Consider the following 72,089-nt stretch of genomic DNA (forward strand, 5'->3'; position numbering starts at 1 on the left):
ATCATCATATAAATACTTAGTTTTCTCTAATTCAAAAAATATTGAAGATATCATGCTAGAACTCTCTTATTGATTTTGTATCGACTTCATACTTAATTTTTCTTCTTTAGGTCATCCTTTTTAAGTTTAAGTGTATGTGCACACATTAATGATTATTAGCAATTGTAAAACTTGATCTTCTTCTTATGTAACAATATTTCTATGCTTAGATGAATACACTATTTATTTGATTATATATCTATAAAATTGGTCTGTACAATGAAGGCCAACCGTCTACAATCCAAGGTTTTAATTTAGCTAACAAATGGAGAGATTCTCAAGCTACTAATTTCTTTCATGGAGTTCCTAATAAATCTCAAGGTTCTCATTTAGGTGACCAATTGCCAGGAGGTCCACAAATATTGGCTGATACAGTTTATTGCTAGGAGGTCCTAATCGATCTTGACTGATAAAGTTTATTGCCATTCAATATTGTATCAAGAATTCAAACTAATTAGGTATTGAATTAAACTTGATAAACAAATGATAGAGAAGGAAAAATTTAAACATGAACAATATCATAAATCATATGATGATGACATATTGCAAATTATTAACTTATGCTTAAACAGTGATAAAGTTTATTGTTAATCAATATTCTATCAAAGTTTCTAACAGATTAGGTATTGAATTTATTGTCATACATAAACATATCTAATTTAATGTCATACATGCACATATAAAATTTAATGTCATACACAAACATATCTAATTTAATGTCATACATGAACAAACATATAATATAAAATGATAACCAATAATGTCATAAGTCGAATAGTGTCATACACCAAATAAATGTCATACATCAAATATAAAATGTCATATACATCAAATGTGTATCGAATATGTCCACTGATGCCTATATATATACATGTCTAGATCAACTATATCTTTTCCTTCCCACAAGGGGAAGGAAACAAATCTCTCAACGTCTTCTGTCATCATGTGGAGGGAGATGGTGGAGATGACGGGGTCCTCCTTACATGCTCACTCATCCTCTTGTTGAGGCTCTTCTCTAACTTGAGCTGATATAAAAAAAGTAGATATGAATCAATATTTATTATACATTGAAATCAAATATATGTACACACAAAATCAATTATTTTCTTACCGCCATCAAATAGTCACTCTGTAAGTCCACCTCGAAGGCTCGTGGATGATTAGGCGTGACGAGACCCTACAAAAATTCAATAAATATAATAACTTATAAATAAAATTAGAAATTTTGAGACTAACTATTATAAACAACTAAAATTAAGAAAATTCTTTCATACCTTAGTCAATGGTTGTGAGCTAGCTATAGTTGCGGCCACTTCACGATCAACAGACTATCAGAGATGAGGAGGGGTGTCCGACGTCATGAGCTGCATGTCATACAATACATGTCACATGTAACATGAAACATGAAACAAATATAATCAAATGAATTAAATTAACATGAAACAACTATACCTATACAAAGCTTGTATGATGTCTATGCTCTGAGTTCATAGTAAAGGTTGAGGGTCCTGTAGAGAATTGATGCACATGCATAATTTTTTTATCAATCCTTAATATGATTAGTTAATAAATATATGTACTAATTAAAATTATTAAATCAATACATACCTCTGGACTCGTGGAGGGGACAAAAAATGGGCTCGAAGGATCGCTGCTAGGCTCGACAACATTCTGACCTTGAATTTTGAACAATGTCAATAGATGTTAATTAATTAATCATTCACTATACATATGAAATGTGATCAAATTAGTAAATTATAATTGTAATTTACCTGTGTGTCAATGCCAAATGTGTCATTCAGGAATTGATCAGTGATGAGCACATCATCTACACCATCTCTACCATGAGTGCAAAATGTGCATAGGGATCCACACAAAGTGCACATGTGACCATGATGCATAGAAGGCTCACCCTCAACTAATGGGCTCATCAAATGGATGAGGGTCTACGTCAAAGCATTAATGGTCCCTAGAGAGTTGGCCTCTACATGTTCCTTCACAAGTGAAGGAATAGTCACATTCTCGTGCTATGGCTTGACCACAGGTGCCCTAACTACATTAGGGTCATGACATGCTCTCAGCCTCTCAAATGATGACCACCCACCTCTACCCTAGGAGTCTAATATATCAAAATAATTGCGGATCTCCCCAAGGAAAAACTCACAATATAATTTCTTCAAAAAATACATGGGGACCTCATGATTGTTGCAAGGAGGGGCATCAAAAACCATCCACCATCTATCTCAAAAATTATTTCTAATAGCATCGTGTATGCACCAATGGATGGGGAACCATTTAGAAACCCTCTCTAACAATATTTTGCTAATTGAGTTTTCTAAATAATGTACATATTCTACCTTTTGGCATTTCTTTTTTTTTTAACATCTTCATATGACAATTTATTTGCATAAAATATTTTTTGTTCTTCCCTCTTAACCCACCAAATATCTAACTGACCACTAACTGAGGCTATCTGGGTCTTAATGGATTCGAGAGATGATGCCAATTGAGCCTTCATTGGATTAGTTTGTTTAGATTCTTTGAATCGAGCAATGAGTCCTTCTAAGTTAGTTTTTCCTCTCTCTATTTCATTTATTATATTTTCTTGTGTGCCTGGTAGAGGTCTTGCAATTTGTTCGGGTTATAGAATTTGTTGTTCTTCTTGGGGAGGATTTTGGTTTTGAGGGTTTTGAGGTTCTTATGGATTTTCCAGTTGATTATGGACTTTTCCTAATAAAAAATCAATTGAAATCCAAATAAATAAACAAATTTAAATAAAAATTGTAAAAACCTAAAAAACCAATATAAAAAACCTACAAAACAATATGAAAAACATGTCAAAAATTGCAAAATGAAGTTAAGATCACATACGGCATCAGCATCAACATGCTTGTGATCTTAGATTTTGCTGGCGAGGAGGCATATTGGCAACTGGGATGGCAAAAACATTTGTTCCTTGAACCCACATACGCACTGCTAGTGTAGGAATGCAAAAAAATATAGATGAAAATGATGGGTTGTGGGTATGCGCCCATTTATAAAAATTCTCTTTTTTAAAAGTGCATATGCACTATAGCACATACAAACTATTGAAAATAGGAAAAAAAAATGAGTTGTCACCTTTTTGGCACCACAACTCGATTCATATACCCATGTACAAATTGTTCCAGGTTATGAGGTTGAATGCGGATGTTTGTCTTAAAACCTATTTTAATACTTTTGATAGCAAGATGGCTTACCAATTGAGGGATAAAGATTCTAAAACTTTGAGAGATACTTATAAGATTGTAGGGAATATTGAAAATAATAGGGAAGCATTTGGCAACCTTAGTAGGAGAGATGACCCAAAGTTGTTCAATCCCAAAAATAACAATAAGAAGGAAGTTGATAAAACCCTTGTAGGTAAGAAACCTGAAGAACCCACAATAGGTCAGGTATTGGACTTATTGGAAAAGATGAACCCAACTAATTTCACTACACATAAGAATAATGTTGGTGAGAAAGCCCCAGTGAATAACAAAAATTTCAATAGACAACCTAGAATGTAGAACTATCTTTATACCACTCAATGGAAGTATGATAAACCAATTCCTAACCAAGCCCAAAATGTAAAAGATAAGGGTACACCAAATCCTCTACAAAGAAGCTCTATTAATATGAATGATGATGTTCCATGGTGCATCATATGTCAATCACCTCACTCTTTAGATTATTATGGAGTTTCTCAATCATTTGCTCAGGTCAAAATGCACAAAATGAGGAGGAGGAAGAAGAAAAAAGCTAGGATGATGTAAGTTGTAATATGGATAGCATGTGTGATGATTGTATGGATTCTGATTTGGAAGAAACTAAAAGTGATCTTGCAAATAAGAGAGTTTCTTATTAGTTACATCATCAACAAGTGTTCTTAGATGATGAAGGTTGTGATGAAGATCAGGTACATGTTACATATTTAGAAGTTGGCCATGTAAACTTGAGAATGCCCTCTAAAGAGGAGATTGATAGGATCACTATAGAGATGATTTCCCAAGTGCATAGTAATTACAATTTGAGAAATCAAATAGTTAATAGTGATGTTTGGAAGCCTTTTGGTATATTCATAAAGGATATTACACATCAAATGAAAGATGAAGACAAGAAGGCTAATGTAGAGACTGTTAAAGATAAAGACATCAAAACCAAGAAGTGGGAACCTAAGAAGAAGGTTCAATTCCAAAAAAATGAGACAAAAAAATAAATTGTGCAAGAAAATAAATTAGGATTTGATACTATCAAGCAAATAATAATGCCTATTGTTCAAAAGGTTTCTACTCTAGGTATGCTTATGAAGCCCATTGTATCTGAGCCTATTGACATGATATCCATGTTGTCACAAATTATTGTTAAAGTACCTTTATCTAAATTATTTAGAATTGAAGAGCATAAAAGAAAGGCATTGTCATGTTTGAGAAGGATAGGAAATAATAAAAATATTGTAGAAAAAAATGCCATTTAGCAAATCCCATTGGTAGTAGAAGATAGTGGTATTATATCTCAAATTCCCCAAATGTTCTTGGATGATTCATCAATAGCATATATAGAAGATATTGGCCCTTTCTTTCTCGGTCTGATTATAAAGGGAAAAACCCTAAAAAATTGCATGATAGATTTAGTAGCCTTTAACACCATCATGCCCTTCAAAGTAATCAAAGCCCTAATTTTGAAAGTAGACACTAAGCAAGGCAGATGTAGAGGTATGGATGCTAAAGAACTTCTAGTTATAGGGACTATCAACGCTCTACCATTTAAGCTAGCTGCATACTTTGAGGTAGAATTGACTATGTCAGTCCTTATAGTTGATATTCCTCCACAATATGGAAATTTGCTCCCTAGAAAATGGATTACTGATGAGGGAGGTAGCCTATAATGTGACCTAACCTATGCAACTTTTCACATAGGAGATAAAGTTGTTAAAGTAGATAGAGAAGCATAGGTCAATCATATTTTGGGGGAAGAAATTGACAAAGATTCTATTTGTTTCTTAGACATGGGTATAAATGCATTTAGAGCTGAGTTAATTATCCAAGAAGTTGAGAAGTTGCCTACTGTGATTAAGCATGAAGTAGAATGTTGTATGGATTCACCAGTATTATGGACCATATACTTTGATGGGGCTTGATCTAAGGAAGGTTCAAGGGTAGGGGTGGCTTTCATTTCTCTTGAAAATAATACTTTTAGATACTCCTTCACCCTAAATTTTTTATGCGCCAACAATATAGTTGAATATGGAGCTCTATTGTTAGGATTGAAAGTTGCTACCCACCATAGAATTAAAAAGTTGCATGCTATAGGTGATTATGAATTGGTTATCTCATAGATAAGGGAAACATATGCCTCTAAAAATAAAAGATTGAAACAATATAGAAATGTTGTTTAGGATTAGATAGAATTCTTTGATGCATTTAGTATTTCATGGAGAGATAGAACTCAGAATAAGATGGCCAACCTATTAGAAAATGTAGCAGTTCAACCAAATGATTTGTCATTTGTAGGAATTTCATAGATTGAGGTCTAGAATAGACCCTCAATACCTGACAATATTGAACATTGGCAAGTATTTGATGATGACAAAGACATTGTAAATTTCTTGTTGAATGAAGATAAATACCATGGACAGGAATTGGACTATTGTGATTTTTTTGAAACTATAGATGGTAAGGAAACAATTTTTGGTCAAGAGGTCATACAATTAAAGACCAATAAAATATCTAAGGGTTTGGTTGTTTTAGAGAAAAATTTTGATAACCAAGATAGAGTAAGACCTATGGCTACAGATTATAAACCTCAAGAGCTAGAAGAAATAAACCTTGAAACTAATGATGCCCCCAAGAAAGTTTATATTGGTCAAAATTTATCAACTAAAATAAAAAATCCTTTGATTGACATACTGAGAAAATATAGACATGTTTTTGCATGGTTGTATGATGACCTAAAAGCTTATAGAGAAGATATGTTTCAACATGTTATACCATTAAAGGATAATGCAAAACCTTTCAAATAGAAGCAGAGACTACTTAATCCCACTTTATCCCCTAAAATACAAGAGGAATTGATGAAACTAAGGGATGGATGGATAATTAAACCTATTAGACATTCCACTTGGGTCTCAAATCCAGTACTTTGCAGCAAAAAGAATGGAGACATTAGACTATGTGTGGATTTTAGAAATCTAAGCATTGCTTCTTAAAAGATAATTATGGGTTGCCAAACATGAAGGAGATGTTGCAATAGGCAACTGGTTCTAAACTTATGTCTATGATGGATGGGTTCTTAGGGTATAACTAGGTCCTAGTGAAAGAAGAAGAGTAGTTTGAGACAACATTTACAACTCCTTGGGGAACTTATGTATATATGAGAATGTCATTTCGATTGATTAATGCTGGTGCTGCTTTTCAAAGGGCTATGGATTTAACTTTTGATGAGTACATCAACAAGTTTATGGTTCTATACCAAGATGACCTTACAACTTATTCCAAAAGGGTTGAAGACCATTGTGGAGATTTAGAGAAGATTTTTATCAAAGCTTTGGAGTATTGGGTATCTTTAAACCCTAAGAAGTGTACATTTGGGGTAACTGAAGGGAAACTACTGGGACATATAGTATCAAAGGATGGAGTGAAAATAGATCTTGAAACAGTGGTAGCTATTGATAAGGTTCTTAGGCCAAAAAACATAAAAGGGATACAATCTTTCTTTGGGCAAGTAAACTTCCTAAGGAGATTTGTTATAAATTTTGCTAAGTTTAGTAGGCCTATTTCAAAAATGCTTACGAAAGGAGCTATCATCAACTAGGATGGTGAACCTTCACAAGCATTTTAGGACATTAAGATTACCATAAAAAATGCTCCAGTTCTTAGAACTCTTGACTACACAAAACCTATGCACATATTTTCCTTTGCATCTATCCATATTGTAGCTACAGTTTTGTTAGAGAGGAATGAGGAAGGGTATGAAAAACCTATTGCCTTCTTCAGTAAATCATTACAACTTGTTGAACTAAAGTATGAGATAAATGAGAAGCAAGATTATGCTTTGGTAAAGGATGTTAATGCTTTTAGGTGTTATTTGGTAGGAGCCATTGTCATTGAATTTGTACCTAGTGTAGCTGTTAAGGACATATTTTCTCAGCAAGAGGTCTTAGATAGGAGATGTAGGTAGATCAATAGGATCCAAGAGTTCAAAATTGAAATTTAGATTACAAAACTAGTAAGAAGTCAAGGATTAGCCAAGCTTATGAATCAAATTAACTTAGATGCTAATCAGCTTAATACAATGATAGATGACTTGAAATCAAAATTATGTGATATGAATCATTGTAAATGGTACACCAATGTCATTCATTATCTACACCATATGAAAGCCCCTCCCCATTTGAATGAGAATGAAAAAATAAGTGCCAAGCTTCAAGCCATCAGATATATTATTGTCCAGAATGATTTATGGTGGAGGAAATTTGAGGGAGTGTTGCTAAAATGTGTTTATTAAAAAAGATCAAGAGAAACATTAAAGGAAATGCATTTTGGAGTTTGTGAAGGCCATTATATGGAAAATACCACTACACATAAGGTAATGAGAGATGGATTTTTGTGGCCATCCCTTTTTAAAGATGCTCAGGTAATAGTTAGAAGGTGTGATGCATGTCAAAGGTTTGCTAGTAAATTAAATTTTTTAGGAAATACTCCTTTGAAACTAGTGGAAGTCCAAGCACCATTCCAACAATGGGGAATGGATTTTATAGGTGAGATTTTTCCCAAGTCTAGTAATGTTTATTCATAGATATTAGTTGCAACTAATTACTTTACAAAATGGGTGAAGGTAATCCCTACCAGAAATGCAACTAGTAAAGTTGTCAATAATTTCTTGCTAAATAAAATTATTTCCAGATTTGGTTGTCCTCAGAAAATTGTAATAGATAATGCAATGTGCTTTAGGTCTGAGGAGTTCATAAAATTTTGTGGCAAATACGGAATTACAAGATCAAACTCTTCCCCTTATCATCTACAAGGGAATATATAGGCTAAATCCAAAAATAAGAGTTTATTGAAGGCAATAAAAAGGACGCCAAATGATAATAACAAAGCCTGGGATTCTAAGTTGCAATTAGCAAAATGGACTGACAAGGTGACTATAAAGAAGGCAATAGGAGTAGTACCCTTTGATATTGTGTATGGACTTCAAGCAAGGATGCCTAAAAATAACCTGGTAGGACTTTATAATTACATCTGGTTACATGATGAAGATATTACTGATGATATACAAGAAAGGTTGGATGAGCATGTAAGATTAGCAGAAACTAGGAGAGAAGCACCTCTTAGGAACCAAAAGTTGCAACTACAAGTCAAGACATTATATGACAAAAGAAAAGTGAGTAAAAAGTTTGAATATGAAGATTTGGTCCTCATGTGGAATGCAAGAATTGAAGAAAAAGAAAAACATGGAAAATTTGACCCTATATGGTTGGGTTCCTATCTAATTGAAGCTTCATGGGAAGAAGATTCTTATTTGCTAAAGGATTTATCAAGAAATATTCTTGAGCTACTAGTTCATGGATAGTTCTTGAAGAGGTATTTCTACTAAAATACATGTCTTATCCATGAATAATAGTTTTAGGTGTTTTGTACATTTGTATATCCTTTGATCTTTGCATAGTTTTCTATACATAGTTTTGTCCTTGTTGCTATTGCTCTCTCAGAGTTGTCAAGTTTTTAAGAAAATTTTGGTGTATGGTCTGCTTCTCCTAGAAATTTTGAGCCCTCATTTTGAATCCAATATTTTCAATGTCCCCAAATAGAGCCCCTGTTGGCTTGGTCTTTTGTATGTGCCTTATGACTACCCCATTAAAAAAACTAGGGCCTTTTTGTTGATCAGGTAATCCTTAATCAAAACCCTAGTTCAAATTCCTAAATGATAAGTTAAAACCCTTATTTTATGCCCTAGTTTTCAAAAGAATTAGAATTCACAAAATAGCACAAGAATGCATTTTACCCTAATTTTTCTTTTCCATTAAAGATGACTTTATTTTTATTTTCCACATTTAAACCTCTTATCTTCTAAAGTCTACCTTGACCACAACCATGTTTCTTGTGTGTTAGTGTGAAGTCTTTTGAACTTAAGGGGGTGATTTTTGTTAGCTATCAATGTAGGTAAGATTGACGGATAGTGCTTACCCACATTGTGGAGTTACATGATTTTTAAATAAAGTAGGGAAACATTGTTGAGACATGTAGCCTTTGTTGATGCATGACCTTGTTCATGTCACAAAGTTCTAACATCTTCCACTCATCTATTTTCTCATTGGTCATTCCTTTCCAAGTGGGTCATTCTTTTAATAGTTCTATTGCACCATTGATCTACACTAGATCAATGATCAACACTTTACCGCAATATGAACTTGATCAAAGTTTAAGTGATGTGGGAAAGTGCTACATTGACACCCATACAAGGTGACAACAGGTGAAGTACCACAAGAAGATCTCGACTATATTTCTTATCCACCGTAGATCTAAAGGAAGATCCATAGTTGGCACTTACCTACATTATCAAGATGAAAGAACTTTAAGTGATGTGGTGAAGCACATTGTGGACACATGTCCATAGTGATGTCAGTGCCGAATTTTATGAAAAGGATCCTTGATGCTTATAGTTGTTCCATTTTTGTACTACAAGTGTTATACTTTCATTGGCTAAGTTTTCTAATGTGGTCCCCCACAATATCTTTTTGCTCCACCATTGATCTTGGGTCAATTAGTAGAAAATGCTTTCTTATTTGATGAAATTGCATGAGTTTTAGATAAAGCAGGGAAGCTCCTTAATGACACCTATACATGATGATGTCATTACTAGTGTTTTATGCTATCAAAAGGTTTAGATTGCTCTACCATTGATATTTCAAAGATCAATAGCTAGTGCTTACTCATATTGTGAAGATGATTGATAGTTAGATAAAGTGGGGAAGTGCCTTCATGAAATGTAGCAAATGATGATGTTATGGACCAACCTTTTTAGAAGGTAATAAGGAAGTTTCTTGCATTGCACTTGTTAGAATGTACTATTTTGAGATGATATTTTCTATTGTTCAGAAAAGATGATTCGATGTTATGGAAATATAAAATTTTGTGATCATCGATCTAAGAAAGATCCATGGTTGGTACTTGCTTGCATTATGAAGTTGCAATACCATTAAATAATGCAGGGAAGCACCAATCTGATGTGTGGTAAGGTAGGACCAACTGTGACAGAGACACATCCACTTGTGCTAGGCTAGAAAAAGGTACCTAGTTATGATGCCAGTTGGACTTCATTATTAAAGATTTTGTTGCAAAGATTTTTGAATTTTCATAACCATAGATCTAAAGGAAAATTGATGATTGGTGCTTTCCCATATTGTCAAGATACAATAACTTTAAGTAATGTAGGGAAGCCCCTATTTGACACATGACTAGATTTTTAAGCTATAAAGTAGTTTTTTTTTTTAACAGAGCCATCTGATGATGTGAGATCAACAGATAAAATTCAAACTTGAGCACAACATGAAGGTAATGGTTAAAGTGATTAATATAACTCAGAGCTCATTCATGTGATTTTAATACCTTGCTATAATTCATGAATTCACCATTATTGAATCATACAATTGCAAAATTTTATCAGAGTGCAAGGGTTTTTACAGCTAGGGCATAGAATTCTACTAGGTTTTCAACAAATTGCAGTGAAATTTTATAGAAATAGAGGGACAATTTAGTGTGTAAGTGATATGCAATCTTTTGAAAATTAAGAAATTAGTGTTGTGTGAAATTGAATTTTTCAAAAGATGCCTCCACAAAAGGAATTCTCTGGTCATATTGATTATCTCAAGAGATCTATCCATGATAATTTTCTTGAAAAATTCTACCCATATGTACATGAAATAACACCAGGAAAGGATTTTATTCCAAAGAACCCTAGGCTGGTGGTAGCTGAGGGATTCTATGAAAAAGCCAATTACTTGAGAGATGCCTAGATTTTTGTAGGAGGATTAGAATTGTTCAAATGGTGATTTTTTGAGAGAAACATATATACCCCTATGAGAGATGTATAGGAATTTGATAGTGGAAAGTTAGTAGTCCCTAGGGTTTTCTTTGATAGTGATCTACTAGCTAACTTAGCTAAAAAGTATGATCATATTACAAGGTTTGCAAAGAATTATGCTGGTGACAATCTCCTTAGGGTTTCTCTTGAATTGATTAGGGAGGTTTTCAACCTCAACTCTAACCATGCTATGCATGAGCTTATTGACATGGATGACCTTCAATCAAGGTATGATGTATAGAGTGTATGGTTTTTTGGGAAAACCTCATGTTCTACCTTTCCATGTGCCTTTGGAGATAGGGATAGTAGAATTGCTCTAGTAGATCAGTATTATTGAAGAAAGAGACATGATTGGTAAAAATAAAGGTACTTTCTTATTGGTTTTCACTCTGGTACATCATTTTTTTTTTGTAAAAAAGGATGGAGACACCTTAATTTATTTTTGAATAAATACATATGGCAGAATCCCATGCAAGGTATATTGATCCAAAGGGATTCTATGATCTTTTGAGGGAGAGAACAAAAGCCAAAATTATTACACAACAAGTATACTTCCTTGAAGATATTATTAGGAATATCTTCTCTTTATAGGAATGAGAGGTTAGGAAAGAGAAATGGATAGTATTTAATAAAGTTCTAGAATTAATTAATGCTTTTGACCCTAATTATAATCCTTTAAAAGACACAAAATATTGGAGGGCCAAAATGCATGTATTAATGAATAATTTTACTACAATGATGCAAACTATGAATGAGAAGAAGGCTACATATGTTAAAGCCTATCCTGATAGAGCAGTAGAGGTGGAGAGAAGAATAAATAGAAGGATGATAATTGCTCTAGGTCAGTACACATTATAGAAGAGGGTGGGATACATTGTAGTTCATAATATACAATAGATTCCCCCTCATAGAAGGCCAAGACTAGAGAGCCCACCTCCAACTTGTGCTCCAAAAAAGAAAAAACTGGAACAAGGATCCTCTTCTCATGTAGAAGAGTATTTTCCAACCCAAATGCCTATCATAATAGAAGATGAAGCATCTTTAAGAGAGAAACCATGGAAAATGGGTGGGAAGGGGATGCAATTGTTACTTCTATAAAAATGGAAAGAGGAGTGCCTCAAGAGCATCCTATGCCCTCCTTGGACCTCACAGTTGCTGATTAGCAAGGTAAGGAAATAGATCCAATCATTGCTCAAGTTGTTGGAAATAATCAAGACTAGCTAGGTTACTAAGAGGGGAGGGGTGAATCAGTAACCTCAAAAACTTTAAATTATTTAGCACTTAATTAGCATAATCCATTCACCATTAATTCATCTAATTTGTTTCATGCATAAGAAATAGAAAGATAAATATTCATGACACATGAGCATAGAATTTTGGTGACCTAGAAACCTTCCAACTAGAAAGTAAAAGTGGGGTGGAGATGATGCCTACAAAACTTCACTACTATTGTATTAAGTTGGCCTATTAAGTCTTACATTAATCACTTTTGATGATCTTCCCTATTAAGAGCAATTTGGACTGCTAGATCCACCTTGTTAGAGGTTTTACAAACATACAATGAAGTATGCACTTTGTTAAGAGATTTGAAGAAAGACTGTTAAGTGTACCCTACTAAAGTATTTAGAAAACTGATTCACCTATTAGGATGAAATAGTAGATTTGACTTACAACTTGATTGCTAATTATATCCTTGAAGTACATATCACCTCTTGTGATTGATATAACTTTATTACTCCTTGTAGACCTTGTTGAATACTTTGCTCTATTGCTGATTCACATTCACTCTTCTCAAAACATTACATATCCATCATCTATATGCTCATTCATTCATTCATACATTGAAAATGATACAATACATTACATATATATCATTCCAATATTTATAAATACAAGGACAACTATCACACAAGTAAACCAAATATTACTAAGTTGGCCAAATATTAGAACTTCAGGTTTTGCAAGCTGACTTGGTGAACTTTTGATACTCGACATCCACTACATTTCTTGGCATTGTCATGCACTCAGTAGAAGTAGAGGCTCAGTCCATACTAATAACATAATGTAGCTTCAAACTTGGTAACCATTGGAGACTCAGTAGATATAGTGTTACTTGGTAGATATTAAATCCTTTTTTACCTTTCTTTCACTCAATAAACACTACACATCCATCACTTGTTAGACACTAGCTTCTTATCACACAAACTAATGACTCGGTAGAAACTTTCTACTTGGTGATAACTGTTGGACTGCACACTGCCTGTATTCACTCAATAACATCTAGAATTTTTGGTATGAACTGCTTAACAGATAAACTTGGCAACTACTAAATGCTCGGTATAAAATCTAGATTGAGTGATGAGCTTGGAAACCATTTAGAGTTGAATAAGTGTTGTCACTAATGAAAAATATAACATAATGCCAACAATCTCCCCTTTTGGTATTAGTGACAAAAACACTTATAAGCCAAGACTTATGTACATTGACATGCTGATTTTTTATTTTCAAAACTTATCTTTGTAAAGATATTGTATATACATTTTACATATCTCCCCTATACATAAGACATAGTATATACATAGACTTTCATTCTTTCTATACATATATCAAACTATTCTCTCCCTTATTGTCTCCACAAGTACCTTATCATCTCTTACTCCCCCTTTTTGACAATAATGCCAAAGAGTTGTTCAATATATTCAAATAGAGACATTAAAATGTGAGAGAAACTCAGAATGTACCTTGAGGATAAGAGCTAATGTCTTATCCTAGTTGTCTTGCCAAATTTTATAGGTGGAGAGTGCCACTTGAACTTCTGCTGAAAGTTTAATCATATGATCTGCAATAGAATTTTTTTTTAAAATCCTAGACCAATGTTTTTGAATATGCAATATGTTTTTACATTGTGTCCATGATTGGAAGTATCATGTTTTGGATATCTATAAATTTGGACTTGATCCTGGCTTCTTCTCTTAGCAATTCTGCTTGTATATTTGACAAAAATCTGACCTTAATATGATGTGCTGAGCTTGAGCTAGAGTCAAGCTACAACCTTTGAGCACTGGCTTTCATATCTATATCAATCTTATTCAATTTTTCCTTTATCTCCTTGGTATACTCAGTAACATCACAAAGTTTTCCAAAAAGAGATGTTACATTGGTGAAAGAATGTTCAAGATTACTCAAAATTGAGGATAGTTTAACTTGGTTTATGGAAATGTGTTGAGCAATGTGCTTAAGCACTTTATTATTAAACTTTTTCTCTACCTTTTCTATTAACTTCTCTTGACCAAATGTGTCCTTGTTGAACTTATTGACTACTTCTTCTAATTGTAACAACATGTGTTGAGATGACTCCACATCAACACCTATAGCCTCTATTATTATATTCTTTGCATTCTCAATTATTGTAAACTCTCTATCTCTTTTAGGTCTGAGCTATTTCTACCTTGCCTTCTATTCCAAAAGCTAACTAACTAGTCTCATTTCTTCAACTATAGAAATATCTAGATCCAACTTGGGAATCACAATTTCTTTGTCTAGATCAATATCATCATCAATTTCCTTACTAGTAAGTAGAAGTTTTAGAGGGGTCCTTTTTTCTACTTCAGACCTTACTACTTTGGACTTAGGAATAGAAATAATTGTAGAGATAGCTGGACTAGTTGAAAAAACTTGAATGGGTCCAACTAAAGAGATACTTGCAAGAATGCTAAAAGAATCCAAAAATGACATGCTATCCAAAATTGAAGTAACAACAGGTGGAGCACAAAATAGAGTACTTACAATAGAAGAATTTACTGGAACAAAATTTGGTGCTAACAAAGCTGAAGTAGTCAAAACTATAGAATATGATGATGAACTTACTATACATGTTGTAAATGAAGTTGAAAAAATTGTGGAACTGGATGCTTCACATACTACTAATGTAGTTGACTTAGGAGTTGATGAAGAGGAGGGTTGTAGCTCAGTACATGAAGTGGTAGACACTTCCATTATTGATACCTAGATCTAAGTGGTAGCAAATAGTGACTTAATAGATGATGCATTTTTTGTAGTTGCTATCACATTTGTTGAAGCTATCTCCAACCTTGATGATGTAGTAGTCTTTGGTGGAGAATGAGGAAGGGAGGCTATAACTTGTGCTACTATTATCATTGGATCATTCTCTTCATCTCCTTCCTTATCTTCCTCATTAGCTTCTTCCTCTTTCTCTTCATCATTAGTCTTTAATGCCTAATAGTCCTCAACATCAAAAGTGACACATGGAGTGTTATCTTCTTCCTCATTGTCACTGTCATCATCATCATCCTTGATTTCTACTAGATCTTCACTAGGCTTGTGTAGATGATAATTTTTTTTTCACATGTTTGTAGCATCTCTAACCACATGCTCTATGTCTTTGATCAAAATTAAGCATGTATGAAATCTAATCATTATTTTGCCTTCATTGTATTTCATTATTTCCTTAACTTCTACATCTATAAGATTAGGCAGTAACTTTCTCAAAGATTTCTCATATATATATTTTTCTATTTGTATAGTTGATTCCCACCTTTGCTGCAATCTTTCCAACAATTCATTTGAAATTTGAGGGGCAATTTGATTAGGGGAATATTTCCATTTTCCCATCTTATTGAGTACTAGCTCCTCAATTTGCATCTTCTCAGCATCTATTCTAGTTTCAAACTTTAAGGCTTGAAATTTGTGATGCCTGCTCCTTCTTCCATTTGTTTCAACCTTTCTTGAAATGTGAGTGGGGACTTGTTGAACACAACTTCACTACCACCTTTCTTCTTTGATCTCCTTGTAAATATAGCTATGGAGGCCTTGGGTGGCTTGGTAATGATTACCCTACCCTTCTTTTTCACAAGATCTACCTCCTTCTTAGATTCCTACTCTTCTTCTTCTTCAGATTCTTCTTCATCCTCTCCTTTTCCCTCGATAACCATGAGAGGGTACTTGTAGTTTTCAACTTGGATACCTTCCTCTTGCCTTTGATTATAGCCTGGGGTAACTTGATTTCAAGTTCAATTCTTTGGCTTCTTCATATATTCCAAAGATAGGTAGCTTTGGATCTATTGACTCATTTACCAGTGCTTCAATAATATCTTTTGTTTCATCAATGTTAACCTCATATGGAAGAGGTTTTACCCATGAAATTCTAGGCCTAATAGCCTAGATATACACTCTATCATAATCAACCATAAAACATACATCATCTTTATAGTCCTCAATTAGCTTGGGAGGAATCCTGAACCTATTGTTCATTTTCTCCTTGAAAACTTCAAAGTAATTATCGATAATACTATCAAAATTTTCACCCATTTCAACAATAAATACATTAATCTAAGACAAAATTGGAGTATCTTTCCCTCATATTACTAAACTTTTTGATGGGAAAAAATTTTGAACATAAAAGAAAAGACATGTTAACAAAGAACCAAATTTACGGGGGTTGTTCTTTGATGTCCTGATGTTGTCCATGTTTTTATTCAACTACTTCAACAATAACTCTAGTAGATCGAATTCTAGATTTTTCTTTACAACCTTAAATACCAAATCAACAACCTCACATGACACACTATTCAAATGAATAGAGCTATAAATCTTGTGAGCAATGATGTGAATACCAAACCTTAATTCCATGTCAGATATTGTAGACCTCTACCATCCCATTCTACTAGGGTTTTCTTCTGAAGTTCATCCTGACCTAAGGTTTTGGTAGTTTTGACCTTATTTAGCATAGGGAGACTAGTAATCTTATGAATCATTTTCTTGGTGATCAATATTGGTTGTTCTAACCATAACTAACCATTGTGAACATGGCTACTCCACCTTATTTGAAAAATTCTTAGTAGATGTGGGATATGGGTTAACCCTTTGACCTCTAAATGCTTATGCTTAGGTTTCAAAGAACCATTAACACACATTTCTCCTAGGGAACTATCCATCTCTAGGGTTCCAATCTCTTGCATAGAATACTTATAATAAGTGTGAATATTGTTAATGAGGAGTACCTTTGGAGAAATTTGTGATTGAGCTACATTCGGGTTGAGTGATTCTGCAACTACTGGTACTAGCTTGAAATTGGGTTCTTTCCACTCCATATCTTTTACCAACATTTTAGAACCTCTTTTTGCCTTGCTACTATTGGTGCTTCCAGATGCCATGGTTGCTCAGTAAATTAGAATTTTTTTTTGAACAAATTCTTTTCTGCAAATTCACTCGAAGATTGCTTGGATACACCTGGAAATTGCTTTGCTCTATGTATTCTAAAGTTGTGGTGAAAAATGAAGTTGATTTCTTCCTTTGTTGATGAAAATTCTCCATTAATTCTTGGTACCATAATGAAATAGTGCATGACCAACTCTCATCCACTCACTTGCTCAGTAGAAGCTTGTAACTCAATGATTGAACAAAATTTTTATTGCTCCCGACCTAGCTCGGTTGAGACTATGACTAACCTTGCTCAGTAAATGCTGATCTCATGTGATCCCTCTATATCTAAAATACTAAATTGGATCTTTTTCTTCCTATCATTGGAACTGATTAAGATATGAAGATATAGTTCTAGTCCTTCCTTTGAGAATCTAATTGGAAATGGTAGAGTCGCCCATATCTTGAGTGACATGGTGATTATTTGAATTATCCTGCTGGGTAGATGTGGGAATACACTGCTATCTCATTTGTTTTCCAATATTATCAGCTTTAGCTTTCTTTTCATCTTAAACCTTTCCTATGTTCATGCAATTCTTAGCTATATGACTAAGTTCAGTGCATGTATAACATCTTATTTTAGTATCCTTCTTTCTCAAATGATGCCTTGCATAGTTTATGCCAATGTGTCCATATTCTCCACAATAATGACATCTACACTAGGTATTGTAGTCCCAACCAAATATTGCTTTTACAAGTTATTTAGCTAGATTGAATGGTTTAGATCCGCATTCAAATGCCTTGTGACCTTGTTTCTTGCATTTGTGACATTTACCTTCAAATTTTCATTTCTCCATGCATTCATTAGCTTTATGACCATGTTGACTGCAATTATAGTATTTTTTTATTGAATTTTTCTTTTCCATTACTCCAAAATTTGTTTGATGTATGACCTAACTTACCACAGTAATTGCAAGTAGGTCTTTGATTCCTTTTAGCACCTTGTTTGGAAGATTCACCTTCTTCTTTGTATCCAAGTCCTACTTTACCTTTTTGCCTATAGAGATTCTGCTCACTTTACTAATTCAATTGATCCATGTTTTCTTGAGATTTCATTATCATTTCATTGAGTTTCTTTTCAAAAATTAGATCAGCTTTCAATCTTTCATTGATTTTTCTTTCAGTGATTAAATCATTCCTTAAACTTTCATTTTTAGATCTCAAACTCATGATTTCCTCATTTTTATAAGAGAGCTAATTGATAAGACATTCTTGCTGAATGGATTGATTTTGATTTGCATTTTTCCTTACCTCTAAGTATTCACTTGACTTATTCCTTTGTTCCAAGATTTCACATAATCTTATTGATTGAATTTCCTATTCTCTTTTTAATTTTCTTACCTCTTCTTGTAGAGAGCCATTCTTTTCTAAGAGTTCTTTGATTGCCTGATTTGCTTCATTTGAATTGCTTTAGGGCAAAAAGTCTTCAATCTTTTGTTCAACATACTGGTGGTCATTCATTTTTTTTGCAAGTTCCTTCCTTCTTTTTAGGGATTGAGAAAGATGCTCTGTTGCTTCTTTGAGTTGAGCTATGGCCATCTCCAAATCTAGCTTCTCAGTATCAATAGCTTTCTCAAGTTTGAATATCTCCATTGTCCTTGATCTTTGCTCAAGCTGTCAAACTTTATCCTAAGAACCAAAATTTTTTTGATACCAATTGTTAGAAATAATCAAGACTAGCTAGGTTACTGAGAGGGGAGGGGTAAATCAATAACCTCAAAAAATTTAAATTATTCAACACTTAATCAACATAATCCATTCACCATTAATTCATCTAATCTATTACATGCATATGAAACAAAAAGATAAACATTCATGACACATGAACATAGAATTTTGATGACCCAGAAACCTTCCAAGTAGAAAATAAAACTGGGGTGGGGATGATTCCCACCAAACTTCACTATTGTAGTATAAATTTGGCTTGTTAATGCTCACATTGATTACTTTTGATGATCTACCCTGTTAAGAGCAATTTGGACTACTAGATCCACCTTGTTAGAGGTTTTACAAACATACAATAAAGTATGCACTCTTTTAAGAGATTTGAAGAAAGACTCTTAAGTCTACCTTGCTAAAGGATTTAGAAAACTGATTCACCTATTAGGATGAAATTGTAGATCTAACTTACAACTTGATTGCTGATTAGATCCTTGAAGTACATTTCACCTCTTATGATTGATATAACTTTACTGCTCCTTGTAAACCTTGTTGAATACTCTACTCTGCTACTGATTCACATTCATTCTGATCAAAACATTACATATCCATCATCCATATGCTCATTCATTCATACATACATTTCAAATGATACAATACATTACATATATACTATTCTAATATTTATAAATACAAGGTTGACTAACACACAAGTAAACAAAATATTACTAAGTCAGCCAAATAGTGGAAACTCAGGTTCTGCAAGTTGACTTGGTGAACTTCTGATACTTGGCATCCACTACATTACTCGACATTGTCATGCACTCAATAGAAGTAGAGGCCCAGTCCATACTAATCACACAATGTAGCATTGAACTTGGTAACAATTGGAGACTCGGTAGATATAGTGTTACTCAATAGATACTGAATCCTTTTTTTACCTTGTTGTCACTCGGTAAACACTACACATCCATCACTCAATAGAAACTAGCTTCTTATCACACAAACTAATGACTTGATAGACATTGTCTACTCGGTGATAATTACTGTTTTGCACATTGTCTGTATTCACTCAGTAGTGTATGTATGAATTGTGGCCTATATTAACACACACACACACACACACACACACACACACACTTCAACATAGTCATTATGTGTGGATTCATCCTCGAATGAACATGAGATTGTTCATCTGAGAGAAATCTTGCTAGATGACTTGTTGCCTTCTATCTAGAAGGATTTTTCCTGTTAATATCCTCATAATCGAGATGCAGGCAACCAGACCCTCTAAGCACAAAGGATTTGATGAATCCAGCTAGTCTAGATAAATTTGCAAATTATTTTAAATGAGATATACAATGTAATCCAAGAACAAAATAAAGAAAACTAGATTAACATCTGCATAGTTAAGCGAAATGAAATTAAACTAAGGGTGCAAGAGTGTGCAAAATGTGAGCAAATGTGAGCAAATGTGAGTATGAATTTCAACAACACTTCAATAAAAATTCAATTCATCCCCCAAAAGGAAGAAATGAGGGTCTCTTAAATAGACTTTCCTAAAATACTCCAATGATTGAGATCAATTTCAATCAACGGTCAGGATTGAAGATGAGGTTCAGTTAAGGTGGAAGATTCCCAAATTAGAGGGAGTTAACTAGCTCAAATCTGAGTGTAAGAGTTAGTCAGCTCAGATAAACTTTAGTGTGAGAGCAAGTGCTCTAGGTCACTTCTAATTTGATCAACAATGAACTAGGAATTTCCATTTTTGAATTAAAGAGAAAATTAGGGGAGATATTTAATTTAATAGAATGAGATATGCTCTCATAAATATATTTTCTATTTAATTAAATAATTTGATTTAATTAATTAGAAATACCTTCCCCATTTAATTAAATAATTCCTTTTAATTAATTGAGTTAGGCATATTTATTAAATTAAATAAATTAAATTTTGTAGTACATTAGCCTTAGGAGATAATTTAATTTAATAAAGTATGAATACTTTAGATTAAATTAAATTGAAATTAAATAGGTTTAATGTGGCTAATATGAGTGTGTACTATAGGGATTAAATAATGAGGATGATGAAATGTAGATTAGGGTTTTCTGCATCTGATAGTTAAGTCAAGTAGCGAGTAGCAGAATGAGAATTGGCTATTAGAATAGGTCTTATAATTGGTCAAAATAGACCAGAATTGGTGATCATGGCAATGAGCCAATTTTGGGGTATTACATTTTGCCCCTCTTTGAATGAATGTGCAAGCAGCATGTTCAATTCAAAGAAAATCAGAAAGAATGATGTGAGGATCAAGAAATGAGATTGGTTTCAAAATTGATGATACAAAGACCAATTGATAAACTTTTAAGGACTATCTCTAGAATAGAGCTTAATCCCGAGGAATCCAAGTAGAATACCTAGATACCTAAAATTGATAAGCATTTAAAAGGTTTCTTCAGAATGAAGTTTAATCTTTAAGCATCCAGATAGAACACCTAGATACCCAAGATTGAAAGCATTTAAAAGATTATCTCTAGAATGGAGCTTAACCTTTAAGGATCCAAATAGAACACCTAGATACTTGAGATTGAAAACATTTAAAAGATTATCTCCAAAATGGAGCTTAATCTTTAAGGATCTAGATAGAACACCTAGATACTTGAGAGTGATAAGCATTTAAAAGATTATCTCCAAAATGGAGCTTAGTCTTTAAGGATCCAAATAGAACACCTAGATACCTGAGAGTGATAAGCATTTAAAAGATTATCTCCAGAATGTAGCTTAATCTTTAAGGATCCAGATAGAACACCTAAATACCTGACAGTGATAAGCATTTAAAAGATTATCTCTAGAATGAAGCTTAATCTTTAAGGATCCAAATAGAACATCTAGATACCTAAAATTGATAAAAGATAGCAAGATCAAATTATGAGTCATAGAATAATCCCCAGAATGAGGCTTTATCCTCAGGAGTAAAGGTTTAGATTGTCCTGATACCTGTAATAAAATGATGACAAGATGAAAAAGATGCCAGAAAGAGGGAAACAAGATGCCCCTAGTGGTGAGATGCCCTGAATGATGAGGACATAAGATGGGAACGAGATGCCTCAAGAAATAAGTATTCAATGATGTAATCATCTTGCCTCCTCAGGAGTGAAATCGAAAGATGACACACTAGAAATGTGACATAAAGCAGTAGAAGAAATCTGAGATTCAACAGAATGTAGAAGAAATCAGAAGAAGATTCAAAGTTAATTTGTAATGATTTTGAGGTCCTGAAGACCAAGTTTGAGCAAAAGTTGACCAAATTTGACCATAGTTGACTTGAGTTGACCTTTTCAAACATAAATTTTGAAAACATGAAGAATTTTGAGTTGAAAAGATTCCAATAATCAGAAAGTATCAAAAAAAATTTGGAGTGCACAAGCGTTCGATCGCGTCGGTCCCAAAAATTTTAAAACATATTTTTGAGGCACTAAGGTGTGTTAGATTTTGAATTCGATCTCGAAAATGGATTCAGAACGATCGAAATAGCCAAGGGTGATTTTTGCGCAAATTGAAGCACTTTGAAAAATTAGGTCAACAGTTATATAAGGGCCCAAGGGGTCATTTTCAATTCATTTTTGTTTTTTTTTCCTTTAGTGAATTGACCTATAAAGAGAGACATGGTAGTGAACGTGAGATATCATTGTTTTGAGCACTCCAAATGACACAGCTAGCCAGTAGACTATGGACCATCGATGAGTCATCGATTTCCCACCTTTGTACTTTTTCTTTTACGCAGTTTGAGGTCATTTATTGCATGTTTTAGCATGTTTTAGGGTTGGTAAATTGGTCTTCGCATGAGACTATCCTTTCTTGAGTGAAGATGTTCAGGGTGTGCTATTTCTTCGCACGCGTCGATCAGGTTTTTCACATGGGAGATACCCACCTCTTGCATGAAGAACAAGATTCTTCACGTGTGACAACTTTGTTTCTCGTACGACAAAGAGATTCTCTATGCGACAAAGAGATTCTTCATGTGAAGGAGAGAAACTTCGTGTGAGATCTTGAGATCGTCGCACAAGATCTAAAGATCTTTGTGTGAGAACCTGTGATAGCAGAGTAAATTTTTTAGTTTTGTACGTAAAATTTGCATTTTTATTAGCTTTGTTCTACCATTTCATTCTAGTACTAATTGTTTGCTTGTTGTTGTTGGTTGTGTGCAGGAGGTCTTTGGTGATGTGTTGTTCAGATCATACTACCTGCCTTATGGCCCTTTACTTCGAAGTCTTGATGCCACTGACTTGGCACACATCAAGAAATTAGGCCTATCCTCTCTATGCTAGATCCTAGCCATGATGGTGAATCATGGCCTACTCACAGCTTTGGTGGAACATTTCCATTCGGAGATGAACACCTTCCATCTACAAGTGGGGGAGATGATGATCACCCTAGAGGACATCTGGAGGATATTGCAGATCCCTTTGCATAGAGCTTGTGTTGTTTATGATACAGTGCCCCGAGTAGGTATAAAGGCACTTTTTGTTGTGTTTGGGAGAGAGCTGCAGAGAGGTCGAGTCATGAGTTGGGATGAGCTGATGCACACATATGGATAGACACAGAGGCTGAAATATTTACTAGTGATCTTTCTGAGCTATTTTTTGATGCCTGACAGAGGACAACATGGGCTAGAGTGCAGGTGGAGAGTTAAGCTTCACTAGATGGTAGAGGCACCAAAGATTTTTGGGTGGGATCAGTGTATGCTAGCCCACCTATTCTATGAGATGCATGGGATAGTCTTCCATGAGAAGAAGACTATGGCCGTCGGTGTTTATGTGCTACAGATCTAGGCATGGGAGCATCTTCCCATATGTAGGCCCATTCATGAGGATGCCCAAGAGCTGATGGAGCCATATATCTACAGATATCGGGGGCATATTACCCAAGTCTTCCTGGGTAAGACAGATCATTGGAGGACACATCTCGATGACCTGGTCTCTATCATATGGTGGCCTTGGCAATAGATGGAGGATTGGGATGACGCCTAGAGAAAGATGCCCTGGATGTTTAGCTCGCAGCCACTGTTGGGCAGAAGCACGCAAATTATAGAGTACTTTTCCATTGCACAGGTGTGGCGGCAGTACAATCGACCATAGGATATCTCGCAGGAGTATTGCACTTATGCCTAATTGCAGAGGGACGTAGAGCGAGGGTGGCCTCCACCTATGGATCTAGGCTGATCCATGATAGACGTGCATAGTCTAGCTATGGTTCAGTGGGACTACCTTTTAGAGGTAGAAGATGAAGGGATGACACCTACTTATTAGGCTCATTTGATTAGCCATCCATTCTTGTGATTTACTAATCCACTGGGGATGGCAGGTCAGGCACAGAGATGGGTGCCTCAGTAGTAGTAGGCACAACCACAACTGTAGGTGTAGCCATAGTCATAGTCATAGGTTAGGCATCGAGTAAAATAGATATAGATTCTGCCACATTAGATGGGATCAGACATAGGTGCAGGTGGCAGTGGGGTAGGACAAGGTTGGCATTAGAGGTAGAGGACAGAGGAGCAGACACCACTATAGCAACAAGCACCACCGTAGCAACAAGAACCACCATAGCAACAGGTACCTAAGATGTTGAATGTGGATATGCCTGATCAGCTCATTATTGGGACATAGGACACAGTATGATGCTATCAAGAGTAGATTCATCAGGTCTCTCGATAGTTGGGAGATCTGCAGATACAGGTAGCTATCTGTGACTCATAGCTTGTGGAGTGGCAACAGGAGATCGATCAATGGAGATAGCACACCGAGACTGCTGAGTAGAGGTTAGTGATGCTACATGATGAGGTGCAATTATAGTCAGCCTGAACAGCCTACTACTTTGCTACATATTTGACAGTGGTGCCTGATGAGGCTCTGTAGGTGTAGCAATTTTCATAGTATGCATGAGAGTTTGAAGGTGCACGACCTCTTGTGAGGCTAGACATGCCACCTCCTCCTCCTCCACCTACTACTCCCACTTTTGCTCCTCCTAGAGATGAGAGTATAGGATAGAGTTAGATGCTGTGTGTTTCACTCTTGATTTTGATCTCTAGCTATGTATTGATTCGTGTGTCAGCACCATTTTGTATCATTTTGACCGATAGCACTCGAGTAGTGCCCATTTTTGTACTGACCCATTTTTTTGATAGATATATAGATGAGATTTTTGAGCTGAGTATCAATGTGTACATTTCATTGTCTATGTCTGCTTCACTTTGATGTACATGAGATGTCAATATGATGATTATAAGATATATGTTTTACTTTGATATGAATGCATATGTATTTTGATGTGATGTGATGTGATTATGAGCATGTAGAGTAGGTATTATGAGTATATGGATGCAATGCATATGAAAAGTGGACTGACATCTCATGTAGTGTTGCGTGTTTTTTCTTGACAGTGACAAGTATTCCATTGACGAGGACAAATTGATGAATCAAATGCTTGTGTAGCCTCGGAGAAACCTAATAGGTGTGAAGATGCCCCCAATCCTTCATCACACAGGGGAGAAATAGAATCATAAACAAATTGCATGCTTATGCAAGTGAAGTATTGTAATGCAAGACTATATTAAGTGCAACCCTAGGTCTAGTTACCAAGCTTCAACAATTTATGACCACTGGATATAGAATGAAGCTTGTATGTTATACAATTCCCACTGACATTGCAATCATGGGAATATGAATAGAACATATGTTATAGGTTTGTCAGGATTAACTATAAGCATTTGAGGCACAAGAAGCTAGAATGACTAGAACATTTATCCCTTTTAATGTAGCAAGTTAACATAAGCATCAAAGCATAAACACTAGGATGACCTGAATGTTGCTTGCATGCAAACACACCAAACACATGGGAGATTCATCTCATCCTCAGTATTAAGTAAGTATTTTGTCCACAATGACCTTTGCATTCATAACCTAAGATAGAAGTGTGCTAGGTATACTCACAGTGACCCGTACATTCACTTAGTAGGATGAGTATCAATATTTATTGTAGCATGAAGAGTTCACTGCAACAAACAAGGACAAGAACCAATGTTATTTACATATTCATATAAAAGGAGTTGAGGTACACCTAGTCATCCAATGCGAGATGGAGGATCTTATAGTGGACACCCCTTTTATAGGAATATATCAACTTATTAGAACTAAACCACAGATAGAAAGCAAAGAAAAGATCATGCCCCTAGTCATTACTTCTCTAATCAGAAAAGACATCATTGAGTTGCTCAAGGGGACATGATAAAGCAAAAAAAAAGAAAACAAAGAAAGAGCTCAGTATATCCAAACAAGTATGTCATTTTGAAATCATTATTTGTCATGGGATTGATGTCAGGTGTCAGTGTCTAGAACATGTTTGAAAGAAATCTCTTCAGTAGGGTGACAATAGTACGCAGATGCAGTCAGAACGACTGGTGACTGAGGTCAAAGAGGAAACTTCAAGATAAAGAACCTAAAGAGGACTAAGCAACAATAGATGGAAACAACCAGAATGACTGGTGACTGATGCAAGAGAGATCTTCCATAAAGGAATCTGGAGATGTGACCCAAGAAATAGTAGGCAGACACAACTGAAACAACTGGTGACTATTGCAAAAGAGATTCTATGAGGAGAATCTTGAAAATGAGGTATAGTGGTGACAATAGGTAGATATAGTGAGGACCACTGGTGACTATCACAAAGGATATTCTATGAGGAGAATCTCAAAAATAGTGACACTAGAAATAGTAGGTAGATGTAGTGAGGACCACTGGTGACTATCCCAAAGGAGATTCTATGAGGAGGATCTCAAAAATAGTGACACTAGCGACAGTTGGCAGATGTAGTGAGGACCACTGGTGACTATCGCAAAGGAGATTCTATGAGGAGAATCTCAAAAATAGTGACACTGAAGGGGAATTCCCTCAAGCTGTGACAAGACTCAATCCAGGGATACATGAGCAGAAAGCAAGAAATGTAGGAAAAGAGCTATACAAAAAGCTAGAAGGTGCGCTGCAAGATGGAACATTGGCAACAAGAGGCACCTGTTTACCAAGTTTTCACCTTCTTGGTAGAAATTTCATTTTTTTTTGCTACTATGATGCGTATTTCTAGGTTTTCACCAATGGCACTTTTTTTTCTTTTCAATTTTTTTTTTTGTTGTTTTTCTTTTTTATGATTTTTTTGTATTTTTGAGATTTTTCACTTTTTTCGGTGTTACCAAGGCACCTATTGCTAGGTTTCCACTAGGGTAACAATTTTTTTTCATTACTTTTTCTGATTTTTATGATTTTTTCAAGAATTTTCAAATTTTAGAACTTTTTCAGAGATTACTAGCTTGCAAGAAGGATTGCCTTGATTTTTCTCCAATGTCTAGATTACCCAAGCTAGGGAAAAGGATATAACAATATAAGCTCATGGTGTAATGAAAGGTATCATGTAAGTAATCCAAGAAAATGACCATGTCAAGAGATTGCTAAGAACTAATTTTTCTTCTTTCTTTCATTGATCAAGACCAAAGGGTTAACTGAATAGGATAGAAAAGTTTGTTATTGAGGTTATGAGTGAATGACTTTAGGAATGAGGACATCTGAAGGATAAGCAAGATCATGATAGGATGCCATGGATGGAAGAATTATGCATGGCATCCATTTACCAGGTTTTCATCATGGTACTTATCCAAGGTGCCACAAGAAGTGGTTTTCACCATAGGACGAATTTATTTTTCTTTACTTTTGTTACCAAGGCGCTTGTTTCTAGGTTTTCACCAAGGCACATTTTTTTCATTTTTCTATTTTTCTATTTTTTTTTGGATTTTTAGAGTTTTTGGAAAGAATTCAAGCCTTTCTCAAGTTATATAGCATGCCTATAAGAAAGATAACATATGATAAGCCAAGGCCATAGCAAGGTGCAATCAAAGATGCTGATAAGGTAATGGAAGGGAAATGATAGGAAAATGAGAGGTAGATGGAGGATAAGGTTGTTGGTTTTGGAAGACTAAAACAAGCAAGGATGGCAAGCAAGCATAAGATTTAGATGATATCATGAGTGTGGATGAGATATTAGGAAAGTCAACATTGACACACACTTTGAAGGGTAGTAGAATGATGGAGGAAATATGGATGAAATAGATTGAGGCTTAGATGTATGAGGTGGTGGAATAATTTTGGAAGAAGGTGGAGTATAAGGTTTTGAAACCTTTTTAGGAAGATGTTGGGAAGAAGATGGAGTGGAAGCATTTGTAAGCTTAAATGTCAACTTTGATTTGTTTTCAATATTCAAGTCCTTCAAAAGAGACTTGGAAATCCATATAGCTTTTGATTTTTCATTAGATGCTTTGGAATGCATTTCTTCAATAATAGATTTAAGAACCCATACTTTCTTTGGTTGAACTCTTTGAATAGTGGACCTTTGCGGTCTCTTTTTTATTTTTTCCTTCTTGATATTCACATGTCAATTAGAGGAGACATAGTGAACTTTTGAGGATGGATTCATGCACTTGTGTTTGAGTTGATCATCCAAATTGCTTCCAAAGGACTTGGGACTTGTGGATGAATGAGGCCAATATGACTGGTTTAGATGGAAAGGTGAATGTGAAGAGTTCAAGTATGTATATCTTTGTTGATCTTGGGGTAGGGTAGGAGGAACGTGTAATGAGCTGATAGTGGCAGTAGGAGATAGAGGAACATAAGGTCCCAATATGGATGGAAGACTTGAAGGTTTTAGCTTAGATGGATAGGGACCAAGGATAGATTTAGAAGATGTGAATGGACCATAAGTAGGGATATCAACATCTTTAGAGTGAGCAACATGACCAATGCCATAAATAGTTTTATGAGTAACTATTATAGGAGAAATACCTTTGACAAGAGTATTTAAAGCTTTAGCATAGTTTGGAAGTGAATGTAGCAAGGTAGAACAAGAGGGTGAGGGAACACTTTCTTCAAAAATAATTTTAGGTAGTATAGGAAAAGTATCCTTCTCTTGGTCTTTAATAGTCTCCTTAGGGATGGTGGAAGGAATATCTTGATCTTGCTTAGTAGAGGTGCATGACGTGGGAGATGGAGAACTATGCGACTCTTGAGATGGAGGCACGAGATCTTGGAAGATTCGAAAGGGGATGAATGAATCTTGGTCTTGATCAACATTTATTTCTTCATCATTTAAGTGGTCCTCTTGACATGAAACCAATTTCAAGGATGAGGGAATATTTAACTTTGTATTCGAATATATTTCTAGAGTCTCCATAATAGGCTCTTGAAGGGACAATGGAGGAATAGTTGGAGTGGGGATAATAGGAGGAGCAACACATGGAGGTTTTGGATCTTTGGTTTGAGTAGTATGGGAGAGGTTTGCCACTAAGTCAAGATTAGCTTGAGTTTCCTTTAGAGGTAGCCTTTGAGGGTACACATAGTCAACTGGGAGAGGAGCGAGCTCTTTGTTTGGTGAATATGCATTGGAAAGATTGGACACTTTAGATGGTGAATGCATGTTGAAAGAAGTAAGTGTCACATTTAAACCATTACTAGACTTGGTTTCATGATGTTGATCCTTCTTGAGAGTAGAATCTTTAGTAAATGAGAGCTTAGATTTTTGAATTATGCCATTATCAAAGAGATCTTAGATCTTGTTTTTCAGCTCCTTACAATGTGAAGTTTTATGTAAGTTATGTCTGTGATAGGCACAATAGTTACTCATAAAGGAAACTCCCACCAAAGTGACCTTAGGTAAAATAATGAGTTTTTCTTCAAGAATTTCTTCCAAGGTTAATTCGTAAGATTTTCCCAAAGGTGTGAAATCACACTTTGTTTTAAATTCCCAAGGTTTGTTTTCAATGATATTCCTAGATTTCTTGGGTGTTTGTGAAGTGTTCTCAGATATCTTAGATTCAAGATCACAAGAATTTGATTTTTGGTTGTCATAGGAGGAAGGGAAATTTTCTCTCAAGGAGAATTTTTTCGATGATGTTTCATCTTCCTCCTTCAGTCTTTGAAGTTGAGTGCTCATTGATTGGATTTGTTGCTTCATGTTTGCAATAAGTAGCTCTTCTTCCTCACTAGGAACATTGGATTTAAAGCATTGGTTATTAGCCATTTTGATGTACTATTTTTCAAGTAGTGACAACCAAGTTTTAGAACATAAGCCTATTTGCCACAGTCATAGACAATGACAAAAAGAAAAAGCTTAGACAAGGACCACACTAGAACGTAGTCTTAGAAAAGCAAGATAAGGGTGCAGTATACTAAGGTATGAATAGTCTAATTTGAATGCTAGAATAGCCAAATATTATGACTATCATGACATGGAGTACAACAAGAACTAAAGGACAAGAGCAAGATAACTAAGAGACAAGACTAGTTAAAGTATGGATCGCAAGTCATTAGCTAAGTGGTATGCCACTATTTGGGACTATTTTCAAATAGAGAAATAGTAAATTGATGTAGGAAACAAACTTGGTATAGAGCATAGATAACTCTAACAAACTAACTTGACAGTTCAGACTCAAGATCTCACATGAAGATCCTCTGAGAGGCCCATGAGAAAGTACACAGGGTTGTGCAAGGACTTAGGACAACATAAGAATTGTGCACAAGGATGTGCTCTAGGCTATGTGAAGAAATGCAAGGTTTGACAACAAAATAAGGACATTAAGGCTAGATCTCACATGGAGATGTGCAATTGTTCACGTGAGAACTTGGATAGAGATGCATGAAGAAGTGGTAGGACAACAAGTATTCACAAAAAAGTTTGCAAACTATGTGTCAAAATGGAAACCAAACTAACAACTGAACTAGATTTTGAAAAGACTTTGAAGATTTTAGATAGTTTTGGATAGATTGTTGATTCATTTGGAAAATTTCAGATAGATAACAAGGTTGATTTTCAAGTGTTTAAACAACATTTTGTTTTGAACATAGCAATTGTTTTCAACAAGACATGAGAAGCAAGTAGTAGTCCAATACAATCCAACTGAGGGAAAAGCAACTCAGAGGGACAAGGGAGTCTTGACTTTCAATTTGTTTGAGCAAGTTTGGACATGTTTAGGACTTGATAATAGACACGCTTTATCCCTAAAAATAGAAAATGGTAGAGGAGGAAAAACCTTTGTCCCACATCTTATGTGCATGCATGTACCTCATACAACCATGTCACTCCCTAGAGGGCCCTCGTGCTTTTGATATATTCAAAGGACTCAATAGTATACGTTGAATGAACACCCTTGTGGTAGGGGAGGAGTGCATATACCACCTTCAAATGTCTAGTAGCATACCTATGGTGAGTTCTATAGGAGAGATTCTTCCCCCTCGTTGTACAAAGATTATGCCTCCTTTCAGAGGTGAATCGGGTAGCTTCTAACTAAAAAGTTTTTACTTGGCTTCCATTTGTATTAATTCTTAGTGGCCCCACAAGTAGAGTTGAGACCAGCAACCCACACAAACATTTGAAAGTGCACACTACTTGTTTAGCGAGCTAGGGGCTGGCATCGACTAGTGCACAGATAGAGTCTCACCTTGATATGTGATATCAAGAATAAAGGAGAGGAAATTAATTCGGCTTTGGAGTCTTTTGCTCTACAAAGCTTCTTTATTATAATGAGTTGGAATCTCTGAAAAAAAGAGTGTGCTCACTTGGGTCATTCTTGGAGGTTGGATCACTTCGACAGGCCCTCAAAAGGATTGACTCGGACTAGTGGTTTGATTGCAAGGGTCAAAGTTTCTGATTTCCCTCAAGGGGAAAGAGCATACTCCTCTACCTTACTTTCTCACCCAAACACACAAAACAAGTTGATTTACTAACTTAGCTTAATCAATCTATCCTTGTTCTTTCTAAAGATCCTAATTCTCTAAAAGGAAATCATCATCTCTTCATAGAAAAGGACTCATACTAGAGAACACTAAGCTACTTGCCTTCTTCAGAATGTTGTCCTTTAGAAGTGTTTAGGTTTTTGATTCACCCATGGTCATGACCTCCAAGTGGTGAAGATCATAATCCCCTATTCTTCTATCTTGCACCCTAGGAAGTTTAGAAGCCCCTAATTAGTCTATGTTTTGAAAGCAAGAAAGAAGACACATTGTTTAGTGGGTTTTAATAGATTCTTCGACAAATGTGTCTTCGACAATCATCTTGCAAGTAAACAATTAGTCCATGTTTGAGTGGTTTGTATAAGGAGTCTTCGTCAAATATCCTATAGACAACTATTAGGCTACAGAAAACCAAAAAAATAGAAATAAAGAAAAATGCTTAAGAGAAAAAGCGTTAGAGAAATAGAAGCTTAAGTATGAGAAAATAAAATTTAACTTTTTTTGTTCTTTTTTATACCCATAAAATAGCCTAGAAAATGTTAAAACCTATGAAAATATCAAAAGTCAAATTTTGTTTTATACTCATATCATGTGAAATCATGCACAAATCCATGCGAAGAAATAGTTTGTTTCATGCAAAATCATGTATAGATCTGTGCAAAGTCTTTCATTAACCCACGTAAAATCTTGCATAGACCTGCACGAAATCTTTCACTGTCTCACATGAAATCTTGAGCAAGGTCATGTGAAAATCTTTTACAACCCACGTAAAGAAATAAGGTGCCGCACGAAGACTCGTGCACTCAGATACTTTCTTGCATGAACCAAAAAGAATCTTCGTGCGAGAATTTAGAATCCTCATGCAAAAATGGATTATCTCACGCAAAGATTCCTGAATCTGTACAGAACTATACGGATAGAGAGCTTAAAAACTAATTTAAAAGTGCAGAAAAGGCCTGAGAATTGATTTTCTCAGCCCCACGGTGGGCGCCAAAAATGTATGTGTGAATTGTGGCCTATACTAACACACACACTTCAACATGGTCATTATGTGCGGATTCATCCCAGAATGAACATGAGATTGTTCATATGAGAGAAATCCTGCAAGATGACCTGTTGCCTTCTATATAGAAGGATTTTTCCTATTAATATCCTAAGAATCGAGGTGCAGGAAACCAAACCCTCTAAGAATGAAGGATTTGATGAATGTAGCTAGTCTAGATGAATGTGCAAATTATTTTAAATGAGATATGCAATGTAATCCAAGAACAAAATAAAGAAAACTAGATTAACATATGCATAGTTAAGCTAAATGAAATTAAATTAAGGATGCAAATGTATGCAAAATGTGAGAAAATGTGAACAAATGTGAGTATGAATTTCAATAGCACTTCAATAACAATTCAATTCTGTTAGAATAAATAATTAATATTTAATTATTTATTCTATTGCTTAAGCTTACTTAGGTCATGCATTTATTTAATATTGTATATTTAATGCATGTTGTGGTTAGTTGGTGAGAACACGGGAGTTTGTTCCCTTCTTGTTGTCACACTTATCTTCTACCACCTTCCAGCTTGTTCTACAAGCTTCCATGAGTTCTTTATATTCGGGCTCTCTCTCATTGTAAAACATCATATCATAACAACATCATTTCTTATTGTAAATACATTTCTCATTGTGTTTGCATTCATGGTGTCTCTCATGTCCGTTTAGGGTTTTTCCCGTGCTCCATGCTCCTCCCCTTCTATGGCTTCTCTTTGACAGGTTCGCATGTAGGTGATCTTGGTGTCTTCAGAGTTGGCTTTCCTCAACTCCAACATGGTATCAGAGCCTTCCTGCTGCTGCTTCGTTGAAGAAATTTTGAAGCTGTGATTTGAAGTCACAAACCCTAGTTTGTTTGTGCAATTTTTCTTCAAATCAGGGGATCAACAATTTTTCAGAGCACTTTGGGACTGAACGGACATCACCATTGGATCTGGAAGGCCATTTGCAGTCAGGATTCATATAAAACTTGTCATTTTTGGAGATAGGACTTTTTTGGCAATTTTTTGAGGCCTCCAGGAGTTTGCCGTACGGTCGTACGGACGCAGCGACGGATTTTTTTTAAAAATATATATATATTTTTTGGGCGCCACCGCCGGGCCATCGCCGCGCCACCTGCGCATAGCCCGCAGTGGCCGCAGCAGGCAGCGCCGCCCGCGCTCCGCCGCGGCCCGGCCTCCTCCCGGCAGCCGCCCGTCCGCCGCCCTCCGCCGGCGGCTCCTCTGCCTCCGCCGCCCCTGCGGCCACCTCCGCCAGTTCTCCGCCCACCACTCCGAAAGCTCCGCCTGACAACTGTGCGCCACATCTGCAGCCGAGTCAGCCACTGCAGGGGTGACACGTGGCCTGGGCGCCACGTGGCACCTTGCCACGTGGACCTGCCACGTCACCCCTGCTACGTCAGTACTGCCACGTGGCAATGCCATGTGGCACTCTTTTTTGTGGTGACGGCCTCCAAGCCGTCAAATTTAATCGCATGACTTGCTGACGTCAGCGCTGCATCATCCTTGCTTGCACTCTCCTTCAAGTTCTCTTTTGGACCTACTTGTGGTTTTTTGGCCATAACTCTTGCATACGGAGGTATTTTTCTGATCCGAAAGAAGTGCGGAAAAGCTGGTTCTAAGACGGAGATTTTGGTGCAGGTATTTTTAGGTTTTGATGCTTTTTTATTGCTCATTTTTTCTATTAAAGTCCGAAGTCTTGTTTTTGACTCCGGCATGCATATCTTTTGCGTCCCATGTCAGTTTTTTGAAAACTTTATATTTCTGAAAAGCTGGTTCTATGTTCTTTTTAGAAATGTAGTCCTTTTTCTTCTTTTTTGGCCTCTTCTCTTTCTATCATAGTTTTGGCATTTTTGCTCTATGGTGGATATTTTGAGTATTTTAGGCCCGAGGATCATTTTCCTGGCATGGTTTGCTTTCTTTTCGGCTGTACTTTCTTTTTTTGCAGCTCTTTTTCAGTTATGATCATTGTAGCTATCATTTTGAAGCATTTTTTATTTTCGCACTGAGATAAACTGTCACTTTTGTATTCTGGGAGTCATGAACGTTGTTTTGAGTCAGGTGTACTTGCACTATTTTCATAAAGCACCATGGGGGGGATTATTTGTTTGCTATTTTAGGCATTCTCCCTTTGTCAAGTGAGTGTCCCTTCCACGACATTAGCCCCATGCAGAGTCAGTTAGACTGTGTCTTTATCGGTGTCTGTATCTCTTTTCCTCTCTCCTCGTTCTTGGTTCGTTTGTAGAAGATTTTGGCTCACCTTCTCAGTTGCCTGTCATCACACCTCGTCTACATTAAGGGGGGGTTATGCTGTGTTCTAATGCATCCATGGTTCGATGGTTCGATAGTGTGAACTATGTATTTAGTGGTTGATCATATATACAAGGCGATTGCAGTGGCTGGCTACCTATGCATTTCAGTGAGATGGATCATCTACCATATAGACATGCTCAGTTCGTTCCTTCTTCTTCCATGGAGGTTTCTTCAGATCAGCAGTTTGGCAGATTTGCGACTTCTTCAGCTCTTCACTAGGTTCTTACCTCTTTTTGGGGGAGGGTTTTTCCCATGTGGTTTTCTCTCTTTCCTCGCTTACAGAGGTTTCATCTTCTTGCATTGTACTTGGGTACCTAAAATGGCCTCGTTGTCGGGACCCATTTTGCATTTCATCTTAGTTTTGTGAGCTTAAGGCATTTCCCTAAGTTGCACTTAAGGGGGGGTGTTAGAGTAAATAATTAATATTTAATTATTTATTCTATTGCTTAAGCTTACTTAGGTCATGCATTTATTTAATATTGTATATTTAATGCGTGTTGTGGTTAGTTGGTGAGAACACGGGAGTTTGTTCCCTTCTTGTTGTCACACTTATCTTCTACCACCTTTCAACTTGTTCTACAAGCTTCCATGAGCTCTTTATATTCGGGCTCTCTCTCATTGTAAAACATCATATCATAACAACATCATTTCGTATTGTAAATACATTTCTCATTGTGTTTGCATTCATGGTGTCTCTCATGTCCGTTTAGGGTTTTGCCCGTGCTCCATGCTCCTCCCCTTCTATGGCTTCTCTTTGACAGGTTCGCATGCAGGTGATCTTGGCATCTTCGGAGTTGGCTTTCCTCAACTCCAACAAATTCATCCCCTAAAATAACTAGATTTTCTTGAAATACTCCAACGATTGAGATCAATTTCAATCAACGGTGAGGATTAAAAATGAGGTTTAGTTAAGGTGGAAGATTCCCAAATTAGAGGGAGTTAACTAGCTTAGATTTGAGTGTAAGAGTTAGGTAGCTCAGATAAACTTTAGTGTGAGAGTAAGTGATTTGAGTCACTTCTAATTTGATCAGTAGTGAACTAGTAATTTCTATTTTTGAACTGAAGAGAAAATTAGGAGAGATATTTAATTTAATAAAATGAGATATGCTCTCATAAATATATTTTCTATTTAATTAAATAATTTTATTTAATTAATTAGAAATACCTTCCCCATTTAATTCAATAATTCCTTTTAATTAATTAAGATAAGTGTATTTATTAAATTAAATAAATTTAATCTCATAGTACATTAGCCTTAGGAGATAATTTAATTTAATAAAGTATGAATACTTTAGATTAAATTAAATTGAAATCAAATAGGTTTAATGTGGCTAATATGAGTGCATACTATAGGGATTAAATAATGAGTATGATGAAATGCAGATTAGGGTTTTCTGCATCCGACAATTAAGTCAAGTAGTGAGTAGCAGAATGAGAATTGTCTATTAGAATAGGTCTTAGAATTGGTCAAAATAGACCAGAATTGGTGATCATGGTAACGAGCCAATTTTGGGGTATTACAAGTAGCATCTGGAATGCTCAGTATGAACTGCTTAACTGAAAAACTTACTTGGAAACCACTGAATGTTCGGTATAGGCTGTAGACTGAGTGATGAGCTCGATAACCATTCAAAGTTGAATAAGTGTTGTCACTAATGAAAAATATAACATAATGTCAACACAAGCCTCACAAAAATTTATAGATGATGAGAGTTTTGTTAAATCTAGGGCTTTTGCAAAATTTTTGTGTAGAAGGAATATAGGAAATTTTGAAAAAATATGTAAGAAAATAAAGGCAGAACAACTCGGCAAACTAGACTCTAATATTGAGGAAGAGGTAAAATCTAAATTGTTCAGTGATTTTTCACAGTTGACAACTAAGGCGGGTTGGAAATTAGTTATGGAGTTAGGAGTTCTAATTTTTCTTGAGTGAGATATAGCTAATGCTATGATTTTTTATTCAATTAGAAAGGAGAAAAAATGTGCAGTATAAGACAGATGAAGAAATATCACAAGCACATAAGGGAATCAAATTCAATAATGATCCTCAAGCTTTGGTAATTTGGTCAATTAAAAAAAGAGACAAGGCTAGAATACAAGAAATTTCTAGTGCAAAACATACTGGTACTCTCACAATATATAGGGCTGATGAAGTGAGTTGTCAACAAATCACTAGAATGGCTAAAGAAATACTAGAGTTTGGGGATATAGTGTTTGAAAAAGAAAAATATAGTTTCTTAGAACTCAATGCCAAATTTGAAGAAGTATTGAAGGCTTATGAGGAAAGGGGAAACCAAATACAATTACTAGAAAATTAGATATCTCAAATAGATAAGTAGCTTGGGAAGAGAAATATGGGAGAATCCAACAAACCAAGAATTATGTATCTTCAGCCACCAGTTGAGCCATTTAAGTCAACTGGACTATTGTTGAAATACTAGACACCCCACAGAGGCCTGAGTTCTATATTGTAGAGGAATTTGAAGAGGAAAGAGACAAATTATGGGAAATACATATAGAATTGAATAATCAATATGAAGTAAAACTTAGGCAAGCTGTTATGTACTTAGTAGATAGAATTGAGTGGCCAACATTTTATGATCAGTTGGCAAGAATTGTAGCTATATGGGATGAAATAAAAGGAGATGAAGATAAATTGAGACCCATTATATAGAAGTGGAGTGAAAGAAATAATGACATTACTATTATGTGCATATTTGTCATCAAGTTACCATGTCACCAAATAGAAAAGATTTTTGATCTACTTAATAGGTTGGAGGATTTTGATAATAAATAGATTTCTATTCAGAAGAGAATAAGAATTTGCCTCTCCAAGTACATAGCTGAAAAGTTTGATCTTTTTCCTCGTGCTCTTAAAAAGGTTGATAAAAGAAAAGAAAAGGAAGAATGGAAAAAAGAACTAAATGAAATGTTGTGCCAAAGAATGAATAATGTTGTAAATGAAAAGGGGCATCTACTGTGGGCAATGACCAATGAAGAGCTTGTCAAAGTGAAATTGTTTTACAATGTTATCAAGAAGGACCTCATTGAAATAGCAGACAAAAATTTTGTAATAAAAGTGCAGAGGGAAATCCTAAACTTTGATTGGCTTGATGACACTATTTTTCAATGAGTGGAAAGAGAAATTTATGTCTATAGAATAGATGGTAGAAAATGATGGGGTAGAGGAAGATGTAGAGGTAACTATTACTTTAATAGTCAATGATGAAGACAACAAGAACCCCTAAGTTGAGGTGAGCTTGTAGGTCACAGAATAGGACACATCACTCACAAACCTAATAGTCATGTACTTTGAAGAATCAGAATAACATGGGAACAAATCATTGATTTCACAATTTTGATGTATAACAGAAAAGTAGCCCACCTAAAAAGAATATTTTGATGTAAAATTGTTTTTGTTACACAAAGTTTTTGTCCTTTTGTGACTGTTTGCAAAATATAAATATCTTTTGACAAAAGGACATCTGTTAGTTCTCTATTGTTGAAGCTTGTTGCATCTCACTATATTTAAGTGGGATTCCAAGGCTAGAGGAGGGTTTGATTTCATTGTTAATTTTGGTCTATACTGAATATGGCTCGGTGCAGTTTATTAGTGCAAAACTTATGATGTATTTTTCTACAAATACTTGGGAATATATTGATGTTACAGGGGTCAAATGTTTTTTCTAGAGTCATTCTGAGTTTTATTACAATTGTATACAATTTTCAAAGAAGATTAATACAAAGTTGAACTATCCTCATATCTGTTCTTGTTGAATTTTGTCTCCATTATTATATCGTGGTCATTTTGATGTTGTGTGAGTAAAGCTTGTCCAATTGAATGCAATTCACTTAGGGCCTGTTTGGTTCTTGGAATAGGAATAGAAAAGTTGGAATACATTTTCCATTTTTTGTTTGGTTCATCACTTGGAATAGGGAATAGGAATACATATTCCCATTTTGCCTCTAAAATGAGCTTATACCCATTCCAAAAAATAAATGTTATTGGAATAGCCATTCCTATTCCCAATATTACATGCCTATTCTCCATTCCTATTCTTGCCACCAAATGAGCCATTAGATTGTATGTCAATTCATTATTGCTATTGATTCAATGAATTAAGTAAATGCTATAGTGAATTTGATAGGTTGCTAAAATAGTAGGAAGGATGTCTATAAGGATGAATTCCAGTAAGAATTGTTGATAGTATTGGTTGTAATGCAATAAATTAGATCCATAAATTGAAGTAGACTCTGAATCCTAATGGATAAAGCACTAATCCATTTAATCTAGTTTGTAGATAGAGAGATCATGAATAAGCACCAATTCTAAAATCAAAATCAATTTTATTTTACCATTTGAAGAGTTTCAAAGAGGATTATAACTTTTTCACTTTTTATTTCTAAGTCTTAGATAGCTACTATTTTCATAAATATTTGTAAACCTGAGGAGTATTATAACTAGATCTTCTAATAAGGGATGTATATCATTTGAAAATGTCAAGGAATGGATAAAATATGTATATGTTAGAGATAGAAGATGAGAATAAAAATGAAACTAATAGGATTCTCATAAAACAACATTCATTTGAATCATCCCCTAGGCACACCCACTTTGGTTCTGTAGAGCCTAGAGAGTAGAAAACTAGTCTTGGTTTTGTTGAAGTTGGATCCAAATAATATGCATACATAATTGTTAATGGGAAGTAGCTAGTCCCTATATTTGTGTGTATTATTATCTTAGTATTGAGCTTTTGTTGTTTAGTAGTTGAAAAACACCAACAAAAATTTCATGAGGTAAGCTAGAAACATCATTTCTATTAGTTTCACCAATTAGTTTATCATTATGAATCAAGTCATTTGGAAAAATAGAATCTATACCTTCACTTTCATAACACATATAAAAACTATGATCACTTTCTACAACTTACTCATTAGGATAGTTCTAAACAACATGCTCAAAAATATTAAACTCAAATTGAAACTCCCCTTCATTTAATGAATCATGCATGCTATCAGTGTTGAATACGAAAGCTTCATATTCAACATGAGGAAAAAGATCACACATACCTTGAAATTGTGTATCCTTATGCACAATCAGATGGTATTCAAATGAGAAATTAGACTTATAATCACAAATTTCATCAGTGTAAGAATCTAAAATTAATCCAGAGTCCTCCAATGGTTCTTTGAAATCAAAAAATGGGTTAGTAATCACATAAGAGTATTCACCATAGAACTCATTACAAGGTGCATGTTGATCTTCAATAAAAACTTCATCAAACACCTTGTTATCAACATCATGAGATGCAATATCATTATTACTTTCAATGTCACATCTGAAAGAAGAACCATCAAATCTCTTATAATAGTAAGACAATGTATCACAATCAAACTCATCCTTAACTAAATCTAAAAATTCCATATGCTCTTCAAAAAGTGGGTTGATTACTCCATGCAAAGCTCCATTGTAAATATTATGACAAGTGATGTGCTAATCAACATCAAATTATTCATCATTTAATGGATTTGTGAAGACTTTGAAATTATTTCTAACATCACTATCATGAACAGTTTTAGCATGTGAAGAAGAGAAATCAAAATCATCACACGAAGACACACAATCCACTCCATCAATTAAGCATGCATAATATAAGTCAACATTACTTCATCAACATTATTCAAATGTCTTGCAAACCAATCATCTTGCATCTTACCTACAGGTGTTGATGCATTAATCTTAGAATCATTTGCATATTGTTGATTACTACTACATGCAACCTTACAAAATTTATCTACACAATTAGGTAGTTTGTCCTTATAAATGATCTTCTTATCCTCATATGGTGTAGACAAATCTTCTTCACAACTTTCAACCTCAAGTTGATTTGCATAATTCAAAAATGGAACTTCACTTTTAGATTTAGAAAAAGAACTCATACCTTTACTAGCATAAGAGTACTCACTTCCATCATTGCTTTCTTCTTCCCAATTTGCATCAGATTCATATGAATATGGACATGTGCTATCACTATCCTCCTCTTGACTATAGTAACCACTCTCATCATTGTCTTCACATGATGCTTCTTCATAATATATCAGATCAGCAACTTTACCTTCATCACTTGAAGCATGACATTCAGCTTCTTCAGCCTCATACTAAGATGAACATCTATAACATTCTCAACATAATGCAATCTATCAATAAGAGAAGGAATAACTAAAATCATTTCTTGCATATATAACTAATCAAGTGAATCCACCTTATCATCCACTGCTGAAATACTACAAACATGTGCCCTTTGTTCATCAAGAACAAAATCATCTCTCCTTTGAAACCAAGAAACTTCATCTGTACATGTCTTTAATTATAATTTTTCTAAAAAATTATCTACCATAGCATGGGTACCTACTTGCTGATCTAAATTTGAACACTGTACATGACATTGATTTCTCCTTTGAACCTCATCTTTTCAGAAAATACTTCTAGAGAAATGACTCCTAGTTAATCCATATTTTATGTTATTTGAAATCTCTATTATTGTCATGAATGCTTGATGAAAAGTCTTAGGTTCTTTATTTGTTAATAGATAACTCATCTTTTTATCAAATGCTTCAAGATAAACCACTAAACACATTTGATCATTTGGCTTACCATTTTTAGGAATCTCATTACAACTTTTGTAAATCTAATATTGAATTCAAGAACTAATTCATCATTCTTGATTTGGATCTTCAAGAACTTCTGAAAAGAATCATAGATGCTTACTCTTTCCCCGAACTACTTCATGAAGGATAAATGTAATTCATCCCAAGATGAAATAGAACATGCTGGTAGAAAGGAAAACCAATCTCTAGGATCACCTTCCAAAGTTTGAACAAATAACTTCATATGCACATCTTCATGAGAAATTTCAAAATCACCAATCAAATCAATGAACATATGAACATGATGACAGGCTGAAATTTCATGTTTCCCATTGAATTTAGACAAATACTTTCTAAGATTATATGGCATAGGGTTTGAGAAATCATGAATGCTATAAAAAACTAATGACATGTATCTCTTGGCAGAAATAGATCTACAATTCTCATCCATGGACAACATACTAGGTGAAAATAAATTTTTGATTTCTTACAAAATTAAAACTCATTCAACATAGTACTTTTAGAATTTATTACTTGTAGCAGATCTAAAAACTTCTCTACCAATTGATACTCTGAAAATACTTCAAAATAAAAAAAACATTTTTTGAATCTATCCTTCACAAAGTATGTTGAAATGTATCAAATCATTCTCCTACTTAGTGCTGAAAATACCACTTGATAGAGAATATTTTGCAAAACTTACTTTCATTGAAATAAACTATCATGAAAGTGGAACAATACCTTGAGTGTTGATGTCTACAAACTTAATCTACTGATTTGGCACAGGTGAAAACTTCAATTCTTCACACCACTGATCAAATCCTTGTAGAGCTGTCATCTCCTTGAGGAAAACAAAATGAAATCATTGTTGTGATTCACCTTTAACATTCAAAATTATTATGACAGTAGATCACATACAACACATCAAAACTTATTAGTCAAGAACTCGTATATTCTCTCTTATTGGTTACACCTTCTTACAAAACTTTTAGATCTGCAAAATTTAGTTGAAATCTCTTGAAAGAATTTATATAGAACCAATTTGCACTAGTATAGAGATATTTTAGAGAGTCACCACTCACAATCATGAGAAAGATTTACAACATGATTTATAACATGACAAATCTAAATTGAACTTTCAACTTATAGGACTTGTAAATCATCAAACACTTCGAAGTAAGAAAACACACGTGAACAATTTTGACTCTAAAACTCTCTCAATAGCACATGCAAAACTGAATTGATTGAAGATTAACTTCTAATAGTTACAAAACAAAATTTACATTCAATCTTATAAGATACTACTATCTAGGAATAAAGTGTAACTAGGAAACATGGAACCTTGCATACAAAACTAAATATGCACAATATATAAGAGATTTCCAGCTCCTTAAACCATACTAAAAAATAAGATTAAAATCTTCAATTCACACTAGAGATTCTTGTCCTTTAAACAAGGCTTATTTTCCATCATCTCTCCTGAGTATAATCATCATTTTTTTTGGCTCCTAATTTAACAAATTTAAAAATGACCAAGAAACTAGACCAATACATCTAAGGCTAGCAAATTCCTATGATGGATGTACTTGATTGCAAATCTTGGGCCAACTATAAGGCACAACTCCGTCTCCACTTTAGGCACTACAAAACCTAGGTGGGTAAACCTTGAGGTTCTAATATATGGTACAAGTACAAATAAACATAAAATTTGAACCTGTTAACAATAGATGAAACCCTTATATCTTCTGATGCTTATGCAATAACATAGGAATGAAATAGTGACAAATCATAACCTATGAGCCCATAAGCTAAGCGAGGGTTAATTCCTTTCAACCCACTACAAAACATGAAAAATTGAGTAGATTTGTGAAAATGACCTTTATCTCACTAGTACATTTGATCGCATTTTTAGACCAAAATTTTAGACCATCTGTTAAAATGTTTTAGATTGGTCGGAATATGGAAGGAAAAATATGTTTTTCTAAAAATCCATGCCCATGTTGGTCAAAATTTTGACCAACATGACCTTAAGTGTTGGTCAAAATTTTGACCAACAAGAGCTTAAAATGTTAAAATTAAAAAAGGTTTTGGCCTCATGTGTGCGTGGGAGTTGTAATTATTGTCAAGAGAGTCAAGGGTTTTCCCAGCAGTTGATTGATAGAAGAGAAGAGCACTGGGGTGGGAGAGCAACATGGAAGGTTGGATGGTGAAATCTCCTACACTAGGATGGGAAATGAAAGAAGGATCAATGTCTTTGGTGATGTAGTAATCAATCCAGTCTCCATAAGATTTTATTTTGAAATAAAAATTCAAAATGAACTGCTTTTAGTGTTTGATCTTTAATGAGTGGGGGGTAATATGTTTAATGACTTCTTTGGGGCCAAATTTAGATTTGAGCTGCCCTTGATTCCCTATAAATAATTATTTCTTCATTTGTAGGTTTGTTGTGTTTTTTTGGTTTTAAGTTTTTAATGGACATGCTTTGATATACATTATGTTAAAGCATATTCATCTGCATCTTTATTGCAGACAATGTACATCAATATATCATATAATATGAATTAGTAACTAAGAGTTTACAAAAAAGGAGGGTATTGTGATCATGCACAAATACTAGAGAAAACATGACTAAACAAGCAAAAAGGAAATGAAAAGCATGTGTAAACATAATAAGAGATGGGTAAGTGGTTTCTATCACTTTAGGATAAAATTCTTACTTCTGGAAAAAAAAGGTTTAAAAGATAAAACTAAAAGTTAAAATACAATATCAAATCTCTGTTTGTATCACATTCATTTCCATTCTTAATGAATAACATTGAAATTGGGACTTCTTTTTCTAGATTTCAGTTGAGAAATTAGTTGGAGTGGGGTTTGCAAGAAAGGTGCATCTCTTTAATTAGTTTTGATTCCATGTATACCCTTTATCTTCTTGTTTTTTAATTGCCTTGTTAAATGGTATTTTTTTATAATTTGTAGCTTGCACTAGCTATCATTTACCCATAGGCATTCCTAGACATGGGTCACTCCTAGGAGAAATTTTTAGTGTACTAGCACTTATTTCCAACATTGAAACATTTTGTTACATTCACTTAAAAAGCTAGGAAGTATCACATATCCATTTGGACATGGCTCTTAATTATTAACTATGGTGTTGAGTAGTATCTCAGTCAAGTTCCATGGAGTGATTGAACACAAAGGCATAATGTGGCTGAATGAAAAAGTTGGGAAGTGCCTATCTACTACCATATTATTTTATTACAAGATGTGTATAGCATTTAGACCAAGATTTGTAAATCCATTTCAAGAAAATTTTATGCAATTGAATAAAAAAAAAAAAAATAGTCCAATTCAAAACCAAAATTTTCCAATCAATTCATTTTTTTGCACTTGAGTTGATTTATCTGTTATCCAACTTACTTGGGTTATATTCTTGTGTAATGTATAGGCTCAATAGTTATGAAACGTATGAAGCTGTTTGGAACTGCATTATATTTTAACATTCCACTAGAAATAAATTATTGTGCATTCCACAGGGGAATGAAGATCATTTTCTTTGCTCCTAGTTAATACTTTTTTTTGTTCACATCTCCCCTGTCAGCTGTTAATGTAGTATCTATGTTCTATAAGTTTGTAGAAATGGCCTCTAGTGGAGTGTACTTATGGGATTGAATTTAGTTCTATTGAAAGTGAATGACATATGTAATATATGTGTTGAGAATGATGAATTTGGTTTTGAAGCAATCCACTCATCTCTCAATGTCTGAGAATCTTTTACTCACAAGTTCTATATGCTATTTAAAGGTAATATTTTTGCTAAGTTGTAAGAAGAAATTTGAGTAACAATGTTAATTTTTAATTTTTTTTGTACTAGATATAGATGAAGTCCATAATGATATCAAGCTCATCAAGTTAAGAGACTAGATTAGCTGATATATCTCACAAAAAAATCCAAAATATGTTAGTACATATTACATCATGATTGATACATAAATAACATCTCTGACTTTCTATAATAGCCAATCAGAAAAATAAAATATCATTAATTTTCTGAAACTATCCATCAAAGCTTAGTTTCTACTTTCATTGTAATCTTCCCAACTCCAATGTCCATGAGGATGGGAAACAATTGACAACTTCTTATATCAGAATACCTTTTTCTATTGAAGAAGATCTTGTTTCCATGTTTCTTCTTATATCCTTCTTAGATTTTTCCTCTATTTCCTTTTCCTTTTCATTGGATTGGTTCTATCATTCCATTGTTTGTTTATGGAAGGTTGGATTCATTTGTTTTTTGTATGATCATGTATGGCCATATCTCATCTCTTGCTTGTGTGACCCTTACAATCCCATCTCTAAGTAGCTTCAGGAACTTAACATGATTTCTATTGTCATAGTTACCTATGAAGCAACATTAAAGTACATGAGCGTTTTGTATGACTTAGTAAGAATTGTCCTCACCCATTAAAAAACTCATCATTTGTAGCCTTCCATATTCACTACAAAATTTTAGTAGAAAGAGAGCCAAAATATTTTGTAAATCTTCTTCATGATTATAATATTACCAAATAAGATTTCCAACCAACTATTGTCATTATAAGTGTTCCAACTATTAAAGCCATTGCAAAACATGTACAAATTTTCCTTAATAGATAGAAAAGCAAAGAAAATATGCCTGATAGAATTTGTAAACAAAGAAATAAAATATGCCTAATAGAATTTGTCTTCCTGCAAAGTGAGCATAGATCAAAATGTGCATTATGTTTATAATAACTAAACCTTCAACAAACATCTAAAATGTGCCTTCTTAGGCTCCAAAGTGTTAGACAAAACATATTTCAAGTGCTTATGCAAAAAAAACATTATCTACCTCAATATTCCTACGTTGATTGATATGCTTAAGAAAATAGAGAATTGTAATGAGGAGATTTATAAATGTCAATACCCTCTACATAGGTGATTGAGGTATTAAGAACTAGGTAGGCTTCTTTGGTGATTGTGTAAATCCAATTAGTATGAGGGATTTTCTAATACAATCTTACAGAGGTCCAATCAATAAGTTGGTCTGATACCTAAAGTAGAAAATAGAAATCTTGACCCACTTCTTAGCAAAACAACCTTGCAGTAGGGAAAGTTGTTTCCCCTATAATTGAGGATTCACTTTATTGATCCTTGTCCCATAAAATTTATCCCTATCTTGGAAGAAATTGCAATTAATGACCTTATCTTTGATAATCTCTTAAGATTTTCATAAACTTTGAAGGCCTTGGACCCAATAGGGTAACAACCTACTTATAGGTAAGGAGATCACTGAAAGACAAGTCCTTTTTGTTAGGATTAAACCATGGACAAAAAAAAAAAAATACATCCAAATATGACCAATAACAGAAAATAATAGATCACATAGAAAATAACACAAGGCACCAAGATTTAATCTGGTTCACCCAATCCCTGGGCTACATCCACCAAATAGCAAGTCTGATCTTATTACAATCCAGTGATTATAACCTGATTACAATCTGTAATCCCTTACAACTCAATACCGCTGCAAGAACCAATTTCACATCACAACTTAATGAAAAAATACCTAACCCTAAGCCCTTTTATACAAGTATTTTATGCCATTTTAGGGTTACAACATGTCGGCCACAACTTTGATGATGAAATTTATGAAGTATGTACAATACTTTCCTAATCAATCACCACAAACTAACAATCTCCCACTTGGGGATAGATTAGACTCCACACTAAACAACAATCTCCCACTTGGAGACTAATCTTGTAGCAATATGACTACCACATGGGGTTCCCACTGGATCAAACCACCCTGGACTCTATTGTTCTTTTATTCATGTTTGGTCTAGAAGACCAATCGATGCTGAAGAGGAGTTCAACTTCTCCCTTGTTATTACCTTTGTGAACATATCTTTTGGATTGTCATTTGTATGCATATTCTCTACCTTTAACTATCCATCCTCTAAAACTGACTGAAGGAAATGATACCGCAATTGTATGTGCTTGGTCTTAGAATGTAGAGCTAAATTCTTTATAAGATGAATGGCACTCTGACTATCTATGAACAAATAATTATCCTTTTGAAGATGTCCCAATTCTTCCAAGAAGAACTAAAGCCATATCATCTCCTTGGCTACCTCTATAAAAGTAACATACTCTGCCTCTATAGGGGATAGAGTATTAATCTCCTATAACCTAGAAACCCATCTCATAGCTGCCCCACCAATAGTAAAGACATAACTTGTAGTACTCTGCTTGGTATCAATATCCCATGCCAAATTGAAGTCAACATAGCCTTGTAAATTAGTACTAGAGCCCCCAAAGTATAAACAATTATGGGATGTACCTCTCAAATATCTAAGAATCCATTTAACTGCATTCCAATGCTCAATTCTTGGATGACTCATATACCTACTAACAACTCCCACTACATGTGCAATATCTAGATTGGTACATACCATAGCATACATCAAACTTCCTACAACTAAAGTATAGGGTACCTTGGACATCTTATCCTCCTCTTGTTGTGTCATAGGACACATCTCCTTAGTCAACTGCAAATGACCAGGAAAAAGTGTGCTGATAGCTTTAGCGTTTTCCATAGAGAAACATTGCAACACCTTCTCCACATAATCAGCCTAAGATAGCATCAATGTTTTATTCTTCCTATCTCTACAAATCTTCATACCAAGGATTTTTTTTGCTGCCCCCAAATCCTTCATAGCAAATGCATGTGCTAATTGACTTTTTAGCCCCTTAATGTGATCCATGTTAGACCCAGCTACAAGCATATCGTCAACATATAAAAAAAATAATAATGTAGCTATCATTATCTAACCTCTTAAAGTAAACACAATAATTTGAATGACACCTATTATATCTATGCTCATGCATAAAACTGTCAAATTTTAGATACCATTGTCAAGGTACTTGCTTCAAGCCATATAAACTTTTCTTCAATTTGCACACTAAGTTTCCTTACCTATGACCTCAAAACCCTATGGTTGAGCCATTTATATTTCTTCATCCAAATCACCATGAAGGAGTGCAATTTTAACATCCAGCTACTCTAAATACAAATCTTTAGTAGCTACAAGACATAAAACAGTATGGATAGAAGTCATTTTAACAACATGAGAAAATATCTCATCAAAATCAATACCCTTTTTCTATGAAAATCCTTTTACAACTAACCTGGCTTTAAATCTTTTCTTACCTCCATCCTCTTCTTTTAACCTATAAACCCACTTATTCTGTAAAGCCTTTTTACCTGCAAGAAACTTGCACAAATCCCATGTCTTATTCTTTAGCAAAGAGTCCATTTCATCTTTCATTGTAGACTCCCACTAAATCTTAGTATCCACCTACATAGCTTCATCATAACTTTTAGGTTCACCAGCATCAGTAAGTAAAATAGAATATAAAGAGGGAGAAAATCTTTTTGAAGGTCTAGTTTGCCTTGTTGACTATCTAACATTCATTGGTGTGTGTGGTATTTGTTGTTGCGGTTGTTGCACATCATGAGGAATAGCTGGAACATTAGCTTTTGGAGTATCATCCAACACTACATAATCATCTTCTTTCTTCTCATATTGTTGCAACAAATCTTTGTACAACACTTTCGCATTAAATATGACATCCCTACTTCTTACAATTTTATGATTTTCAAAATCCCAAAGCCTATAACCAAACTCATTAATGTCATATCCAAAAAATACACATTTATTTGACTTAGCTTCTAGCTTGGTTCTATTTTTAGAATCCATTTGAGAAAATGCTTCACGACCAAAGGTTTTGAGAAAATAATAACACACCTTCTTACCAATCCATGCCTCCTCTGGAATACCACAACCCAAAGGAGTAGAGAGACCTCTATTAATAAAATATATAGCAGTATTGATAGCCTTTGCCCATATTTTTAAGGGAAATGTAGCATGCAACCTCATGCTCCTTGCATGTTCCATTATAATCTTGTTCATGCATTCAGCCACTCCATTTTCCTATGGAGTCCTTGGAATAATTTTCTATCTATGAATACCATTAGTGGAGCAATAATCTTCAAATTCATGACTACAATACTCACCACCATTATCAGATCAGAGAAATTTTAATTTTTTACCAGTCTCATTTTCAACCAAGCATTTCCATTTCTTAAAAGTTTGAAATACATCATATTTCTGTCTAAGGAAATAAACCCATACTTTTCTAGTTGCATCATCAATAAATGTAACATAGTAATGAGAGCCACCAAGGGAAGATACCTAAGCCAGTCCCCATACATTGGTATGCACAAGCTCTAATTTCTACCTTCTATTTTCCTTCCCAATCTTTGCAAAACTCACTCTCTTTTGTTTTTCATACACACAAATTTCACAGAAATCCATATTAACACATTTTAGACCTGGTAAAACTTTCTTTGAATGAAGTACTTTCATACCTTTCTTACTCATGTGCCCAAGTCTATTGTACCACAGTGTTGTATCAGAATCTACAACAGCTATTTGTTCTCCCTACTCAATTGCAACAATTGTTCCTAAACATTCATTTTTCTCTGAAAAAATTAAAGTAGAAGGAACAATATGACCTGTACAAAGATATAAGGTGCCTAATTTCACACTTTTTTCTACTACAAGGGAACCTTTTGAAACCTTCCAATTTTTATCATTAAAAGTAACTACAAAACCCTCATCATTGAGTTGCCATGCTGAAATTAAATTCCTACTCAGCCTTGGAACATGTATTACCTCATGTAGTATCCAATGATTCCCATTCTGCAACTTAATCTTAATTTTTCCCTTTCCAACAATCTGATAGGTTTCATTATCCCCAAATAAACAAGCCCAAAATCCCCTTGGACATAATCAATGAGGTGTAGTATGAAATGAAGCACCAGAATCTAAAAGCCATGAATCATCAACACTTTCTAAAGACAGAAGCAAAGCATCCTCCTCGAATTTTTTACTTACCACATTTGCCTCCTTGTCTCCATCTGATTTATCTGCTTCATTTTTCTTTCAATTCCAGTAATCTTTCTTTTGTGCCCTAGTTTCCCATAGTACCAATAGTTGTTTAGTCCTCTTGATTGAGACCTCCTCCCCTTTTACTTTCCTCTTGATTTCCCATAATTTCCAAAATTACTTTCTGTATCAGTTGTTCTACCCCTACTTTGTGCATTCAAAGTACTTCCTGATGTAGGTGCACCTGAGGTTTTCCTATGAGTTTCCTCACTCAAAATAACACTGATCACATCATCATATTTTAGGGTACTAGACCCAGGAACATAATTACTCACATCCATTACCAAGCCATTCTAGCTTTCAAACAAATAATACAAAATCAAGAGAACCCTAATTTCTTCTTCAAAATTGATATGCACAGAAGATAACTGACTAGTAATAGTATTAAATTCATTTAAATGATCTATAATAGATCCACCTTCTACCATTTTCATATTAAATAAATGCTTTATGAGAAATACTTTGTTTGAAGTAGAGGGATTTTCATATAGTATCGCTAGGGTTTTCATCAATTCTTCTGTCGTCTTTTCTTTTGTAATATAAAATGCCACTGATGGTGCCATGCATAATCAAATGCTTTCAAGTGCCATTTTGTCCAGAAGATCCCATTCATCATTTGACATAGATCCATAATTCTTTGCTTTGCCTTCCAATGGCTTCCATAATTAAATCCTTCTGATATAAATAGTCTTCCATTTGCATCTTTCATAACTGGAAGTTCTGCCGATTAAACTTATCAACCCTTAGGTTACCCTCATTTGCCATTGCTCCCACTCAACCTTGGAACTTTCCTATAGAAGATAATTGAAAAAACAACCTGGCTTTGATACCACTTGTTAGGATTAAACCACAGACATAAAATAACAATTACATGAAAATATGACCAATAATAGAAAATAATAGATCACACAAAAAAGAACACAAGGCACCAAGATTTAATGTGGTTCACCCAATCCATGGGCTATGTCCACCAAATAGCAAGTTTGATCTTATTACAATCTAGTGATTATAACTTGATTACAATCTGTAATCCCTTACAACTCAATACTGCCATAAGAACCAATTTTACATCACAACTTAATGAAAAAATACCTAACCCTAAGCCCTTTTATACAAGTATTTTATGCCACTTTAGGGTTACAACATGTTGGCCATATGTCAACCACAATGTCAGCCAAAACCTAATTTTTTTTTTCGGGGTGATACCCTAAACCCCAAAGAATTTATGAAGTATGTACAGTACTTTCCTGATTAGTTACCACAAACTAACATTTTTAAATTTATGGGGTTTTGCACCCTTAGAAACAGCAAGAACAATGCTCTTTCTCATCAGGACTTTACAAGGTTCACTACCATCAAGCACTTTGATAATCCATTTAACAGAAACAACAAGAGCAATGCTCTTTCCCATTACCACTTTACAAGGTTCACTACCATCAAGCACTTTGATAATCCATTTAGCAGAAAAAGAAATTACTTGCATTCTTATGTCTTTAAGACCTAGATACCCCAATCTTTTATCCATGCAAAATTAATCCCACTTCTTAGATTGCATTTTCCATCAAACCAAAGGAAACTTCTATTTTTTTTTTTGAATATCATTCACTTGACTTTTGCCAAAGAGCCAAACAGATGCATAATACATACAATAGGATGATAAAATCTTTTGATGAACTTGAATAAGAGAGAGACAGTTCCTATCCTAGCCTTCCAATTTTTTTCCCCACATTATTCTTAACCCATAGCCACATATCCTTTTAGTTTTGGTTAACTACAAAAGAAATTTCAAAGCATCTCATCTATTTATGAGGCCCACCCATTAGAAATCACACTTTTTGCACTAGCTTGGGGGGACCTTCTCATCAACCTAAAATATTAGATTATGTCTTAGATATTCTAGCACTAGAGGCAAGACAAATGAGGTCCAATTTATTAATTAAGTTATCAACATTCTCTTCATCTAGATGCAGAAGCAAGGCTGTATTTTTGGAAAACTAGATATTTAGGAGGTCTTCATATTTTGGTAGCATAATATTTTTGATTCTAGGAGATCTCACATCATCCCTAAGGAGATGATGTACAACATTAGCTATAGTAACAAAAAGAGCAGGAGCTAGGGGTCAGCCTATCGAATAGATCTTTCCAAGGGGAAAGCCTCTAATAAGACCTCATTAGCATCCACTTGAGTAGAAGCACCTTTTAGTAAGATACTAACCATCCTGCAACTTTTCTTGTGAAAGCCAAATGCCTCTAAACCATCATCAAGAAAGTGCACTCCACCCTATCCTATGCTTTTTCAAAATCTAATAGAATAACATATGTTTATCAATGTTGTAGGGCTTACATTATAATATTGGTAACTGAGGTTGGGGCCTAGAAGTATATCACTTTTACATGGATAGCATATTACGATTTAGCAGGAAAGTTTATATTAGAATTACAGCTTATAAAATATCTTAATATCATATGTTTGTACTCCAAAGTTGAGTCCCAACCATCTTTTTTGGTATTTGTGCTTTTGAAGTTTTCTTTTGTGTTCATTTTGTGTTGTATTAGTTGGTTTTCTAAATAAAATTTGGTTCCCATATTTAACTTTATTCTCACTTGAGAACTCACTAGTGTTATTCCAAGGAGTTTCAGGTAGGAATTGTAACAAAGTAAGCATGTGATGAATCAATTTTATTAGTTTCTATGGAGTTTTATACTGATATGTATTACAACATTCATGAGAATCCAAAATGTTTGTAGTTTTTTTAATTGAATTTCTATAAAATGTGCTCTAGAAAAGTACTTTCAAGGATGAAAGTGATGATGATATAGATTTGGATGAACAGTTTGGTACTTCAAGCACTGCATCAAAAGTTCTAGAAGAAAATGTTAGTGATGATGAGATTGTTGAATAAGACATTGAACTTGACAATGAAGGAGTTGTTGAACTAGAAAATGACACCCCATAGAAAGTAAGGCTTGGATTTATAATATTTTCTATTGAAAACTAAAATATGTATGTCATAGTACATTTTGAGTCTGAGTTAGTATTTCTTTTGGAGCTTCTACATGATTGATGCTGTTAACATAAACTCCTTAATTAACATATGTAGTTATTGACAGATGGGAGATCCCTCTATTGAAGTAACTAAAGAGCAATGAGAATCTACCCAAGCAGCCAAGGGAAAAGCAATGGAGGCAATGTCAAATGGTATAAACTATTTTCTAATAGAATTCCTAGAGTGGTTGTCATATATTATTTTTGGAAGGGTATCACATAGAATGCCTTTTGCATTTGTTCTAATCTCAGAGTTTCTCAAGTGATTTGGAAGAGGCTATAAACCATCTTACAGAAGCCATTATGTGCAATCCCACATCTACAATCCTCTATGCTACCCAAGATGAAGGCATAGCTACTAATTTAATGATTCTTTAGTCTACTATATTGGCATAATTCTTAGACTGCATGAGAGATCCTACGAGAAGAAGTTACTGATATGAGACAACATAATGATTTTGTAGATGGTGTATATGTTAAGATGAGGAAGCCCAATGCAACCATTTGGGATGCTAATGCTGCTATTAATGTTTGTAAAACTTTTTAATAAGGCTTATGAAATTTTTTTTTCATCCTATCACTTTGTTAAGGCATTAATGCACTTCACTATTCCTTGGTTTTGCCTCCAAACCATATTAAAGTCTGGGGGAATGTGCTTTATTACTTCAAACAATCTAATCCAATGTTTATAATAGTAGAGTTCTATTTATTAGAATATGATACATTTTCTATTTTGGTATGTCTAGGTTACATACTCCATATTCTTAATATATGGTTCGATTTCTTTTTGTACTAATCTAGTTTTAATTGCTTTAAAAAAATTTAAATGACTATTGTTTGGAATTATCAAGTATACATTAATCAAGACTCTGCCAAAGGCCATAAAGCACAAGGAATGGCAAGATAAATAGTTGGTAATTGGGAAGAAGTTGCCAAGGGTCTGCATCTGGCATCAAGTCTTGATTATGATGAGGAAATTGCAATTGTTTTAACGAAGGTAACAAGGCATTTGCAATTATTTTAGTTAAGCTAATGAAAAAACTATATGCATAGTAACAAACATTTAGAGATTGTGGGTGATAATCATTTGATATGTACACACAAGTTGAACCAAATGCACATAAAATTGAAGAGCATCACAAGAAATATGAGTGACTATGCAAATAAAGGGATGATAGAAAGAAAGAATGTGATAGGCAATGTCACCAAACTGAAGCTCAGGTAATATAAAGTCTGCACTATTATCCTTTTTTGTAACTTTCATAATGCATATAGCTAATAATGGCCCTAATTCATTTTAAGGCTACCTATGAACAATCTAAGAAACAAGAACAATCTTCAATAGGTAGGAAATCAGGTGGAATGCCTGGGGGCTTCCTAGGTGGAAAGCCAGGGGGCTTCCTAGGTGGAATGCTTGGTGGCTTGTCTGGTGGAATGCCTAATATGAGCAAGATATTGAATGTTTTGTTGATCAACTTATATGGATGGTAGATTTAACATCTGCTTTCTAGATTTTAGTTGAGAAATTAGTTGGAGTGGGGTTCGCAAGAAAGGTGCTTTGTTCATCAACTTATATAGATGGTTGATTTAACATTTGTGTTCACCTTGCTTCTTGTTGATAAGTATTAGTTAGTGATTTTGGTCTACATGTCCTAAATTAAATTTGGTTCTTAGCAATTTTCTTATTGTTTTTGGTCCATATATCTTTTTTTGAAAGGTTAGTTTGAGCTTGTAAAATAATTGGAGTTTTTCTCTTTTTTATTTGCAATCAGAGTAGAGAATAATGTGGAAGAGTTCATAATGTCTAATTTAATTTTTTCAATTGTCCTTTTGGCTTGATTTAATTGTAGCAGAGGAGTTCTTGAAAACTATCTTGTTTGTTTCATCATAATTAGAAACTAGAATTTTTTGATTTATCTATCATAATTTTATATTTTTTCATAAGTTAGCTATATGTTGTACCTCTTTTTGTTTTCAAAGCCCATGACAGAAAACTTCATTGCTTCCAGTAACTTCGTAGCGCAAGATGAAGGAGATGCTGGTTGTGAGATTTTGGACATTTTCAAGAATTTGTTGGAAATATTTTCTAAACATAAATCTCAAGGATGGTTGTCTTTGTATTGTGAGAACATGGGTGAATTCTTTGTTCATCCATCTCTATGTGGCATATTTGATAAGACCTTCTGGCCTAGGAACAATTATACACTTCCTGGTCCATGAATATGGTATGATCTTCGATCTATTCCATGCCTCAGCCCACCTTGGAGACTAACTGTCCTCCTTAATCAATCCTTGGAACACTTATTTGCCTCACAACCCAATCGCATGATAGGATTTTTGTTCAATCCATGTTGGGTTAGTGTACATGAGATCTCATGAACTTGGAAGGCTAGCAATCCTTATTTACAATCCATTTCTAGTAAATTCAAAACTAATTTCATATAGAAATTTGTTGTATGATTCTGCTATTAAATACCCTTCAAAGGAAATGTAATTAAATTCATTGAACATTGCCGCATTGGTCCTAAGGCTAGCCTTTAAGCTCATAATTTTATCCACATTCTTTGTTTCACATTTTATTGATTTAACAATCTATATATGACTCAAGAGAACCTTCACAAAAAGTAGAAAAATGATGCATAATAGTTAATAGGCATTGTTTAATGCAATTGTAATCATGTGACAATACTACTATCATTTTAGTCTACTGAAATGAATTTTTATTAGTATGATTAAATTTAAAGTAATCACACAGAAGAAATGAGTCTACTAGTTTTCATAATTTATGTTCACTTCTATTAATTTAAGTATATTTTGTAGTGGAATAAGAGTCCACTTAAAGATGCTAGGCATAGATACATGTTTTGGGTGTAAAGATTAGAATTGGCCAAGTAAACCAATTATGGATCATGTTTTGCTCCATATTTTTCACTTCTATGCTCATTATGATAAGAATTGTATCATAGCTAAGTTAGCTTATTTTAGGTCCACAATTTGACAAATAAGAGGATTGGTAGGTCAAGTAGCAATTAAAAAAAAAATCTTTAAGTTTAATCTGAAAAAGTTTTAGAATACAAACATTTTATTGATTAGTATTACACACTATATTGTGTAGAAACTAATCAACTTTGCAATGGGTATATTACTATTTTTTGTTAGTGAATTGGTAAATGTTTCACTAATTATTGGTTCTTATCAAACAGTGTGGCCAATATGTGGGTTGGCTTGTGGTTGTATGAGTGTGCCTCTTTTATAAGTACATGTATTGCTATTCTCTTTTGAAAAAATCAATATTTGCAAAATAGTTTGTTATTTTTTTCTTTTAGTAACATGTCTCTATTGATAGTACTTCGTGGATGGAAGACACCGAATTCATATGTCATACTCTGATAGATAGTTTGGGATAGCTAAGTTTATTATGTATGCATTAATTTCTATGTATATGTGAATATTTATTAATGCAAACCATACACACCGAGCCTTTTCAAGTTGTCTTTGTGTGTAGCTATGCAACTTTATACATCTAGAATTCATGACATGAATGACAATCTTCATCCATATAATGCTATTTTAAAATTTAGGACTTTGTCTTGTTATGTGTTGTGATATATAATTAATATTTGTCAAAATTGTAGGAAGAAGCTTGCATAGAGAATTTTTTTTGATAAAAGTGCAAATGATGATCATGAAAGAAGCATATTCACAAAGCTGAAGCAACAATGTGGTGGTAAGATTACTTCTAAAATGGAGGGAATGGTATGATGCATCCTACATAAATAAAAAACTCACTCTAATTCTTATCAATGAAGTTAATCTAATTATAAATTGTGTAAAAATTCTCAAGCACATCCTGGCATAGACTTGATTGTGATAGTTTTGACAACTGGGTTTTGGCCAAGTTACAAATCATTTGATCTTAACCTACCAGCCAAAATGGTATGCCCATTTTGTATATAGTATACCTTTTAAATTTTCCAATTTTTGAAGCAATTTAACATTTTTACCTTTGCTACTTAATGCAAGTAAGATGCATAAGATGTGTAGAGGTGTTCAAGCAATTCTATCAGACAAAGACAAAGCATAGAAAGCTTACATGGATATATTCTCTGGGTACTTGTAATATTAATGGGAAGTTTTACCCTAAGCCTATGGAACTTGTTGTTACTACTTACCAGGTAATTTCCTTTTTGGTTTATTACTGACTGATAGTTGGATTCTTTGATTCATATAAAATGACATTATAGGTCATTTTCCACTGATCATTATTGTGAATTTCTTCTTCTAATTTCTGGTTAAGAATTAGTTGGGTAGGATAAGTTAAAGCAATGGCTAATATCATTATTATTAATGATCATACATTGATAATTTGATTCATTTGCTACTTATGCTATCTGTTTAAGGGAAAACTAAAATTGATGTGTTATAGAAACCATAAATAGGAAAAGTGAATACATCACGCTTATCAGTGTTAGTTTCCTTGATATATCTAGAATTCACTTCTTTTTCCTTATGTAACTTACTTTGTGGTTATGATACATATGCATCAACATTATTTCTATTCAATGAATATGAAAGGCTAAGTTACTTAGAAGTTAAGACTCAATTGAATTTGACCGATGAAGATATTGTTAGATTGCTACATTCTCTTTCATGTGCGAAACATACAATTTTCAATAAAGAGCCAAATACAAAAATTGGGCACAAACAGATGCCTTCAAAGTCAATTCAAAGTTCACTAATAAGATGAGGATAATTAAGGTATGAACTCTGATATAACAAATTATATACTATTTTGCCTATCTATTTTTAACAAAAACTAATGCATGTCGAGATCACATGGGAAATGGTTTCTACCTAATTGCAGATTCCACTCCCACTAGTGGATGAGAAAAAAAACTTGATTGAGGATGTGGATAAAGATAGACATTATGCAATTGATGCATCAATTGTAAGAATTATGAAGAGTAGAAAAGTTTTAGCACAACAAAAACTTGTTATGGAGTGTGTTGAGCAACTTGGATAGATGTTCAAGGTGAATTGCCTAATTGGATGCTAGATACAAAAATGAATTAGTTAATTTATGAAATAAGGTTGTTAGTTTACTAAACTTAATAATTTTTGTTCATGCAGCCTGATTTCAAGGCAATCAAAAAGTGAATTGAAGACCTGATCACCTAGGAATACTTGGAAAGGGACAAAGATATCCTAACACTTTCAGATATCTTTCCTAGAACTACCCAAATGGGTGCTTAAGGATCTTTTTTGTAGAAGTCTTTTTATTGACTTCTGCAAGTGGAGGGTTGTGATTATCAAGTCATGATAAAAAAATATTTCAAAACTGCATCATTACTAATGTAAGCAGTGAAGGCTATCGAGGCCCCTTGGTAACAAGGTTAGTTTCTTGAGAATTCATGATTAGAGGATAACCTAAAACATCTCCAATTTCCAAAGAGTCGAATCATTATTTTGGTCAGTGTGGTATAACCTGGTTTTTAAATGATTAAATGTGTCATAATTAGGATCTATATTTGTTGAGTGGGACAATGGATGCTTTGATGCCATCAATGTTATAGTTTATTTTTCTCCAACATACATTGTTGGATATGGTCCCAAAGTTATTATGATTACTTTTGAAATTTTTTGAATTTGATCTGTAATATTTTGGATTCTATTTCAAAAGGTGAAATTGTTTATATTTGTAGTCTATTTAATGTGGCTACTTTTCCAATTTTGTGTGTTAAATGGTAAACATATTATATTTTCTATTGCACCTTCTAGGAAAATGATTTCAATAATATTTTCTAGTATTTCAAGAAGTAAAGCTAGCGAGGGGATATGACTGATGTTACATACAAATACTTCATCTATTATGTTGCTATTAATATTTTACCAGCTTGCCAAGTCTATTGGAATCATTTGGTTTATATGATCTAATCACCTATGTGAATTAGTAGCATCTTCTGACCTCATTAAAAGGTTCTAATGGACAAGTTGATAAGATAACAAGTTTTGTGATTGTTGTGGCTACAATCTTAAATCTGTAGTCTCATCTACATAGTATTATGAAATATCATCTCAGAGTATAATAATAATTGTAATAGTGCATACACACACACACAAATTCTCATAGGATCAGTGATCATTTTCTATAAATGAATCATAAATAGTAGCAATTCTAAGGAACCACAATCTGATGAAGGGGTAGGAGTTACTTAAGATGAGACACCTAAGTGATGTGACTCTTTTTCCTCTCCTGAGGAAATCTCTTATGAATCCTCAATTTATCTATTAAATTAAATTGCCAATCTTTCAAGAAATATTAGTCTCCTACAAGAAACAATATTTGGATTAGCGAGGAAATGTGGTAGGGAGGTGCATTAGTGCCAGTTTTCTCCAATTGAGTAGCCTGGCCCAACCTACTCAATTCGTGTCCCATGAGGCAAAATGACTTGGTTGGTTAGTTGATGCTCACAAATTGGGTTTAGTTGTGAAGAACCAGTATCTAGGCTTCCTTCAATTAAATAGCCAGCATATAGTTGGTTAGCTTATGGGCCAAGGAGTCAATTGACTTGGTTGTTTGTTTTGTGCTTTAGAGCTTAATTGTGAGGAATAGTCTCTGGGCATCCTACAAGTCATTCCCATTAAATTATTAATATGGTTAGCTACTTGGAAATATGTGAAGAATTGGATTCAGTGCATTTAGGATATTATATTTTGTAATAGGAATTATCTGTATATGATCTACATCCTTGATTTTAATGTTCGGTATTAATTGATTACAATTCTCTCTAAATTGAATTGCAATTATTTACTAGAACACTAATCAAGATCAAGTACATCCCTAAAGGGGACATTACAAAGAATCTACACATCTATATATAATTGTGTTCATTTCCTTAGAATTTGTGTACTATTCAATACTCTGTTGCTTTTGAACTTGTGATCACAGTAGCATTCCACGCATTCCAAAGTGAATGCCTAGGCTGGATTTGCTCAACAAGTGAAGTGCACCATGGACTCTTAAGCCAACCTTCCCAAGTGCAAGGATTCTTTACTTTCTTTTTTAGACAAATAGAGTGACATTTAACCTCACACTAGAGATAATTCACTAGGTAATAAAGTTTATGCTCTCTTCTCAATGTTTTGCGGTTAAAAATTTATCAATACGAACACCTTTGTTTCTATTGTAAATTTTAATTTCTAGTGTTTTGTTATGAAACTGATTTTCATGATTCTAGAAATGTGAAATATCCCAAACTAGGATATTACTTGAAATCTTATTTGGGTTCTTAATTTGTTTCGTATCTTGCTTCACTTCATTGCTCCTTTTTATGATTCTTGACATGCATATCTCACCTTGTAATTATTACTAAGAATATTTTTATAAATATAATGACTACTCATGGAGGGCATGTGGAGATGATTAAAAATATATAGATCGAATCCAAGAACAATTAAAATTCTATATCCTAGTTTTCAATGTCAAAAAGTTTTGACTATAGTGGATTCTAACAAGAGGGGCATGTCTTTTGGCTAAACATAGCACTAACCCCTGATACTTTTTTAGAGAAGCTCTTTGCTATTTTTCTTATTTTTATCAGGTGCTTAGAATATGTCACACTCATGGTTGTCTAATTTAAGCAATTGATAAACTACAAATAATAAATTATGCAATAGAATGGAAAATAACAATATGTTCTATTAACGTACCTAGGAACTTGCATTATGTCATGGGACTTAGCCAACAATATATTTGTACCAAGTCTAGTGCATTGTAATGGTATTGTTTATACAATGTTGATATTTACTCAAGAGGACTATTTTTATTTAGTTTTATTTGCCAAGTTTCCTTTTCAATTTGATTTTGAGTTGGTGATGCTTGAGACTCAAATGCCTACAAGTACTTCATGTAGTGTCCAGTCTGAAGTCCTGATCACTAGGCAAGCTCCTAGCTCTTATTATAGTTTTCTTACTACAATGTCACATCTAGTTTGCATGTGATTCCACTGACCTAAAGGGTCCTTAACCACAAACAACAGTAGTCTCCTTTGCCTACATTAAGTTCAAGCATCCTGGAAAATAGTTCACATGACTTATCTATTCTTCCATTTTACAAGCATGTCTCCCAAGGAAAATTCTATTGCTTCATCTACACCATCTAAGAAAATCCTTTATGCTTTGATGGATGCCTATAGCTTATCCCAAAGCTGTCATTCAGCAGTTATGCGATAGTCAATCAAGAGGAAATAGTTGAGAGCTTAGAGTGACACAATTTTTAGATGATCATATGAAATGAAATGGGTGTGCGAGTAGAAAGAAACTAGGAAGATAGTGTGTACAGATGAAGGCATGAAATGGATGGTTTTGGAGCACTTAGCATTTAGTAAATGTAATCATTTGAGATCAAATGGGTGTCAGATTATATGCATAGTGAATAATAAAGGAAGGAATTGAACCCTCCCTAAGGCTCATAGTTGTTGAGGTCCACTTCAGAAATGGCGCTTCCTATGAAATTGTTATCTAAAACCTTTTTAATGAGATAATGTGTTATGATCTTTTCATAGATGGGATGGAACATGAATCTAGGAGGTAGTTGTGCATCACCCATATCATGACTGTAACTAAAGTTAAGAGCCTCTATTATTGAATTCTCTTCCCTATCACCCATATTCATTTTCTTTGCTATTCATAATTTTGTGAATTATGAATAGCAAAGGAAATGAATATGGGTTATAGGGAAGAGAATTCAATAATAGAGGCTCTTAACTTTAGTTACAGTCATGATATGGGTGATGCACAATTGCCTCCTAGATTCACGTTCCATCCCACTGATGAAGATCTCATAGCACATTATCTCATTAGAAAGGTTTTAGACAATAATTTCATAGGAAGGGCCATTGCTGAAGTGGACCTCAACAACTGTGAGCCTAAAAAAAAATTTGACCAAGCATTGGTTGAAATTTTGACCAATGCTTTGCAGAGTATTGGTCAAAATTTTGACCAATACGTAGCAATTTTCTACCAAGCATTGGTCAAAATTTTTACCAATTCTTGGTAGAAAATGTGTTTGCAACTTCAAAAGTTTTTGACCAACTTATTGGTGAAAATTTTGATGAGAAAAATTTTGACCAAGGGGTTGGTCGAATTTGGTCAAAATTTGGTCAAAAAATGGCCTCAAATGTACTAGTGTCTCATCTTGCATTTGATTTAGTGATTAGTGCCTTATCTATTGCAACATAGAGTCACTACTAGTAGGATAGCCTAACTTGATTTCCTTACAATTAAGTTTATCAACTAAAATCTCCAAAATCCATTCTTACTAGCATCCCCTCCATACACCCAAAAACCCTATCAAATCATTGAAGCATTCACTTAACTCCTTGAATTAAAAACAATAGTAGATCTGACACACAACTCATCCAAGTTGTCTTAAATTAAATGAACCTTATTCATTCAATCACAAAGTTAATAACATATGAAGAATTAGGAGATAGAATAAGAGAACATAGATAATTCATTATAAATCCCCTTTCATATTTATCCATGGAAAGATTGAATACATTAACTAGTAACACTAAATAAAACTCGAGATATATTACATGATCTCTCATCAATCTTCATTATCATAGAGAAAAAATACATGAAATGAAACTAGAAATATGTACAAGAATGGATGTGTGGCCTTCATAGCTAGAGCTCTCCTCAATAGACCAGAAGTAAAGTAAAAGAAACCCACCCTAGTATCATAGTTGTGAGAAATTTTCTCCAAAAATTGGAATCCTTATAATGGATGAGAAAGAGAAAGATATAGAAGAAGAATGGAATCTCTGATCTGATTTGGAAGTGACATGTGTCCACTTGAATCTCCATTCCTTGTTATTATAAAACCTCTCTCATCTTTCTACCCATGAGATCTAATTTGGTTTTCATCATTATTTTGTAAAAAACCCAAAATATCTTTTCCTCAATGATGAACAACCCTTCTATTACTAAAATATCTAAAAAGCATCACGAAATGCCAATAATTCTTTGATTCAGCTGAATTGGAGATGAAAAAATGTACCCATAACTATATTGTAGTACCTTTTAGATTCACTTAGTTCACCAATTCACTAGGAATCAGATCTAAATTACCTTGACTAAATTAAACTAAAAATTCAGCACCTAAGAAAAATCCTTGCATAACTCTAGCTAGGGGAGAGGACCCAATAGTTGTGCACCCTAACTTCACGCTTCTCAAAATCCTATGTGGAAATTTCAAATCACTCTCATTTTTTGATAGTAGCTTACTTGGCAATTCCCCTGCTTATAGCTAAGGTTTTAGAGCTACATTATCAAATATGATGCCACATCAGCATGTTTTTTGTCAAAGTGTCCAAAACAGCCCAAAAAAAGAGTGAGACCAATCATAGTGCATTGGAGACCCCCATACTTGTGCAGCTGATGTGGCATCACACTATTGGTTGTTTTTTGGGAAAAATGACACCTTTTATTCACTTATGGGTAATAATCATTAACAAGAACAACTTTAAAGTCATATCTATTGGTACAATCTTGTCAAAAATGTTGGATATTAAATCAACAAGTGTGGGTATTAAGTTAACAACTACTGTCACAAATATTGGAATGCGCTCAAGTACTGGGTCCTCTCCCCTAGTGACCTCCTGTACAAAAACTAGTTATAGAAATGGATAGTTTATCTTTTTCTGATTCCAACAATATATTACACTACATGTTTTAGGTAAAAATAATGTCTCTAAGACTAATTTGAAATTTCAGGCCCCAGGCCATAAATGAAGTTCAAAATGAAAAATTTAAGATACTATAAACTATGGAATATCATTCAATTTATAATCCTCTCAATATCTGAATGTTGAATATATCTAAACTTTTAATTTGTATTCATTTTCCTCTTATCTCTCTAGTCCTATGATGCCACTTGTTGAGTTCTGACTTAACCATCACCATTTGGTCAGGCCCCACAAATCATAGCATCTTCACCTAAAATTTTTCTTCCCTTGACACTATGAAAACCCAAATCTATGACATCATCATAGTATCTTAGGACTTTAATATTTCACACCCTGAAGATATGACAACCCAAACTCATAGCCAAATTGTAACATCGTGGGTCCATTTTGCAACATTCTTGATTACACAAGATTGAAACATTTTGTAGAATCTTAACCTTGAAACATTTCTCGCTATGATCCTATGACAAACTTACCATTCTCAAAATATCTTAAGACTTTAACCTTTGACTTGAGCTTCTTAATCCTATGCTCTGCCGTAGGATTGTAACCCTTTAATCTTGCCTCTCTGATCCTTTGACAGACTCTAGGTTGATGTCATGTTCATATTTCCATTCATTGAATTGCTTCCTAGGTGAGCCCAACATCTCGTAAGACATCCATTTGAAACATTTTGAATCACACAATGTTACCTATATACATTATTATGATCAAATCATAACATCGTAGATCTCAACTTCGCCTTTCTTGATCCTACAACAACTCTATTTTTGTAGCATCATAGAGCCTTATTATTCAACCTTTGATCTTACACTGATGTTTGGCATAACATCTTCTCTTCTTAGGACCATAGCCTTTCATAGCATTGTGGAGCTATCCTATTTTCTTCGTGATCTCATGACAATGGCATAATATCTTAGACCTCTAAGGTATCCTGATCTTACAATTTGTTGTAGCATCATAATACTTTATTTCTCAAGCTCCGATCTTACAGCCACCATAACATCATGGGTCCTCCTCTCCCTTTGCATGATCTTATGAAACTGTCATAATATCATGAATCTTCAAACTTTGCCTCATGACCTTACAAAATTCTATAAGATCATAGCTTCCTTTTCTATACTCAAAAATCTCACGATGACCCCTCTGAAGATGCCACATGGCACTTCATTCTACACTAACTTGAAAAATACCTTCTTTGTCCTTAACTAGCTATCGCCACACTAGGCCCCTCCACAATTGAGCATCACTTATCTTTTGAAAAAAGCATGACTTTGAAGACACATTGACTTTGAGTCAAAATTGTGGGATCAAATTTTGGGTTATTCTGCATACACTTCCTCTACTATACAACTTGAAGCTCTTCCTACTTGTGGTTTTCCTTTAATATGTAGCCTTGCATTTTTCCACACCTTGGAAAATTTTCCTTCCCTAGTGGATGCCCTTGCAGCTATCATGGACTTTGTGACGTGGCTTTATTTTTGTGATGGGGTGTTCACTATGGAGCCCTCCTTGACTTTGAAATGGGCTTGAGAATAATTCAAAATTCAGAATGGTACTCAAAATGGGGAACAAAAATTTGAGTCCTATAATGATCCACTATCCAAATAGCCTCTGGGGCAAGATCACTGAACTTACTATCCAACTGATCTCTCAACTAATACGTGCAAAATAATTGTATGTACAATACTTTAACTTCTTTCCTCTAACCTATCAGTTGGACCAATCATTGTCTAACCTTGTAGACCAGGTCATGAACCTCAGATCCAAGTATCAAACTTTGGATCACACTATAAAAACCTTGGCAATGAAGTTTCCTTCACCTTCACTCTTCTCTACTTATCTTTGCATTCTACTCTTTGTACTACTTACAATCATTCACATCATCTATACATGATAAAGGAAGATGTCCTTCCTTTATACCAAATACATAAAATAATTCCCTAAGTCATCTATTACACCTTCTCAATTAATTGTTATAGGACCACATTAAGAACATGTTACACTTGGTGATAACATTAATCTTTTGCCTTGTATCTTGAATAAATTTTTGTATGTTTAATATTCTAATGAGTGATCTTAGCCACATCATCTCCAACATGCCTTCTTCACATATTTATTTCCATCTTCTTAGAATAACAACTTTGATAAGAGATATAACAAGTTTACTAGAACAAGCTTCTATAAACTCTACCTTAGAATAGTCTTCATCGAAACTTGCATAACTTCTTCCAAAATTAATTTATTCTTCTTCTAATGTTAAATTCATGTACTAGACACATAATATAATCTCCCTTTAACCTTAATAATGAAATTACTCAATGATCTGTCCATACTAACTTGATCTTTACCATTGTTCTTTTGTCAGATACCACAAAAAATTGCTATGTTGAAATCAATGACAAACACAGTCATGAATGTAACATATCATCATGGTAATGATCTAATCATGTTTATACAATAGTCCCCAATAGTAATATCACCAAAATTCATGCTTTCAAACCCCCCCCCCCCCTTTGGCACTAATGGAAACATAGATGAAAAAAATTTAGTTCCAAAAATACCAACTGCACAAGACTATTGACCTTTCTTTTCAAATCCTCTTCATCAATCATTTTCAAATCCTCCTCATAAATCCTTCTCACAATCACTATACCTTAATGTGCTTTACATCAAACTATTTTTCCATGTTGTAATTTTCATGCTATACTTCTTCCCAACTATTTTTCTAAACTATTTTTCATGTTGTACTTCTCCCCCATTGACATCAATGCCAAAGGTTTCAACAACCATCAAACTCCACAACAGCTATTTCTGACTTGCTTAAGTATCTAAAAATACTATTCAAAAACAACATCCAAAAATAATTCTAGATGATTTTGTCCATCATAGATACTCCCCCATACAGGAATCATCAAAATTCATTCCAGACAAACAATAGTGCTTTGTTACACTCTACTGATGCTCTTTTGCATCATCTATTCTAATGTAGGAAGGGGCATGACCATTAACATACCTCACAAATACTCAAAAGTCTCTTTGGGAAGAGGCTTAGTGAAAATATCTGCAATTATCTCTTTGGTGTTTACATATTCCAATCTAATTTCCTTTTCTAAAAATTTCTCTCTCAACATGTGATACTTGATAGAAATGTGCTTAATCTTAGAATGCAACACTAGATTCTTAGATATATTTATTATGCTTGTGTTGTCACAATGTGTGACAATAGGTTCACTAAATTCTATCATTATATCCTTCAACATCTGCTTCATCCAAACAACTTGATTACAATTGTTCGCTACTGTAACATATTCTACTTCTATTGTACTTTATGAGATACAATCCTACTTCTTGCTTAGCTAAGAAACTAATCTTCCTCTAAGAAATAAGGATCCACCACTGATGCTCTTTCTATCATCCATATTTCTTTCCCAATTAGCATCAATATAAGCATATAAAGTAAAATCATTAGATATGTCATACCACAATCCAAACTCTGGTGTTCCTTTTAGGTATCTAAATATCCTTTTGACTACTGCATAATGTGCTTCTTTGGGATCAGCTTGAAATCTTGCAACAATTCCAACTACATTTACTATATCTAGTCTTGTGTGAGTCAGATATTGCACTCCTCTAACCATAGATCTATACTTCTTCTTCTCAATACTAGGTGTTGCATCCTTTGTAGATAACTTGTGTCTAGTTACCATAGGTGTTACAATTGGTCTAAATGTTTCCAAACCAAACCTTTTATGTAAATCTTTCAAACACTTAGTTTGAGAAATAAATATTCCTTCTTTGTCCTATACGATTTGTAATCCTAGAAAAAATTTCATTTCTCGCATCATGCTCATTTCAAATTCCTTTTTCATTTCTTCTACAAACTTTTTAATTTCATCATCATTTCCTCCTAATATGACATCAACAAAAAATATTACCAAAATCATCAACCCATCATAATTTTCTTTCCAATATAGATTACTATCTACCATACCTTTTCTATATCTAAGCTTTGTCGAATGCTTGACCAACCTTGCATACCAAGTTCTGGGTGCTTGCTTTAAGCCATACAATGCTTTCTTCAATCTGCATACCATGTCCTTATCATCTATTAAAGGACAACATTCAAGATATTCTATGTATTCCTCTTCTTCAAGTTCTCCATTCACGAATGCTAACTTGACATCCATTTGATACATGTTGAATTTCTTATATGTTGCATATGCTAAGCATAACCTTACCACTTATATTCTTTCCACATGAGCATAGGTTTGTTCATAATCTATCCCTTCTTGTTGTGAGTAAACTTTACATACCAATCTTTCCATGTTCCTTACACCTTCACCTTGTTCATTAATCTTATTCTTAAATACACATTTTGTTCCTATCACATTCTTGTCTTTTGGTCTGGGAACCAATTCCCATGTCTCATTCTTTACTATTTGATCCAATTCTTCTTTCATAGCTTGCTTCCAATAGTCATCTTTACATGCTTCATCTGTATTCTTTGGTTCAACTTGAGATATCAAGAATAGTTCTTCATTGATTCTACTTCTTGTCATTACACTTTTATCTCTACTTTCGATGATCTTCTTGTGTGGATGATTCTTTGTCATATTTTTACCCAAAATAGGAGTTGTTATCTCAAATCTTAGCTCTGTTGAAGGTTTCAAGATTTGTTCCTACCTTAGCTCTCCTTCATTCTTCCGGTTCTATTTTTATAAGTAGATCAATACCTTCTTTATCTTTATGTCTTCTTCAGATTTGGACTTATATTTTCTTGTGCTTCTATTTTTTGTATACAATAGAAGGACTCTAGATTAGGACACTAAATGCTCTGTTCTTTATACAAATTTGATAACTCATCAAGAATTTCCATAATCTGGGTGTCAAAATTTCTTCTATCTGACTTAGGACTATCCTTTTTGGAATATGTTTTCCATGGATCTCCCAAAGTGGTTAAACTTTATATTCAAGGACCTGATGCTCTGATACCAGTTGTTAGAAACAATAGTCCACCAAGATAACTAAGAGGTGGTGGGGGCTGAATAAGTTATCCAATAATTAAAACATTTATCAACCTTAAATAATCTTAACCATTCAACCAAAGAAGAAAACAACCATAACAAGATGCACATATACAATTACACCAAATATGTCAACTAGGAAAACCCTTAATCAAAGAGAAAACCTCGATGGGAATGATGCCCACAAGATGATGTACTAATATAAATATTCCTTGTTAGATGATGTACCCTATTAGGAGTCTATTACAACATTTAATACATATGAGTCCCTGTTAGGAAACTTTTAATCCTTGTTAGAAGATTCCAACCCTGTTATGAGTTGTGCAAACCCTATTAGGAGTTGTAGAAGACAGAATGACCCATTATCCAAATAGCTTCTTAGTCAAGATCATCGAACTCATTGTCCAACTTATCTCTCAACTATTCCTTGTAGAATAATTGTACGTACTATAGTTTAAATTCTTTCCTTTGTCCTATCAACTAGACTAATTACTGTCAGAACTTGTAGACTAGGTCATGAACATCAGATCCAATTATCAAACTTTAGATCACACAATAAAAACCTCGGCAATGAAGTTTCCTTCATCTTCATTCTTCTCTACTTATCTTTGAATTTTTCTTTTTGTGTTAGTTAAAATCATTCACATCATTCATATATGATAAAGAAAAATGTCCTTCCTTTATACCAAATCCATAAAACAATTCCCTAAGTTAGCTATTACACCTTCTCAATTAATTATTATAGGACTACATTAAGAACACATTACATTTAGCAATAACAATATTTTTTCACCTTTTAACTTGAATAACTTTCCATACATATAATATTATGACAAAAAATCTTAGCCATGTCATCTCCAACATGTCATCTTCACATCTTTATCTTGAACTTCTTAGAATAACAAATCTGATAAGAGATATAACAAGTTTACCAGAACAAGCTTTTGTAAACTCTATCTCAGAATAGTCTTCACCAAAACTTGCATAACTTCATCTAGACTTAATATATTGTGCTTATGAGATTAGCTACATATACTAGACACATAGTATAATCTCCCTTTAACCTCCCCACTACAAGTATTCAACAATCTATCTATACCAACTTGATCTTTACCATTGTTCTTTTGTTAGATACCAAAAAAAACTACTATGTTGACATCAATGAAAAACATAATCATGAATGTAACACATCATCATGATAATGATCTAATCATGTTTCTAGAATACTCCCCCATAATAATATCATCAACATTCATGCTTTCAACAACACATTGGTGGATGACACATTGTATAAGAAAAGTCTAGATTGAACCTTATTTATATGTCTAGAAAATGATAAGTCTAGGGTTTTTCTACAAGAGGTTTATGTAAGAATTTGTGGGTTGCATTATAGTGGATTCACCCTAGCTAAAAACTCCTTAGAATGGGCTATTTTTGGCTCACCATGGAAATTGATTCTATCAACTATGTCAAAGCTTATAAGAAGTATCAGATTCATGACAAGTTCATTCATGCACTGACTCAAGAACTCAACCCCTTGGCCACACCATGACCTTTTTATCAGTGGGGGTTTGACTTGATAACATTCCTCCAATGGACACAAATGAATTATAATAGCAATAGAATATTTCATCAAATGGGTTGAAGCAGGACTAATCATAGATGACACCAAAAGAAAAATCCCCTTCTTTATCCTTAATCACATAATTTTTTAGTTTGGCATACCTCATACTATCCTAATAGATAATGCCTTGTATTTCAAAAACAAAATATTTAATGAGCTGTGTGGAAAGTTTCACATGATTCACCATTCCTGATCAATCTATTATCCCTAAGGAAATAGCCAAGCATAGGCCACTAACAAACACATCATTAAAATCCTCAAAAGAACCATTAATGACATTGGTTGGGATTGACATTTATAGTTAAATCCTGCACTCTAGGCTTATAAAACAAGTGTTCAAATGCCCATGGGTGCAACCCCCTTCTCCTTGGTCTACGATAGTAAAGAAATTCTTCTATTAGAGGTTGAAATCACATCTTTAAGAGTCACCTTACATGATGTCATGGAAGATGAGGAATATAGAGTGACCTATTTAGAACAGATGGATTTTTTGGAGGAACATTAGTGCACAACCCATGAACATCTAAAATTGTATCAGAATAGGTTTTCTAGACACTATAATAAGAAGGTGAAGTCGTGTGTTTTTCAAATTGTAGACTTGGTCCTCTAAGAAAACCATAAAAACTAGGTGGATCAAGAAAAAAAAAGGCAAGTGGAAAGTCAACTGGATTGTCCCTTATATCATCATGAAATATTTTGGGATAGGTACATACAAACTTTCTGATTGTGATGGAGAAGAACTCACAAAACCCATTAACATCATC

The 72,089-nt window shown here is 34.1% G+C and overlaps 2 pseudogenes; both read left to right on the forward strand.

The window, feature by feature from the left end:
- Window positions 1-6,435: 6,435 nt before the first annotated feature.
- Window positions 6,436-55,414, forward strand: LOC149533709 (FAM10 family protein At4g22670-like; annotated as a pseudogene).
- A 492-nt stretch (window positions 55,415-55,906) lies between these two features.
- On the forward strand, window positions 55,907-59,244 carry LOC149533710 (cullin-1-like; annotated as a pseudogene).
- Window positions 59,245-72,089: the final 12,845 nt, after the last annotated feature.

The sequence above is a fragment of the Cupressus sempervirens genome, chromosome 10 (assembly GCF_028749045.1).
Source record: "Cupressus sempervirens isolate cs-2001-9-10 chromosome 10, ASM2874904v1, whole genome shotgun sequence".
Classification (NCBI taxonomy): Eukaryota; Viridiplantae; Streptophyta; class Pinopsida; order Cupressales; family Cupressaceae; genus Cupressus; species Cupressus sempervirens.